General features: G+C 49.4%; 4 protein-coding genes across 9 annotated transcripts; 3 read left to right on the forward strand and 1 right to left on the reverse strand.

The window, feature by feature from the left end:
- The first annotated feature begins 11140 nt into the window (after window positions 1-11140).
- Window positions 11141-13108, forward strand: LOC127667572 (MIEF1 upstream open reading frame protein). Of its 4 annotated transcripts, none has more exons than XM_052160674.1 (3): window positions 11142-11314; window positions 11564-11756; window positions 12862-13108. In XM_052160674.1, the coding sequence occupies exon 3, from the start codon at window positions 12892-12894 to the stop codon at window positions 13102-13104; it is 213 nt and encodes a 70-aa protein (XP_052016634.1). In that variant the 5' UTR covers window positions 11142-11314; window positions 11564-11756; window positions 12862-12891; the 3' UTR covers window positions 13105-13108. The 4 variants fall into 4 exon arrangements, with proteins under 4 accessions (XP_052016637.1, XP_052016634.1, XP_052016635.1 ...); XM_052160675.1 differs by having other exon boundaries at window positions 11564-11694; XM_052160677.1 differs by lacking the exon at window positions 11564-11756 and having other exon boundaries at window positions 11141-11265.
- Window positions 13109-13113: 5 nt separating this feature from the next.
- On the forward strand, window positions 13114-27790 carry LOC127667571 (mitochondrial dynamics protein MID51). 3 transcript variants are annotated; one of them, XM_052160670.1, is made up of 5 exons: window positions 13114-13212; window positions 20596-20746; window positions 21949-22126; window positions 22317-22579; window positions 23725-27790. In XM_052160670.1, exons 2-5 carry the CDS (start codon window positions 20603-20605, stop codon window positions 24529-24531), a joined length of 1392 nt encoding a protein of 463 aa, XP_052016630.1. In that variant the 5' UTR covers window positions 13114-13212; window positions 20596-20602; the 3' UTR covers window positions 24532-27790. The 3 variants fall into 3 exon arrangements, with proteins under 3 accessions (XP_052016630.1, XP_052016631.1, XP_052016632.1); XM_052160671.1 differs by lacking the exon at window positions 21949-22126 and having other exon boundaries at window positions 22403-22579; XM_052160672.1 differs by lacking the exons at window positions 13114-13212; window positions 20596-20746 and having other exon boundaries at window positions 22029-22126; window positions 22403-22579.
- A 2219-nt stretch (window positions 27791-30009) lies between these two features.
- Window positions 30010-32353, forward strand: Atf4 (activating transcription factor 4). The gene is made up of 3 exons (XM_052161271.1): window positions 30010-30490; window positions 31015-31332; window positions 31446-32353. Exons 2-3 carry the CDS (start codon window positions 31107-31109, stop codon window positions 32270-32272), a joined length of 1053 nt encoding a protein of 350 aa, XP_052017231.1. The 5' UTR covers window positions 30010-30490; window positions 31015-31106; the 3' UTR covers window positions 32273-32353.
- Window positions 32354-35126: 2773 nt separating this feature from the next.
- Rps19bp1 (ribosomal protein S19 binding protein 1) lies at window positions 35127-38105 on the reverse strand. Its single transcript, XM_052161462.1, has 4 exons — window positions 37997-38105; window positions 37763-37897; window positions 35808-35905; window positions 35127-35640 (listed from the first exon to the last, which is right to left on the reverse strand). The coding sequence occupies exons 1-4, from the start codon at window positions 38046-38048 to the stop codon at window positions 35497-35499; spliced, it is 429 nt and encodes a 142-aa protein (XP_052017422.1). The 5' UTR covers window positions 38049-38105; the 3' UTR covers window positions 35127-35496.
- Window positions 38106-61035: the final 22930 nt, after the last annotated feature.

Here is a 61035-nt window from a genome sequence, read left to right on the forward strand (position 1 = left end):
GTTCAATTCCCAGCAACCACATTGTGGCTCACAACCATCTGCAATGGGATCTGATGCCCTTTTCTGGTGTGTCTGAGAAACAGCTATAGTGTATACTGACATACATAAAATAAATAAATACATCTTAAAAAAACAAACAAAACAAACAAAAAAAACCCCAAAAAACAAAAACAAAACTGGGCATGGTGGTACACACCTCAAATCCCAGCCCTCGTGGAGGCATAGGCAGGCGGATCTCTGAGTTCAAGGCCAGCCTGGTCTACAGAGTGATTTTCTGGACAACCAGGGACTACATGGAGAAACCCTGACTTTTTTTCTTCGATATATTCTTTATTTACATTTCAAATGATTTCCCCTTTTTTGGCTCCCCACTCCCTGAAAGTCCCATAAGATAAGCCCTCTTCCCTCCCCCTGTTCTCCCATCTACCCCTTCCCACTTCCCTGTTCTGGTATTGCCCTATACTGCTGCACTGAGTCTTTCCAGAACCAGGGGCCACTCGTCCGTTCTTCAAACCCTGTCTTGAAAATCAGAAAAGGGGGAGGGGGAAGGGAGAGGAGGAGAGGGAGAGAGAGGAAGGGAGAGGGGGAGAGGGAGAGGGAGGCAGGCAGACGGACTGAGCAATGTTCTCTCAGAGGACCTGAGTTTGGCTCTCAACTCCAAATCCTGGGGATCAGATGTGACCTCAAAGTCCCATTCACTCATGCTTACGCTGTCTCTCAATACACATAATTTTAAAATAATAAAAATAATCTATGTCCTTCCTCCACAAAAAAAATAAAAAAGGAAACATTTGAGTCACAGAACCCCATGAAGGTCAGATAAAAACAAGCTTAGGAAACAACGCAGAATGAAGAGAAAGAAAGGATTTGTCCTGCTCTCCTTTTCCATAGATAAGAAAGTTCCAGAACTTTCTAGGATGTGACCAACCTTTGAACATACTCAGCAATGGAAAGTGTCCCGCTGTGTTTGGGTGTGAGCTCTTCTTGGTGGGACTGAGCTCCAGTGTCAAGTACCCAGGGCTGTTCACTCTCCCTAGCATGTTAACACTCCTCTGGGCTTGTCTCTAAAGAGGCTCTAAGAGCCCTGGGTACTGGCAAGCCTAGGGCAGCCACTCTCCTGCTGAGGCAGGAGGATCCCTGAGAATGTGAGGCCAGCAGGGAAAGGGCAATCTGGGTTTCAATAGAAAGATCCTCATTCTGAGAAAGGCATTTGTGTGGACTCTGCATGCGTGCGTACGTGGGTGCCTTGAACGTGCATGTGTGCGTATGTGAGTGCCTTGAACGTGCATGCGTGCGTACGTGGGTTCCTTGAACGTGCATGCGTGAGTACGTGGGTGCCTTGTACGTGCATGCATGAGTACATGGGTGCCGTGTATGTGCATGCGTGCCTACGTGGGTGCCTTGTACATGCACGCGTGCGTACGTAGGTGCGTTGAACGTGCATGCGTGCCTACGTGGATGCCTTCCTTATACGTGCATGCGTGCGTATGTGGGTGCCTTGAACGTGCTTACGTGCCTACGTGGGTGCCTTGTATGTGCATGCGTGCGTGCGTGGGTGCCTTGTACGTGCATGCGTGCCTACGTGGGTGCCTAGAATGTGCATGCGTGTCTATATGGAAGCCTTGTACGTGGCATGCTGCGACTCCCCCTACTTGTTCATCACGCACAGTGGAGCAGTGGGGAGACAGAGGACAGGTATGCATGTGACCCTAGGGTCTAATGGGTTGCTTCCTGTTGACTACTCTGTGGCTATTTTCTGTTGTGCAAGCAGGCTGAAATAACTGCTGTCTCATGGCAGAGGGAGTGGTATTTGGAGAAAGTTCCTCCTGTTTTTCAGCCATCATTCAGTCTTCAGGACCCACCTCCTCGGCCCCAAGAAAGAAATTGTTTTGCCAGCCACGAGCTTGAGAGTGTCAGGGGATCAAAGGCGTGCACCACCTCCACCACCAGCACCTCCACCACCTTCACCACCAGCACCACCTTCACCTCCACCACCTCCACCACCTTCACCTCCACCACCAGCACCACCTTCACCTCCACCACCTCCACCACCTTCACCTCCACCACCAGCACCACCTTCACCTCCACCACCTCCACCACCTTCACCACCTCCACCAGCACCTCCACCACCTGGCTGATTAATTTATTTTAGATCCCATCTTTCTCTAAGTGAGTAGCTCAAAGTGGAGTAGAACTCAGCCTAGTCTTTTCTAACTTCACAGCAGTCCTCGTGCTCCTCCCTCTCATGTACTGGACTTGTAGGTGTGTACCACTGTGCCTAACCTTACACCCTCTAGTATTTACTGACACAGTCTCCATACAGGGCAGCCACCAGCTTACACGAGCTTTTATGTGAACTGGGAAAGGATCTCATAGTGCAGTCGTTATAACAGCAAACCCCCTTCTGCTGAACAAATACTTTAAGAAACACACAGGCCAGCATTGTTGAAGTTGAAAGGGGTCCCTTGGGTGTGAAGCCCTTGTGCACAGCACACCCAGTGACTCCACCTCACATTCACACATGTTCTCCCCTTTAATGTGTCCGATGGCTCTCCTTCACAGTACCAAGTCAAAGTCACAGGTACAACCTCAGGAGATCCCAACTACCCTATCATATTAGCCTCTTGGACAGAGATGGATTACTGACTTCAGACCAGGCTGATGGAGGGGAAATGGAGCTGTGGGGGGCGGGGTGAGGAACTGAGGCCATCAGAGGAGGATGGAAAGGTGGGAAGACACCAGGCTCCAGCACCTGGTTCTGGAGGGTCCCTGGGGCAAATCCAACCCAAGTCGTCTAAGAAGCTCTGATCAGGAACTCCGAGGAATCAGTGAAGTTGACTTTTGTCACCACATTCTCAAGAATAAGAGCAGGTGGGCATGGGAGAGTGCTCTGTAGCTATCTCACGGATACTTAGAAGTCTGTGAGAAGGAACAAAACTGAAGCCATTTTGAATAGGAGCCAAATAAAGTTTAAGTTCCCGAGACCTCCCTGGGTAACTGACATCCTAGTTGGCAAGTTGAGACATGAGCGCTGGGCAGGTCGACTGGCCCACCACAGTTGAATTACCCACTCAGTGGGAAAAAAGGTAAGTGTGACACAAACATGCTCCTGAGGAAGTGCCCTCTCCCTAAATCCTGACCGTTGGCCTAACTTGACAAACATCGGGTTTGCCAAAAGTATCAATTGATTTGACTTTAAAATATTTTGAAGTATCAGTGTTAGTGTTGCTGTATGAGATTACACCCAGGGCCTCACCTTGAACCTGCATCCCTAGCCTGACCCGCCCCTTGTTCGTTCTGTCTCTGTCTTTCCTTTCTTTCTTCTTTCCTTCTTCAGACAAGATCTATGCACTTTAGGTTGTCCTTGAACCTACCACCCTCCTGCCTTAGCTTTTTTTGTTTGTTTGTTTGTTTTGTTTTCTTGAGACAGGGTTTCTCTGTGTAGCCCTGGCTGTCCTGGAACTCACTCTGTAGACTAGGCTGGCCTCGAACTCAGAAATCTGCCTGCCTCTGCCTTCCAGGTGCTGGGATAAAGACCCCCATGGGGGAATGCCCGGCTGCCTCAGCTTCCTGAAGGGTAGGATTATATTCTCGGGCCTCTACACTTGGCGGCAATCCTGCCGGTCCTCTTTGTGAAGGCTCAGGGTTTTGTGACAGACATTCTGGATCCCTTCCTTGCCTTCCGCCTGGAAGAGAACTCGTGATTACAAGAGTCTCACAGGCTTTGTTAAAGAGTGAGCAGCAGTGGGATGGTGCTGGCACAAGCCTGGAATCCCAGCACTCTGGGATTACAGGGGATAGAGAAACCCTGTGTGATGGTTCCTCTATGAGTGGCCTAGGGAGTAACCCTATTAGGAGGTGTGGCCTTGTTGGAGTAGGTGTGTCATTGTGGCTGTGAGCTTAAAACCCTCATCATAGTTGCCTGGAAGTCAGTCTTCTACTAGCAGCCTTCAGATAAAGATGTAGAACTCTCAGCTCCTCCTGCACCATATCTGCCTGAATGCTGCCATGTTTCTGCCTTGATGACAATGGACTGAACTTCTGCGCCTGTAAGTCAACCCCGATTAAATGTTGTCTTTTAAAAAACTTGCATTGGTCATGGTGTCCACAGCAGTAAAACACTTAAGATACCCTGTCTCGGGAAAAACAAAAAACCCACAACAACAACAAAGATGCTTTTGTCAGAGGCCAGGGCTGCTAGACCCTCTAGTGACTTTATGAACTTTGAACACTGTTTCAGATTGTTCCTTTATTTTTTACCAATCTGTTTGTCTTATAAGTGGCAGTCTTGGGGCACCCTAGCATCTGGGTGTCCAGTTTGTCCTCTGAGGAGGCAGCATGGTACGACCTCATCTATTAAGTATGTGCACTGTGCGCAGATACCCAGTCCTCTCAGGAGGACAGAGGGGATGGGGAGGGGATAAGAAAACTATCTGTCGATGATAGTATAGCTTTAAGCCTAGCATTTGGGGGGCAGAGGCAGGTAGAGCTCCGTGAGTTCAAGGCCAGCCTGGTCTCCAAAGCAAGTTTTTAGAACAGCCAGAGCTCTTATGCAGAGAAACCCTGTCCAAATAAATAAATAAATAAATAAATGGAAGAAAAAGAAAAAAGGAAAAATAAATAAATAAATAAACAAATAAAGAATGGAAGAAAAAGGAAAGAAAGAAACCCATTTGTCACTTAGGTAGCAGCTAGTGTGGCCCTGTAGTAGTACAGCCTTTCGAGTCCATCATCAGTCCTGAATCTCACAGGAGTTGTACAGGTAGGGCCCGTGGATGGAGTCTGGGTTCAGACCTTGCACCTCTGCCCTCGACAGCCCCTTCATCCCCTCGATGAGCCCCTGCAAAGCGCAGGCTCATCTTCCATCTGCTTGACCCAGCGTAGCTGTGCACGGCGCGGCCCGCAGAGATTTATACATCTCCCTCCTGCCTGTGGATCCTGCATCTAGCAGATGGCTCTGTGACAGTGATATCTGAGTCCTAGGCTGGCTCCATTTCCAGAGCTTCACTGCTCTGGTAATAACCACTTCCTCCACCAGCCTGGGTTGTCCCCTAGGAGGAGTCGGGGGAGCAGGCCGGACTCGGTGCTCTCATCACTCAGAAATGACTTCCCAATTGCCCACCGTTTTAGGTCCACAGGCATTTGCCGAGGGGCTCGACTTCATAAGACAGCCTACTGGTTCCTCAGCAGAGGGATGGATACGAAAGTGTGGTACACTTACACATGGAGCACTACTCAGCTATTAAACCCAATGAATTCATGAAATTCTTAGGCAAATGGATGGAGCTAGAAAATATCATCCTGAGTGAGGTAACCCAATCACAAAAGAAGACACGCTGTATATGCTCGCTGAGAAGTGGATATTAGCCCAAAAGCTCAGAATACCCAAGATACAACTCACAGACCACAGGAAGCTCAAGAAGGAAGACCAAAGTGAGGATACTTTGATCCTTATTGGAAGGTGGATCAAAATACCCCTGGCTCACAGCCAAGCAATAGAATGAGAATAGGGTCCCCAGTGGAGAAGCTAGAGAAAGGACCCAAGGAGATGAGGAGGTTTGCAGTCCAGCAGGAGGAACAATAATATGTACCAATACCCCCAGAGCTCCCAGGGACTAAATCACCAACTAAAGGAGGGAGGGACCCATGGCTCCAGTTACATATGTAGCAGAAGTGACCATTTCAGATATCAATGAGAGGAGAGGCCATTGGTCCTGGGAAGACCCCAATGCCCCAGAGTAGGGGAATGCAAGTCAGGAAAGTGGGGGGATGGTTTGGTGAGCAGGGAAAGGGGGAGGGAATAGAGGGATTTCCGAGGGGTAATGAGGAAAGGGGATACCATTTGAAATGTAAATAAAGCAAATATCTAATAATAATAATAATAAAAAGACAACCTACTGGGTAAAGTAAAAGAACATGTCCTAGGGCCAGAGAGATGGCTCAGCGGTTAAGAGCATTGACTGCTCTTCCGGAGGTCCGGAGTTCAAATCCCAGCAACCACATGGTGGCTCACAACCATCCATAAAGAGATCTGATGCCCTCTTCTGGTGTGTCTGAAGACAGCTACGGTGTACTTACATATAATAATAAATAAATCTTTAGGCTGAAGTGAGCAGGGCCGACCAGAGAAAGCAGAGGTCCTGAGTTCAAATTCCCAGCAACCATGTGATGGCTCACAACCATCAGTACATCTACAGTGTACTCATATACATAAAATAAGTAAATAAACCTTTTAGAAAAATGCATCTTGCAAACCTCACACTTCTGTCACCCGCTGGACGGTGCACCTGACTGCTCTTTCACTCTTCCTGTTCCCTCTGTGCCACTGAAGGTCCCCTCGTTCTAGCTTCTTCAACTTCCCTTCAAAAATGGCTTCTTGTCATTCCCCACAGCGGGCTGAAACGAGTGACCCCATTCCCAAGCCACCAGGGCTGGCTTCTGTCCCTGCATCTTCTCCTTCATCCTCCCTCTCACTTCTCACATCCTCCCTCCCACGCCCCCAGGCTTCTGCCGCTGTCATCTAGCCACAGAGCGCCCCTAAGTGCTGAGGAGAGCATCCAGCCCTCAGGGCCACAGGCCTTTGTGACCACATTCTATTCTTCCTTGGAGACCACGCCTCCCTTTGTGACTACGCCCTGTCTATCCTCAGGCCTCTCAGAAGTCTAATCTTCTGACTGTCCCTTCCCAGTTCACTTGTGTCTTCAGTGTTAGATTTTAGTGTTCCCAGCAACACTGCCTTGCCCCCACCTCCTGTGGATAATTCGGACCTGAGTTCAGAATCTACTTCCACCATTCGGCTTAATGCCAGCACAGGCACCGTAGTTCCTGCACTGGGGTGGCTGAGGCCGGAAGAGCAGGAGTTTGAGGTTGGCCCTAGGGAGATGGTTCGGTTGGTAAGGTGTTTGACACATGGAGGACCTGAGTTTGGATTCTCAGTATCCATGTATGAGGTCAGCACAATAGGGCACACTTGTGATCCCAGTGCTGGGAGGCAGAGACAGAGGGATTCTGGGGGCTGGCTGGCCAGCTAATCAAACCGGAAAGCAAAGATTCAGGTTCAGTGAGGAGCCCCGTCTCAAATAGAGAACGTTTGAAGAAGACATCTGACGTTGACCTCTGACCTCTCCACACACAGGAACGCCTGTACATTTGTAACTGAACACAACCCCTCCCTACCCTCATATGTACCTCTCTACAGATGAGGCTGCACAGCGAGACAAACGTCCAATTTTCTGGATGTCATGAGGGCAATGCCAGTTCTTCTGCTTGCAGATCTGGGTGGAGGGCTAGAGTAACTGGTGCACGTGAGTGTCAGTCATAGGTAAAGTGTGACGTCACTCAAGTCCCAGGGACTGAGCTCCTTCAGGGCTCAGACCACCCATCTAGTCCTCGCTAAAAAGCCACGGTTGTTCCTTTCCAGACAAGTCTGATGCTGGCAGGGCGCTGCTTCTCACTTTTATTAGAATCAGGGCCAAGACCGGGGCTGTGGTCTGGACAGGCCGTGCAAGGTCCATGCTGGCGCCACGCCTTCTCCTGGCTCTGGAACCCTCAGCCACAGGAGCAATCTTCCTTGCCGACAACCTGACTCTCTTGCCTCGCCTTGATTTGATGTGAGTCAATTTCAAGTCCGGGGAGTTTTGCCATCGTCCACGGCAGGTTATTGTGCAGCTCGGGGTAGTCTTGGACTCAGTGTGTAGCCAAAGTTGACCTTGAATCCATGACCTCCACCCTCGTTTCCCAGGTGTTTGGATTACAGTTGTGTCCACCAACCTAGAGGAAACTAAGGTCCAGACGTCCCAAGGCCTCTGCAGATGCCGCCTGCCTGGCTGTCAGCTAGCAGGGTTCATCCCCAAGACAGCTCCAGAACAAGCCAAAGCATACCAAGTAGTTATGGATTCCTCCCCAAGCCGCCTCAGCCCATGTCTCCTCCCCCTTCCACCCCCCCACCCCTATCATCCACCCTGTGCGTACCACATTGCTCTGCTGGACTTCTGTGGGACCCGTGAAGGCATTTTTACAGCAGTGGTCTGTACACCTTATCTATCTCTGCCCTTTGACCTGACCTTCAGGAAGACAGAGACTGCATTTGAGTCCTGCATCTCCCTCCATCTGCTTCAGAAGCGGGACTGAATACATCAGAAGCAATGGTGTTGGCCCTCACAGGGTGGACGGTCAGGAAAGATAGGTTCACTTTAAAATATTTTTTTTGTTTGTGTGTGTGTGTGTGTTTTGATTTATTTATTTATTTTTGAGACAGGGTCTCACTGTGGAGCGCTGACTAGCCTGGGATTTGCTAGGTAGACTTGATAGCCTCAAACTCACACAGATGATCCGCCTGCCTCTGCCTCCTGAATGCTGGGATTAAAGAGTGCTCCACCATACCTGGGTCTTGTTCACGTTCAAAACCTTTGTGGTGCATGTGCGTGCGTGTGTGTGTGTGTGTGTGTGTGTGTGTGTGCACGTGTGAATGTGTTCGCATGTGCAGAAGCCACAGCACCTATGGAAGTCAAGGGACAACTTGGAATGACAGTCTTCACCTTCTACCTTGTTTGAAGGTGAACAAACACCTTTTATTTTCCCGTTTGTGCAGGCCAGGCTAACTGGCCTATGACCTTCCAGGTTTTTTCCTGTTCCCTGCTCTTGTGTCCCCACTGGAACACTGAATTAAACGCCCACGCTATCACATCCATCGGGCTTTACATGGGTTCTAGGAATTTAAGATCAGCTCCTCAGGACAGTGCTTTACCCACTGAACCCCACCCCACCCGCCAGCGTCCTGCCTCAGTCTTCTAGACCAGTGGTCACAGAGGCTGTCCAAGGGACCTCAGATTGAGACTTTCCCTGAGGGCCCACCCTGGAACTAGTACACACACACACATACACACACACACACACACATACACACATTATTTTACGTGCATTGGTGTTTTGCGTGCTTGTAGTCTGTGTGAAGGTGTCAGAAGCCCTGTAACTGGAGTTACAGACATTTGCAAGCTGCTATGTGGGTGCTGGGAATTGAACTTGGGTCCTCTGGAAGAGCAGTCTTTTTTTTTTTTTTTTTTTTTTTTTGGTTTTTTGAGACAGGATTTCTCTGTGTAGCCCTGGCTGTCCTGGAATTCACTCTGTAGACCAGGCTGGCCTCGAACTCAGAAATCCACCTGCCTCTGCCTCCCAAGTGCTGGGATTACAGGCGTGCGCCACACCCGGCTAGGAAGAGCAGTCTTAACTGTTGCGCCAGCTAGCTCTCCAGCCCCCTTTTCCAAAATCGTTTTCCTGGCTCCATATCTTCTTGTGCCCACCCATGCATGAGAGAGAATGATGTTTTATAATAATAAAAGCCACCGACCACAATGGCGACCTTTTCATGCTCTCTGACCTTTAATTTCAATCTTTGGTCCCACGAGGTCATCCTTTTTGTCCTCCTTCAGGACTGGACGGATCCCAGGGTGATGTGTGTGCTAGGCAAGTGCATTCACAGGCGGGCGAAGCAAGGCTCAGGAAACTGCATCCATTGCCCCAAGTGCACCGCCAGCACAAAGGCCCCTTCCTTTTTTTTTTTTTTTTGGTTTTTTGGATTTGTTTTTTTTCGAGACAGGGTTTCTCTGTGTAGCCCTGGCTGTCCTGGAACTCACTCTGTAGACCAGGCTGGCCTCGAACTCAGAAATCTGCCTGCCTCTGCCTCCCAGAGTGCTGGGATTACAGGCGTGTGCCACCACTGCCCGGCACAAAGGCCCCTTCCAATCCTGAGAGACTTGATCACCCTGACCTTTGACTTTCCGGTTCATCCAATCACCCGTGAAATTCCCAGTGTACCTGAATCCGTGCCCTGGGTAAATGAATGTTCCCCTTGAGCTGCAATTCCTGTAAGAACCTGTTACCGTATAATGTGGGTTGACGGTTATGTCAATCCTGTACTGAGTCTGGAGGATCCCAGAGTGCCCTGCTCAGTCAAACCCGGCAGAAGCCCAAGGTTTGCATTAGTGCCTCAGCTTGCAGGTCTCTGGCCTCCAAAACACCATAGATATATGTGGGTGCTAGAAGACACTTTAATGCCCATCCCCATTACACTGTGAGCACGGGGCAGGAGTTGGTAATCGCTGCCTGTAGGTGTGGGAAGGCTAGTGAGTCTGGAAAGGGCAACTCTGACATCCAAGATGATTCTGTGAGTGAGTGGGTAATCCTAAGGTCTCTCCCAAAGGGTCTGCTTGTCTTTTGCATGTAGAAAACTATTCTATGCCGGGAGGTGGTGGCGCACGTCTTTAATCCCAGCACTTGGGAGGCAGAGGCAGGCGGATTTCTGAGTTTGAGGCCAGCCTGGTCTACAGAGTGAGTTCCAGGACAGCCAGGGCTATACAGAGAAACTCTGTCTTGAAAAAACCAAAAACCAAAAATAATAAAAATAAAAAAATAGGAAAACCCCCCCAAAAAAAACAAATTATTCTACTTATGAGGCAGTCCCGAGGGATAGGTTACCTGGTCTTCTAGCTGGAAATGTCACAAACTAGATTTATTTTGGGTCACACAATTATTTCTTTAAAAAGCAAAGTAGGGCGGCCTAGAAGAATGGGAAGCCACACACTTTGGAGGAACACTGAGTGTGGGACCGACCCACTGGGAGCCTCTGCAGGGCTCAGCTCTCAGTGCAAACAACCCAGCCTCCGTAGGCTTCGATTTTCCCACGCGTCACACTGGGATAACGAAGTCTCCCAAACAGGGAGGCTGGATTGGACAAAATGCAGTGGGAAGTATCCATTTCAGTGTCTGGGACACCATAGGTGTTTCAAAAAGGCAACTCTGAGCATTGGTCCAGTTTGAGTGGTAATCGCTCGCTGCCTGTCATTTTACCAGTCAAACTGGGTCGGCGGTCCGATTCCTAAACTCCACTTCCACAAGTGGTCAGAATCCCTCGCAGGCTAGACGTTGGCAGCAGGTGGAGGGCGAGGACTCGCTGCTCCTCCCTTAGCCCACATCCACCCAGCACCGAGCCTACACAGAGACTGCACAGCAACGCTTTAGCAGGAGGGGCTGTGGCGGTTAGGTGACGTCACGCAGGAGGAGGGGCTGCGTCTGTGGGCGGAGCCCCACGATGGGCTGTGCCGGACTAAGTTCCCGGCTCGGCCTCCGGAGGGAAGCAGCGGAGGGGCCGACCGGAAGTGCTTCCGCCTCCGCCCGCCTCCGCGTTCCCTGTCGCGTCTCCGTCGGCCCTGTGAGCGAGGTCGTGCCCCGGAAGTAGAGGGGCCATGTTGATGGGTGACCCCGAGAGAGGTACGGGGCGAGTGGCGAGTCCTGAGGAAAGGTAGCGCGTGGCCCGCGGGTGAGTGAGGGAGCGAATGAGGGCGGCCGGGGATCGCCCGCTTGAGCTCGGGCCGGTCGGGGCTACCGGCTCCCACCGGGGCCTCCAAGCTTCGCCCTGCCCCGCCTCAAGACCCGGTTTCCTCACGCCTCGGAGCCAGCCTGGCCCCGGGGTCTGCGTCCCTTCCTCTGGGAGTTGTACCCGGATCGGAGCCCATAGTCGGTCACTCCGCGACCTTGTTCCAGCCCCTGCGTGACGCTCTCCTTCCAGCCCTCCGTTGTTTTTCTGCATCTTTTGCATCACGGAAGACCCTCAGGGCCAAAAGGGAGCTGCTCGGCCGTTGAGGAGAAAAAAAAAGGGACAACGGTGGTGTGCCCAGGTCCGCGCAGGAAGTTAGCGAGGTCAGAGGCTACTGCTTCTGTCTTGGAGCCCAAAGTCCAGATCATTTTTATTTTTCATCCAGGTACTCTCCTCACCCCTCGAACACATACAGGCTCATACGACATTTGCTTGTTCCACACAGGGCTATCGGGAGGATTCCTCCTTACAGCGTAGTTTTGAGCCTGGTGAGCACTGGGCCCGGTGCTGGCAAAGTTTCCTGAACGCCCCGAAGTGCACACCTGTAAGACCCTCCCCATTCCAGCGAGTCAGGGTCTGGATTGTTGTGGCTAGTGTGCAAATTACTTTCTTTTGGGAACGATGTCACATACTTGGTACACACCTTTAATCTCAGTTCTGAGGTGGCAGAGACCAACGGTTCTCAGAGTTTGAGGCCAGCCTGGTTTACAGAGTGAGTTCTAGGACAGCCAGAGCTCCGTAGAGAGGCCCTGACTCAGGAAACCAAACTAAATAAAAGCACAATAAAACAAAAAACAAAGAAAGGAGTAGAGGGATGTCTCTGTGGTTAAGAGCACTGGCTGCTCTTCCAGAGGACCCAGGTTTAATTTCCAGCACCTATGTGGTGGCTCACAACTGTATGTATAACTCCAGTCTTAGGATATGACACTGTTAGACTTAAGCATCCAGGCAAATACCCAAAAGTAATTAAAACAATAACGCCACTCGGGGTGATGCTACTTATATGGCAGTGCCAGCATACAGATATAAATCCCGGTCTTTAACCACTCTAGGCCATAGTGTCTGGTAGAGTTCCATTACAGGTGCTTTTTTAGGAACAGTTCTGAAAATAACCTTGTGTAGTAAGTATCTCATGACGTCGTTATCTCTGTTGTACGATGAGGAGGCTGATGCCCACTGTATTTTTACTGAGTATAAAGTAGGGTGGCACAGCCAGGACTCAGACTCTACTTCTTGAACCCTGGTGAGCCTTAAACTGAGCTTCCCCAGGAGGGGCTGTTTACAGGGAGGGGAGGGATCTGATCCCAGCTTTGCCATGAATCCTTGGAAGTCTCTGAGTCTGGCATTAAGAAACACACACACACACACTGAGTCTGGCATTAAGAAACACTCACACAAACACACACACACACACACACACACACCCTGTCTAACAGGCCCCACTGTGGTCAATTCTGACTCTAGACTTCTGTGTCTCCTCTTCTGTTTAGAGTGTGACGTTTGGTCCCTGTCAGTCCCCCATGGCCCCGTGGAGCCGAGAGGCAGTGCTGCGTCTGTACCGGGCTCTGCTGCGCCAAGGCCGAGAGCTTCGCTACACTGATCGAGACTTCTACTTTGCTTCCATCCGCCGAGAATTCAGGAAAAATCAGAAGCTTGAGGACCTGGAAGCTCGAGAGAAGCAGCTGGAGAAGGGCCTGGTCTTCCTCCGTAGCAAACTAGGAGGCCTCATTTAGGATTCTCACTTTCCCCTTCTACCCTAATTCCAAGAAGAGGACAACGGTGCCTTCAGTAGACACTCCTGGCTCCCCACCCCACCTCACAGATGCATTAGGAAGCCTCAGGTAGGTAGATCCTTGATCCTAGAGGTTTCTTCTTTCTGTGCAGAAGCTAGGAAAGGGAAGACTTATATTATCAGAGTATGTTCTTTGCTTCCTAAAACTCACTAGATAAAGTATAGGCTACACAGAGAAACCCTGTCTCAAAAAACCAACACACACACCAATATATGTGGGTCCTTTTCTGGATTACAAACTCCACCAAAACAGAATTGGCACCATTTTATTTCATAGATTACTTTATATATGAGAATATTAGAAACGAATGGCTAAAGTCATTAGAATTGGTTCCCAAGCCAGCTCGTCTGCTCAGTTACACTGCATCATACTATGTTGCTGAAACAGAAGCGTATCATTACTGCATAGTTGATACAGCAATCGTATTTAGTGCCTGCCTTCAAATCCTGCACTGTTAACCAGTAGCTGTGGGATACAGGCAAGTCTCTAAACCTTCCTAGGACTTCATCATCTGTGAAGTAGAAATAGTAGTTCTTAACCTCTGGGTTTGGTGAGAATTTACCCAGACAGTGTACAGACAGCCCTGAAAACGGTATGTGGCAGGTGGGACGTTGGTGAGCCCTACCAGAACAGAACTGGTGTTTTATTCCATAGCCTCTTATATATTTGAGAATATTAGAAACGAGTGGTTGTGTTCTTTGTGCCCTTTCATAGAGTTGCATTTTTTTTATTGGGGGTGTGGGTGTATATGCCTTAGAATGCATGGGGAGGTCAGAAGATATGTGGGTGCGTTGTCTGTCTGTCTATCTGCCTCTCTGTTGTGGGATTAAACTCTGATCTTCAGGCTTATCAGCAACTGTCTTTATCCACTCAACCATCTCGATGGCCCTAGTTCTGTTTACTCTTTTTTTTTTGGTTTTTTTTTTGGATTTGTTTTTTTCCGAGACAGGGTTTCTCTGTATAGCCCTGACTGTCCTGGAAATCACTCTGTAGACTTGGCTGGCCTCAAACTCAGAAATTTGCCTGCTTCTGTTTCCCAGAATGCTGGGATTATAGGCGTGCGCCACCACTGTCCGGCTGCTCTGTTTACTCTTGAAGACATCGCCATTAAGAAGCTCTACTGCAGTAGGATGGCCATGTTAAATTCAGGAGCCTTTCTGAGGTCCCTTTAGATGCCGAGGATAGAAAAGACAGAGTCCATTAAGAACTTTATACTAGGACTGGAGACACAATTCAGTGGTTATGAGTACTTGTTTTTGCAGACGATCCAAAATCAATTCCCAGCACTCATAAGATGGCTCATAACTGTCCATTACTCCAGCTTCAAGGGATCGGATGATTTCTTCTGACCTCCATAGGATCAGACACACACATGGAGCATTGACAATAAGATAAATATCTTAAGAACAAAAAACAACCTTAGACTAAGGAGGAATTTAGTGGGCAGTAATTCAGATATGAACAGGGCTACTCCAGGGCTCGGTATAAAAAGCTGTGGAGATAAGGAGGAAAGATGGCTCTCTCTCAGGTGACAGGAGAGACGTGTAGTTACAGAAAAGGCATTTGAGGTCTGCTTCAGATGAGAAGCAGAGCCGGGCAGTCTTCACAGCCTTCTAAGAAGGGAATGACAGTCACATTTCTGTCTTGGAGTGCCAGGGTAGTGTGGAGTGCCAAGGTAGTGTAGGACTTGGTGGGGTGGCTTGCTGGCTGAGAGGAGAGGAAAGAAGCTGAAGCAGAGCCACAGGAACCTTGGGCATAGCTGTACAGCGTGCAGTTATTCCGGTACTCGGAAACCTGAGGTGGGAGGGGCCTTGGTTTGAAGCTAGCCTGGGCAACATAGTTGATGTTTTAAAACAAGGAAAAGAAAGAAAGGCAAAGAGTATAGCTGTGGTATAAAGCTAGCCAGTTAGAGGGTAGAGGGTAATGCTTGCTGAGACAGAAAGCAGGAACCTATAGTGTCTTTCAGTTCTCAGGATGCCCATGTAAGTCCTCTGCTCAGGGAAAGGTGGTGGGTCTGAAGAAGTAGGGAGTTACTGAAGTACATTCTGATGTTTTGATTGTGAGTTGTGCTAAATCTTGCCATCAAGGGAAAAATGAGAAGCTAGGTATGGTGGTACTAACCTGTAATCCCAGTGCTCAGGAAGCTATGGCCAGAGGACCACAAGTTCAAAGTTAGCCTGGGACAGGTAGTAAATTTCAGGTCAGCTCTGGCTGTATAGCAGACTTTGTCTGGGAAAGCCTGAGACAGGTAGTAAATTTGTCCAGAAGAAACAAACAAAGCAAAACAAAACCTTCAAATGCCACAGGGTTAGTTCATTCATTACAGTAGAAAATGTGCCAGACATCACACTCATGGCAGGAGTGTGCCAGAATGCTTAGGTGAAGCTGTAGCCTAGTGGTTAGAGCAGCTGTGCTGTCGCAGATTGGATGGGAGTCCTGTAGATGAGTTCTCCCAGCAGTGTAAGCTCTGGATTTAAACCCTGGCTGCACACTTGTCTGACATGTAAGTTACTCTGGGCTAGTTATAACATGTACCTCAGTTTCTTCATCTTTAAAATGAAGATTACAACCAGGTATGGTAATACATACCTGTAATCATACCACTTGAGAGGAGGCAGGAGGATCAGGAGGTCAAAGCCAGTGCTGGCTACATAGGTAGTTTGAGGCCAGCTGGGGTGACATGGTTCTGGGGTGGGGGGACTCGTTGATAACCCCATGAAACACTGTATGAAGACCCAAACAGTCAGGATGAGTCACCTGGTGTCTGCTGAGGTTCAGTAATTGGACAGCTGTGCACCAGAGACCTGGCATAGTGCATAAGTAATGGTGGATGGAGATGGAGGCTTCAAGAGGCCTGCCTGTCTTCTCAGGTCTTTTTTGGCCCCTAAGTAGTGTCATATTTTTCTGTCACTTGGGAATAGAAGTCTTAAGAAAGACCTGTAGTCAGCCAGGGAGGTTACAGACTTACATAGAAAGGTAGTTTTCTTCTTTTTTTTGGGTGGTGATGCTGGAATGGAACCCGGAGCTTAGAGCATGAAACACAAATGCTCTACCATCGAACTATTCACAGCACCTAGTGTGATAGCTTTTGGTTGGCTTTGAGGGAAATGGCTTCTAAGTTCTAGTTAGTTAGTTAGTTCGTTAATTTTCGGATGGGTCTCACTATGTAGAACTGGCTGGCCTGGAACTCATTTTGTAGACCAGGCTGACTTCATAGAGATCCCTGGGATTAAAGGCTGTAAGCCCTTTTACTTTACATGTTTTGTCTCTGAGGAGAGTTGGGAGGAAGGCTGAAGGCGGGAGAAGGCCAGTGGCAAACTGCTTCTGAGGCCCTTTTGGGGTAGTGTTTGCTGAACCACTGCGTTCACTGGGTTAGTTACTGTCACATGCACCCATGCTGCACATGGTTATGGAAATGCCTGGATTTATTCAGTTACGTTCCACTTGTATTCTGTCTAGCTAGGGAACTACAAGGCTTTAATGTCCTCACTAAGCAGAAACATGGGTATTGTTGTATCATCTGTGTATCTACAGAAATAGTTCCCATAAAGCTTGCTTGAGTTGTTCACAGAGCACAGTTACCCCAGTGACCTCTCCTGGTCACTGTTTTGTTTTTTTTTTTAAAGCTATTTTAGGTAGTTAAAGTGCGTAGGTCAGTTGTATCATGCAACAGGTTTCCAGCACTTTTTGTTTTTCAACCTGGCTAATCTGAAACTGATTAAACACAGAGCTCCTCCTTGCTTGCCCTGAGGAGCCAAGCCTGACTCCCTGCCAGGGGAGGAGTCTTACATCTACTGGAGGTTGGAGGCAGTAGAATCAGGGTTGATGACAGTAACCTGAATGAGGGGGGTTTAAAGACTTTACCTCCCTGTGAGCTTGTGGGTGTTCTCTCCCAGGACACCAGGTCTGGGGTGCCACTTAGTCCTTGGTAGGGTGAGTATTGGATTAGATGACTGGGGAGGCCCTTGACAAGCCTGCCCTGCTTCCTAGCTTTGATATCAAGCCCAGCAGTTTCAGTGTTCTTGAGGCTGTTTGAACTTCGTCTTAAAAAACATGCAGTGTGGCTGGACAGCTGGTTGCAGCCCTTCTCTCTGGGGATGGCCGTCCCTCGGAGGCCAGGATTACAGTGGACGAGGTGCTTGCATAAGGTGCTCCAACCAGTGCTTTCCTCATTACAGCCTGTGATTTGGGCCATGAAGTAATCATAGCTGGGAGGTGAAGGGGCCCATTTGAGGTCACTCAACAAATTAACTCAGGCCCAAGGCAAGTATTCAGGTCTCAGGATTCCTGACTAAAACCCATGTTTTACTGTTACACTGAATCCGCTGTGATCTTCCGAGACATCCTCTGGGCTAAGGCCTGGCGGGCTCAGTGAGACCTCTGCTGTCTCTGGCTTGGAAGGAGGCAGAACCCTCCTTCCTGCTGCTTCTTTAAAGGGTGGTTTAGAGGGTTCTGCAGCTAGTGCTTCCCCTTGTTGTCAGTCTACCTGTAAAGGTTTTTCTTAAAATGGAGGTCATTTGTGGACTTGTGAGTGTTCTGTCTTTCCTGGTCAGAGTGCCCTGCCTCTGCTGGCTGTCATGTATCCCACCTCCATGGCTGGAAGGACGGTGACTATCTGCCTTACCTGACCCCATGTGTACATGCCGTGTTTAACTCTTCTTTGGCTTTTCTGAGCATTTGAGGTGGGAATATATTTTAATTGACCAAATAATCTCTCATTATATCCCTGAACCTAAAGCTTTAGTTGAAAATAAAAGATAGTGGAGAGGAAAGTGCTGTTCTATGAGCATAGTGAGGGAAAGAGTGTTTTTGGATTTGACAGTGAGTCCTTTTTGTTGTTTTAAATGTGGCTTCCGTTACAAGCGTCTGTCACCACGCCTGTCTACCTAACATTCCCAGAGCAGAGGCTAAAGGAGACCCTGCTTTCCTACCAGAGCCACATTGTAAACAGGAGGGACGTCTGTCCTGTATGGGGGGTATACCAGGGTTCTCTTCAGTCACAGGATTTATGGGTAGTCTCCCTATAGTCAGGGGATTTGTTGATGACTTATAGTCTGTAGTCCAACTTCTCAACAATGGTCAACAGCAGCCTTGGATTGAAGTCCAAGGATCTAGCAGTTGCTCATACCCACAGAGCAAGCAGGCTAAGGAGAGAGAATCTTCTTTCTTCCAATGTCCTTATGTAGGTCTCCAGCAGAAGGTGTGGCCTAGATTAAAGGTGTGTACCACCACACCTGGATCTGGGACTTGATTTGTCCCAGATGACCTTGAACTCAGATCCCCTTGCCTTAGTCTCCTGGATTCATAGCCCCTATGCCTCAAGATCTCCATGCCAAGATCCAGTCAGAAACTTGAATCTCCCAGCCTCAAGATCAGGATCACAGGTGTGCCTTCCAATTCTGGATTGTAGTTCATTACAGATAAGTTTAAATCCAGGCACAGTGGTGCATACTGTTAATCCCAGGAGACAGGCATGCAGATCTCTGAGCTCATAGTCAGTCCTCAGAGCAAGATCCAGGACAGACAAGCTTAGGTAGTAAAGGAGTTGGAAAATCATCGTCGTCGTGTCTCCCCCCTCCCCCCCCCCCCCCCCCGCCCCCCACAGGGTTTCTCTATATATAGCGCTGGCTGTCCTGGAACTCACTTTGTAGACCAGGCTGGCCTCGAACTCAGAAATCCGCCTGCCTCTGCCTCCCACAGTGCTGGGATTACAGGTGTGCGCCACCACTGCCCGGCTGAGTTGGAAAATCGAAAGCTAGTGACAGTGTAATAGAACAGGGAGGCCATGTTCCAGTTCATACAAACAGCAGAACTCAGCAGCTTTGGTCATTTGTCTCCGGCTTTATATTTAAAAGGAGAGGGAGACTACTGGGACAATTGATGCTGGTTAGCTGGAGCTAAGAAATTAGTGGTGATTAAGAAGAGACCAGCATCATTGAGGTGAAATCTTCTGGGAAGTGTTTTCTGAGAACACAAAGAAGCTGCAGTCCAGAGATAGGCAAGGTTGTATCTCGTGCTGCAGCTGGACTTGGTAATGTGTAAGAGTCACCCAGGTAGCACTGGTTTTGAAGACATGGGGTCATGAAGAGCAGCTGAGGCTCAGCACTGTGAGAGGCCATGGAAGGCCATTGGTGAAGATGCAACCTCAGTTGCAGTTGATGTCCCAGGACTGAAGGGGTCATGCAAAGAAGTTGAGGCTTAGCACCATGAAGAGAGTCTATGAGAGGCTATTGGTGAAGCCTAGCTGCAGTAGAAGACCCCAGTGTATTGGAGATGCCAGTACCATGAATGACCACCAAGAACAGCAGAGGCAGTGGAGTGGATCAACCAGAGCTTAGAGTGCTAGAGGGTAGAGCTGAAGAAGTGACTCCAGCCCTTAGGAGGAGCGCAGAAGATCATGTGTGGATCCCAGACATTGAAACAAGAAGTTGCAACACTGAAGTTACCTTGGGGACCCCAAGATTTTTGAAATGCCAGAGCCAAAGAATATCTGCTGAGGAATGCTGTTAATAGGGAATGGAACCAGCCTAGGAAAAGAAGTTTGTTGCAGTCAACAAAGATGAAAAAGGAGTTGGAGATCTGAAGACTGCTTTGACATCAACCTTGGATGTAGAGTTTTGAGTTTGCCTAGCTGGTTTCCTGTCTTGATTTGGGAATTACAGTTAAGTGATTGGATGAATCTCAGAAGAGGCTTTGAACTTTGGACTTTTTTTTTTTTTAATTTTAACTTTGGACTTTTAACATTGTTGAGATTGCTATAGACTATTTTGGAATTTGGACTAAATGCGTTTTGCATTATGTTTAGGTATGGCCCCCCATAGACTCATATGTTTGAACAGGCCTATGGGAGCCAGGGAGTGGAATGTGGTGGTTTGTATATGTTTGGCCCAGGGAGTAGAACTATTAGGTGTGGTCTTGTTGGAGTGGGTGTGGCACTGTGTGCATGGGCTGAAGACTAATCCTAGCTACCTGTAAGTCAGTCTTCCACTAGCAGCCTTCAGATGATATATAGAACTCTCAGCTGCCGCCACCATGCCTGCCTAGATGCTGCCATGCTCCAACCTTGATGATACTGGACTGAACCTCTGAATCTGTAAGCCAGCCCCAGATATATGTTGTCTTATAAGACTTGCCTTGGTCATGGCGTCTGTTCACAGCAATAAAACCCTAACTGAGATAGTGGGGTGCTTCACTGGAGTACAAGCTCAGACTGATTATGAACTTATGTTTGCTGGTCCCTGGTCTGTGGAAGGTTCTCTGCTGTATACACTGGTGTTTCTTTTCCTGTCATGGAACGTGGTACTTCCCTCTGGACCTTAGAGTATGCAGCTCTAGATTTCACATGCAGTAATCTTGGCTGTGTTGGGGAGGGACATAAAGAGGGGCTTCTGTGGTCCCAGGCAGTGATGGCTATGTTGTCTTCATCTCCAGGTGAGCAATGGCAGGCGCTGGTGAGCGCAAAGGCAAGAAGGATGACAATGGCATTGGCACGGCCATCGATTTTGTGCTCTCCAATGCCCGGCTGGTGCTGGGTGTGGGTGGAGCAGCCATGTTGGGCATCGCCACACTGGCAGTTAAGCGGGTAAGTGTGGGCAGCCTGGTCTCAGGATGGGAGGTGGTAAGTTACCTACAAAGAGGAGCTCTCCTGAGGTAGACTGACCACATAATTGGATCATAACTCACTCCTCTGGCAGCTTGCTTCTTGGCTTCTCCATAAACAGATTGCTGGAGATGTAAAGAAATGTATCCCAGCAAGTAAAACACAGCAACCAACCCAACTACCCTTTGATTTTTGTTGTTGTTGTTGTTTTGTTTTTTTGTTTTTCAAGACAGGGTTTCTGTGTGTAGTAGCCCTGGCTGTCCTGGAACTCATTCTGTAGACCAGGCTGGCCTCGAACTCAGAAATCCGCCTGCCTCTGCCTCCCAAGTGCTGGAATTAAAGGCATGTGCCACCACTGCCCTGCCTACCCTTCCTTCTTTGATGACATGATTTAGAATAGCAATCACACATATACTTCTGTTCCTGTCTCTTACTCTTATTTTTAAAGCATCTACCTCTAACTGCATTCTCTGACACACCTAGCTAGCACTTAGAACAGTGCTTAGCATGCAGTACCTCTGAAGTACAGAGAACCCTTTTAGTCCATGAGTTCCACATCATAGTTTCAGCTGACCAGACTCAAAATACTTTGTTAAAAATTGCATTTGTGGGCTGGAGGGATGGCTCAGGAGTTAAGAGTGCAGACTGCTCTTGCAGAGGTTCTGAGTTCGATTCCCAGCAGCCACCTGGTGGCTCCTAACCATCTGTAATGGGATCTGATGCCCTCTTCTGGTGTGTCTGAAGGCAGACAGTGTACTCACACATAAAATAAATCTTTTAAGAAAAAGGGAGAAAGGACAAACCTAATAGTTTGTCTTAAAAAGGTGACTTCTAGGTAATACCAGTGCTTTCTTTATTACAAAACAAATGCCTTTTTATGTGTACCGTAATTTAATTCGTACACTAGAATTCAGATCATGAATGGCTAATAGTGATTTTTTTTAGACAGGTCTGATTGACTTGTAAAGTGGAAAAAAGTTGTCTGGAGATGTGATTCAGTGGTGGTGTTTACCCAGCATGCACAAGGCCCTGGGTCCCATCCCCTGTACCACTACTATCAACAAAGACAACAAAAAAAATCTCTTGGACTTAATGGGGCAGAGAGTCCAGGGAAGGAGGGGTGTTGGGAATGAGGCAGGAGGAGGAGGGCTGGTATATGTCCCAGGTCCTCTCTGGTATTGTAGATGTACGACCGGGCAATCAGTGCCCCTACCAGCCCCACCCGCCTAAGCCATTCAGGGAAGAGGAGCTGGGAGGAACCAAACTGGATGGGCTCTCCCAGACTATTGAACAAGGACATGAAGACAGGCCTGAGCCGCTCCCTGCAGACCCTTCCCACAGACTCTTCTGCCTTTGACACAGGTGAGAAACTCCTTGAGCCCTCTGGGGCTGCTTCTGGACTTAGAGCTGCTGTGGTGTAGAGACACTTCTCAGCAGAGAATGTCAGACATTTGTCCTTTGTGCCAAGTCCTTTTCCTTCCTGGGACTGGGGCTTTCGTGGCCTAAGCAAGCTTGGGCAGAGCTCATGTGCCTCTCTCTCTTGCCTTGGCAGATACATTCTGCCCACCCCGGCCCAAACCATTGGCCAGGAGGGGCCAGGTAGACTTGAAGAAGTCACGACTCCGCATGTCCCTGCAGGAGAAACTTCTTTCTTACTACCGGAACCGGGCAGCCATCCCTGCTGGAGAGCAGGCTCGGGCCAAGCAAGCCGCGGTGGACATATGTGCTGAGCTCCGGAGCTTCCTGCGGGCCAAGCTGCCTGACATGCCGCTTCGGGACATGTACTTGAGTGGCAGCCTCTACGATGATCTGCAGGTAATGCAGATCTTATCACAGTTGGGCTGGGCGTGAACAGATGCTTCTCAGTACTGGGAATTTTCAAGAAAGTCGTTGTTTCTGGGCCTCAACCAGAAAGCTTTGCTTCGTGCTTACAAATCCTGCCCCACAGTAGTGTTTGTTTCTCTGCTTCATCTTTTCTCATTTTTACGTCATACTTATACTTTTTAAGTTGCCTTAGGGGGTAGAGGTGTAGCTCAGTTGGTGTAGCCTAGTTGTATTAGTCCCTGGGTTCAAGTCCAGGGACTTGTTTCATAAAATAGTCAACAGACCTATGACACCTATCATGTCAACACTCAGGAGATAAAGGGTCAAAAGATTGAGGTCAGCTATGTAGTTTGAGGCCAACCTCGATTATATGACATCCTATCTCAAAAAATAAAAAATCAAAACCTAGAACCAGGGCAGCTCTAAGAAACCTGCCCTCTGCTGTACTCTTGTCCTGCTTTCTGTATGTGCTAATTGAACCATTGGTTTCCATTGCTGTTGGCAAATACAGTATGGTTGGGACTTTTGCTGTAGGTAGCATATGTCTTAGGCATAGTAAAGCCCTTTAAAACTTTTAATTCTGGGGCCAGTGAGATGCCTTAGCAGGTAAAGGTGCTTGCCACCAAATCTGATGACCAAAGTTCAATTCCTGGGTCCCATGGTTGGAGAGAATTGACTCTTGCAAGTTACCACTGACCTCTGCATTATCAAAAGCGCGCACACACACACACACCACACATACACACACCACACACACACACACACACACACACCACACACACCACACACACCACACAGACACACACACACCACACACACACACACACACACACACACACCACACACACACACACACACACCACACACACACACACACACACACACACACCACACACACCACACACACACACACAGAATTAAAAACAAAACCAAGCCGGGTGGTGGTGACACACGCCTTTAATCCCAGCACTTGGGAGGCAGAAGCAGGCGGGTTTCTGAGTTTGAGGCCAGCCTGGTCTACAGAGTGAGTTCCAGGACAGCCAGGGCTATGCAGAGAAACCCTGTCTCGAAAAAAGAAAACAAAAAACAAAAAAAAAACAAACCCAAACCTAACTCTTTGTAATTGTGCTCTGCAGGTGGTGACAGCTGACCATATCCAACTCATCGTTCCCCTTGTACTGGAGCAGAACTTGTGGTCATGCATACCTGGGGAGGACACCATCATGAATGTCCCTGGTTTCTTCCTGGTTCGTCGTGAGAACCCAGAGTACTTTCCTCGTGGTAGCAGTTATTGGGACCGATGTGTTGTAGGTGGCTACCTCTCCCCAAAGACAGTGGCAGACACCTTTGAGAAGGTGGTGGCAGGCTCCATCAACTGGCCAGCCATAGGGTCCCTCTTAGACTATGTGATCCGACCAGCACCACCCCCAGAGGCCCTGACACTAGAAGTTCAGTATGAGAGGGACAAACATCTTGTCATTGACTTCTTGCCATCAGTGACCCTTGGTGACACTGTCTTGGTGGCCAGACCACACCGGTTAGCTCAGTATGACAACTTGTGGCGTCTGAGCCTTCGTCCTGCTGAGACAGCACGCTTGAGGGCTTTGGACCAGGCGGACTCCGGCTGCCGGTCTCTGTGCCTCAAGATCCTCAAGGCCATATGCAAGTCCACTCCAGCTCTGGGCCACCTCACTGCCAGCCAGCTAACCAATGTCATCCTCCACTTGGCCCAGGAGGAGGCTGACTGGTCTCCAGACATGTTGGCTGACCGCTTTCTACAGGCCCTGAGGGGACTCATCAGCTACTTGGAGGCTGGAGTCTTGCCTAGTGCCCTGAACCCCAAGGTGAACCTGTTTGCAGAGCTCACCCCTCAAGAAATAGACGAATTGGGATATACCCTCTACTGCTCGTTGTCTGAGCCGGAGGTGCTGCTGCAGACGTAGGGCAGGTACAGGCCCAGACTCTCCCTCCGTTAGAAACACTTGGCTTCATGCTTGGTGCCTCACAGGGTCCCTAGGTGCCTCCTCTTTTGCTGGTAATGGTCCTGGTCACTTCACGCTGATGAGAATGACATCCCTTCGGTTTTCCCACACATCCCTATTTTTTAACCAAACACTGTGCTCCCTACTTGCCGCCTTACTCTAGGCTGATTTTTTTTTCCCCTTTGGAACAAACAGAAGGTGTGGAGTGCTGGCCTCAGCCTTTGGGTGTTTTGTTTTTGGCCCAGATTTCTTGCTTTTCTGTCTGCTCTGTCCTATTCTGCCCCTTGGCCTCTCGTTCGCTGTCATGTCTTTCTCTTTCTTGGTCACACCTGTGGCTCTTGTCCCCAGAGCACATTTGCCTAATGAAGATGTTGCCAGTAGTTGATGTCACAGCAGAGTGCTTGCATGTTTGCAAGCTGAGCTCTGTAGAGTAATAAGACAGTATTTAGGTTTCTGGGGTGCGGCTGGCAAAGAAACCTCTGCCCTAGCAAATACGCCTTTGACCCCGGTTCCTGGAAAACAAGCTCATCTCCCCTCCCTTCCCTAAGCAGCTCCTGTTTATCTGAGAATTTTGAATGTGGGGATGGTACATTGACCCACACTGGAGGTGCAAGATGCAGCTATTTTATTGGAGGACTATTGAGGTACTTCTTTATGGCTATCAGTGAAAGCACAGGGCTGGGGTCTGAAGCTGATTTGGAGAGCCTTTGTGTTCCCACTGTTTGTTTCTATATGTCATCAAAGTCACACGACAGGGAAGGCTTGGGGATTTCACAGGCAGTACCTCTAAGATGCTGGTTTCCCCTTAATTGTGGTAGAAGATGGCCTTGCTTTAGCCACAGAGGCCATGGGAAGGCAAAGGAGGCAGAGTGTCAGCTGGAACCCAGTGACTGACAGACTGACAGACTTCCTTGACAGACTTTACCTTTCTTAGGTGTTGCCTTAGAGCAAGAACATATCCAGGGCCAGTACCTCCACCTGACCCTATCCTTAGGAAAGGAGAGTGTTTGCTGAGCACTGTAGGCTCCTCCACAGACCAGAGGGCACATGACCATGCCAGCTCCAATCCCTCACTTGACTCCTGGGGAGATTGGTGCTACCTAGGAAGAGAGTACATAGATAAGACCCACAGAACAGAGTTCGGGCTTCCCATGTTGCTGCTGAGATTGCTATTTATGGCCATATAATCATATCCTATGGGTGGGGGAAGGGACATTTAATATGTCATGTCAGTGTGTCCTTTTTCTTCCGTTCATGACAAGAGACTGACAGTAACTCTGGTTCTGACTTGCCCATCTAGTATTGTGTTCTCCCGTCAGGTCTTCTTCATCTATTCTTACTACCTCTCCATCAGTGTGATTCTGGTGACGCACTCTGTGACTGTGTTGGCCCTTCCTAATGAGGGTGACACAAATGACTATAAATAGCACTGACCCTGCAGCAAACTATTTGAAATTAGGGTAGAGACACACCCCCCTCTCCCCATAGGAGGTTGAGCCAGGCTATATATTTAGCCTTTCTTCCTTTTCTCCTATATATGTGTAAAGACTTCTTCAGGAGTTTCTTTTTGATTTGTGTAAGATAGTATGAGAAACTTGATAAAGCCAAGAACCTTAACTGAAACATGCCTCCCTGGTAGTTAATAAAAGTGAAATAGGAGCTGAAAACATCTATTACTAAGTTGGACTGAGTAGGCACAGAAGGGCTGGCATGGATGGTCCAAGGTTCTAGCTGCTGCCTGTTGGAGGGAGAGTTGATAGAGTGCTGCAAAACCAGACTTTAGATAGGAGCTAGATTTCCTGTCAGAAGTATTATAAGACTCCTAAGCTGTCATCTCTGAACTGATTCCATTTAGGATGCCAGGAAGAGTGTAAATGAACCCCAAAACTGAAGATGCTCAAGGCTCTAAAAGTCCTAAGTCAGCCATATGTTACTGAATTTAGGAAGAGCAATGAATTTATCGTTTGTCATTGTGAATTTAGGGAAATCAATGAATTTATTGCCTGTCTTTTTGAACAGCTTTGACTTTGGACTATGCTTTGCAAAACCAAAATTCTGACTTGGCCCTTTTATAAGCACGAATCTCTTAGAAGTCTTCAGAATAAGGACAGGTGGGGCCAGCTCTATCCTGGTGGGTTTGTGGATTAGCTGGGCACGCCTTCTTTGCTGTCATTCTTGGTTATAAAGTATGGGAGGCAGCCACATGTTCTGGGATGGTTGGATGGAAGAAAAGATATTCTGCCCTGCTTCCCTCTACTTTGTTGGAAGGCCCACTTGGCTGTGCCACTACTCTGCTTTTCTCTTCAGTTACCCCCATTTTTGCCTGGAGGAAATACCACTGTTCGGCCCCTACTTCTGCCTGGGAGGGATTTTGACATTGTCAAGATTAGCAGACTATGTACTTGACGCACGCCTGAAGCTGTACTTATTACCCTGGTAAACAAGTAAATCCAAGGGTTTTTGGTGGGTTCTTCTCTGTTGCCCTTTCCCAAAAATGGAATTCAGCAGTATTTTTCTTCATATTAATAGTTGAGACTTTAAAAAGAGAGAGAAAAACTCCTGGAGTGGCCCATCATCTGGAGTTGGCCCTGGCTGACTTTCTTCCACTGTAATCCACTGAAGGGCTCGGATGGTTAAGACGGGTTAGCTTTAGGCTGGGGTCCTGAGAGCAGGATGCACCTTGTGTTCAGAGCCTTCTGCCAAGGTACACTTCCTTGGGATTATGACTTGATAAGACCGAGAGCCTCTGCTGCAACTCCAGCTATTTTAGTGTGAAGCTCAAGGCCGAGGTAAAGGATGAGGCACTCAGGAACAGAGTTGACCCTTGTACCAGGCTAGGAGGTTATAAGCCTCTCAGACGGAGTGCCCAGAATACCAGCATGTAGGTTCTGGATTTAACTGCAGGTGGGGCGAGGTGGGTGTTAACTTGTATTTTGACCACCTTGTAGTCTTTAAACCCTTGGTCTCTGAGGCCAGGTCCACAACTTGCCTTCCAGTCACTTGCCTGCCCTTCTGTGGTGGTCATTGTGTTGAGCTGGTAGAATGGAATCAGTCACTAATTTTTGTGTCCTGTCTTGGCTGGGTCTATATAGGAGTGGCTTAGCTCTAAGACCCAGAGAACCTTTATTCCTCTTTCTCCTTGAAGGAGAGAAATTGAACTGGTGAAAACAGCGTCTTCTGCAGCATGGGAAGAAGAAAATAAAAATCTCCTTTCCAACAACTGATGTGTGTGTGTGTATGTGGTATCAGGTATTTTCTTACATGGGTGCTAGGAGTAGGATGCGGGAAAAGAAGCCACCAGACATTCTCCTGGAATCTCTGTAGTGTCAAACCAGGGTCAATGTTTTTAAACTTGTGTATGACCAACTTGTACGGTCAGGAGCCTTTGTTAGAGCTGGGAGAAAACATTTCCATGACTGGCTAAGCAAGCTTTATTTAGAAAGGCCAGCCAAGCAGCCCCTCACTGGCGTTGGAGGCCTCTTATGGGAAAGCATTAAGGTTGATAGAAAACAGCTGCTTAGATAATTGGTTGTTACACCAGAACAGAAGAGTGGGGGACTCAAGGCTGCCTGTGGGGTAGATATGTGTGATAGGAAACAGCTGCCAGGATAATTGGCTGTTAGGCCAGAAAAAGAAGTGCAAGCTTAGGTCATGTGGAAGGTTCCTGGGGAGGCGCAATTTTGAATAGCAAAAGGCAGTCATGCTCCTGTGGGCACCGCTCACAGATCCTGGTCAATTTCTGTAATGAGATTGGGGGAGGGCTCTGGTTTTAACACATGGGTGTGGGACTCCCATGTGTTAAAGTGGGAGTGTGCTGGTTGTGTGCAATGACACTAAAAGCTTGTGTGCTATAATTCTGGCTAAAATGGATTTGCCTTGAAATTATTGTAGACAATTCCTTGTTTTACTTCATGGATCCAGGTGAAGGAATCCGGGTGCAAAAGCACTGCCTCCATCTCATCTTCCCAGCCCACAAACTTAAATAAAATCTTATTTTCTTGAAAAAAAAAAAAAAAGGCAGTCATGTATCACAGGTTTAGGGGTTTAGCAAATCGAAGGGGTTACAAATTCAGCATAGGTTAAAACATGGCTTGCAGGATACATTATGCTTACAGGACAGGATCTTGTAAGGGATGTCCACTTAATGTAACAGTGTGGCGCCTGCTTTGATTTCCAGAGCAAAGAGAGGACGTAGCTATGCTTTTGTTGCCTTTGCATGGAAAAGTCTGTATGTGTGCACATGTACTCGTGACTTCGATAAAAACATCTCATTATGTAGGCCTTGTGCTTTATGGTTGTTTATAGTTGGTTTAGTTTCAGTAAATAAAAGGGTCCTCTGAGGAAGGAGGATGGATCATGGAGTTAGGGAGATAGGGACTCGGGAATTAGGTTTGAATTAATAGCAATCAATAGTCATGTAATCAAGGATGACCTTGAACTATGGTAGCCGAGTGCTAGGATTGTGTGTACTAGAGTACATGGCTTGCAAATAGTCACTGAGCAGTAAGGCAGGCACTGTGCCAGTTGAGTGGTATTTGTCTGAGTCACTTAAACAGAAGTGGGAACTCAAAAGATTTCCAGGCTGGAGTTGGAAAGAGCCTCTCAGCACTTCCCAAACAGCATCCTCCTCTATGCTGAGTGGGCCGTGACCAGTAAGTACTTGGGGCTCCCAGCTACCTAAGTGGCAGGCTCACTCACTCATCAGGATGACTTCTTGGGAAGGTTATACCTGGAAGTTAAGACTTGGAAGTTAGTCAGAGCTACCCTAGGGCTTGAGAGCCAACTGAATAAAACCTGATCTTAAGGGAACTGATCCTATAAAAACCAGCAGTGAGCACCTCTATGATGGGAGGATGAGCATGTTTTAGAGTAGGTTAGACCTGAGGTTCGGCATATTTTCCCAGTACAGGGTTCAGAGGAAAGACAGAGCTGGAGGACCAGGAACACCTCCCAATAAGGCCCCAACATGACCGCCCTGCCTCAAAGTGCGATCCCTGGATGGACAGGCAGCTAAAGGCTTGGACCGGGTAACTCAGGAAGGCCTCTCCACAAGCCTGAATCTGCTCATTTGGTTCTGAGAACAACAAATACTGGGAGAGAGGGCTTCCAGCCCAAAGCTCACGCCTGGAAAGCTGTTTGCTTCGTGCTGGACCGAAGCTACCCAGGAGCGACACCAGGGAGAGCGACTACATCAGGGTCACCTCTGACAGGAGGCCAGGAATTGGAGTCTGGCGCCCGCAACCTCCGGTGGCTCCGCCCTTCCCACGCAGACCTTCCTAGAGCGCCCAGGTTCAGAGCCAATAGAAACCCGAGGTTTAGATGACTCGCCACGCCTGGGCCAATCAGCTCGACGCGCGCTCCAACGGCGTCTCGCGTGACCACCAGGCAGCTTCGGCTTTGACCGTCAGAGCTTTGGCTAGGTGCCTCTCCCCGCCCCGTAAGACACCGGAAGTTCGGTAACGAGCGATCCCTCCGCACTCCGGGACGTGACTTCGGCTGGTCGTAAACCTATAAAGTAGTGCGCTTTTCTCCTTTCAAGGGGCCTTCAGGATAATCAGTAACGCCACCGTTGCTCCCTGAGCACGGTGGAGAAGGGTCGGGGCGGGCTAGGGCGTCAATGGGATGCGGTTAGGTGAAGCTGAGGCAGGGTCATGTGACCACAGTGGGAGGATACGTGGTGTGCTACGTCCCTCGCCGAGGCTATAAAAGGCGTGTTTAGGGCGTGCCGCCGCCATTTCTGCTTGTCCTCTGCTGGTTTAGGTTGTGGTAGCTGGGTGTTCCCTTCCTCTTCCCCTCCCGCAGGGCTTGCGGCCACCATGGCGTATTAGAGGCAGCAGTGCCTGCGGCAGCGTTGGCCTTTGCAGCGGCGGCAGCAGCACCAGGCTCTGCAGCGGCAACCCCCACCGGCTTAAGCCATGGCGTGAGTATGGGGCCGAGTGCGCAGGGCGTGGGCTTTGCCGTGGTTGGGTGCGGCCTGGGTGCGTTGGCCCGCGTACGCCGTTTTACAAGCGACCGGACGCGTCGGCCTTGTTTGCGTGGCCCTGAAGCCCCGGCGCTCACCCGCAGGCTCGGGCGGGCGGCTTTGGGAGAGTAGTGTCTAAAACCCTGCTGCTTCCCCTTCGTTGTTTCACTTCGAGCTCCCCGGGGTCTCGGTGTCATCCTGCGAACGTGGCGAGGCCAAGATGGCGGTGGGGCGGGGGTGTGAGTCACGGGGGCGGGGCGCCACGGCCTTGGCCGTATTAGGACGCGAGGACAAGCTGCTTCCTCTGGGTGGCCAGTGAAGCAAAGCTAAGCCTCCATCTTGTGCAACCCGAGCTGGCGGCCGGGGACGCTTCAGACAATGGCCTCGAGCCCACGTGCTCTCCATTTAGAAGCCTCTGGGCTTTGGCCTTCCAGCATCTTAGGCAGAAAGATGACTGGACTTGCTTTTGGATCCCTATTCAGGCCCTTCACGAAATCCAGCAGCAGCGTTGCTGTAACGGACAAAGATACCTTCGAGTTAAGCACATTCCTCGATTCCAGCAAAGCCCCACAACATGACCGAGATGAGCTTCCTGAACAGCGAAGTGTTGGCGGGGGACTTGATGTCCCCCTTCGACCAGTCGGGTTTGGGGGCTGAAGAAAGCCTAGGTCTCTTAGATGACTATCTGGAGGTGGCCAAGCACTTCAAACCTCATGGGTTCCCCAGCGACAAGGCTAAGGCGGGCTCCTCGGAATGGCTGGCTATGGATGGGTTGGTCTGTGCCTCAGACACCGGCAAGGGTGAGTAGGACAGCTGCTCCACTGTGCTCTTTTCGTGTGTGTTTGGTCTTCTGATGGCTTTCTGCCTCCAATATAAAACGCGAATGTTTCACATCTGAATTTTTTTTCCCCAGAGGATGCCTTTTCCGGGACAGATTGGATGTTGGAGAAAATGGATCTGAAAGAGTTTGACTTCGATGCTCTGTTTCGAATGGATGACCTGGAATCCATGCCAGATGAGCTTTTGGCCACGTTGGATGACACATGTGATCTTTTTGCCCCTCTAGTCCAAGAGACTGATAAGGAGCCCCCTCAGACAGTGAACCCAATTGGCCATCTCCCAGAAAGTGTAATAAAAGCCGACCAGGTTGCCCCCTTTACATTCTTGCAACCTTTTCCCTGTTCCCCAGGGGTTTTGTCTTCCACTCCAGATCATTCCTTTAGTTTAGAGCTAGGCAGTGAAGTTGATATCTCTGAAGGAGATAGGAGGCCTGACTCTGCTGCTTATATTACTCTAATCCCTCAGTGTGTAAAGGAGGAAGACACTCCCTCTGATAATGACAGTGGCATCTGTATGAGCCCTGAGTCCTACCTGGGCTCTCCCCAGCACAGCCCGTCCACCTCCAGGGCCCTGCCAGACAGTCTGCCTTCTCCAGATGTCCCCCGTGGGTCTCCTCGACCTAAGCCTTATGACCCGCCTGGAGTTAGTGTGACAGCTAAAGTGAAGACTGAAAAGTTGGATAAGAAGCTGAAAAAGATGGAGCAAAACAAGACAGCAGCCACCAGGTACCGCCAGAAGAAGCGGGCTGAGCAGGAAGCCCTCACTGGCGAGTGTAAAGAGCTAGAAAAAAAGAATGAGGCTCTGAAAGAGAAGGCAGATTCTCTGGCCAAGGAGATCCAGTATCTAAAAGATCTGATAGAAGAGGTCCGTAAGGCAAGGGGGAAGAAGAGAGTTCCTTAATAGGGTAGCCAGGTGCTTTGTGCGTGTACATAGTCTTGTGATGCTGTGTTTGCTGTAATAAATTATTTTGTAGTGAAAGTACTGTGGATTTTCTGTGTCACTCTTAGTATTTACTGTGTGGAAGGTCCTGGACTGGAAACAATAACTTCTGGGTACATTTCAGGTCTGAGCTGCTTGTGAGACAGGTAAAGATTAACTGGAAGGGGCTCTGGGTGAGTAAGGAACAGCCTGCATTCCACCTGTTCACACTGACTTAGTGCCAGGTAGCTGCCATGTGAGAACCTAGATAAGGTTCAGTCCTTGAGAGGATTAGGTTTCTCTAGGCTTAAGCGGCTATTCCCTTTGACACAGATGGCTGGGCTGTTAACACCTGGTGGAAGGAAGGGCTGGGGTGAGTGGTGTAATTAAGCAGAGGCAGGCACTGTCTACAGAGGTGACTCAGAAATGAGGAATAGAGGCAGAAAGCTGGGAAGGGAACATCGGACTTCCAACTCCAGGGTACTGAGCCACCTGGGTTTGACTCTTACACCTAGAAACTAGTGCGGTAAGGCCTGCAGGGTTAAGACCTTTGAGCCTCCCCAGGGCTAGCAGGCTCACCTGAGTTGAGTGTTAGCTGTTAGAATGAGTGTAGTCCATAGGGTTTGCTAATCTGGAATTCCTAAAACTATGGGATCCACTCATAGTCTGGCCAAGAGTAGAGGAAGTTGTAGAAACACCTCAACTTTTTTACTTTGGGCTGTACCTCTCAGAGGTAAACTGAAAAATGATACCCAGAAGCATTTCCTGGTCGCAGAGGCTGAAGCATAGAAATCCCCACTTCAATCCTTAAATTACTGCAGATCCTTCCCAAGATGAGATGAGCCGACCATCACCCTCAACATTGGTGCATTCGGCCAAGGGGCAGCTTAAGCCAGCCTAGGGACTGGGAGGAGGTGCCTGAGAGAAGAGGGGGTGGGACAGAAACAGGTGAAGGCCCTCGGAAACAATGCCCCTCTCTTGGCAGATGTACTTTGTGTTTGAGAACTATGGCCACTCCACTCCTATATAGAGTTAATGTCACTTCAGTCCTTCCAGATCACCCTGGCAATGCTCTCAACAGGCTTTCACATAACCCAGGTTGGTCTTGAACTTGATGACTTTGACCTTTTAAGTGCTGGGGCCAAGGATGACCTTGACCTTTTAAGTGCTGGCATTCTAGACATGACACCTGACCTAGGGACAGCCTGGGATGTGCGTTATACAAGAGAGCCAAAGAATGGGATCTAGCCTCCCTGACCGCGAGTACTTGCCAGATACCACAAAAGGCTGGAAGTACTGCTTGCTCTCGGTTAGCCAGCTCAGACTGGAGCTGTTCGTTCTGGGCGCTTATTAGCTGGCTGAGAGTGGCCTTTAGTCTTCCTACCACAAGTGATTGTTCACCAAGCTGAACACAAGATGAACAGCTCAGCTTTTGGGAAACCTTCTCAGGGAGACAGGCCCAACAAAGATGGGATGTAATTGGTTGGCAGGCTGGGTGGAGGACCTGCTCTAGGAGTATGCTGGGGCAGGGAACAAGGTGGGGCCTGGGTGTGGGTAGGATGATACAGCAGCAGCCCACTTATGCAGCAGGCCTTTGGCTCACTCCCCACTGTATATAACCATCAGTGTTCTTTTATCAGGCCACTGGTTGGCAAGGCTTGGGATAATGGTCAGCACTCCGTCCTTTCCTTCCCCACAGCCAGGAGGAGGCCTCATACCAGGAAAGGTACAGATCTCTGCTTGCATCCTCTAGGTGACCATGTGACCAAAGGTGTGCGCTCCCTACAAAGGAGCCCTAGAGAATAGGCATTGAGCTGTTTGCTAAGCATCTTGAGGAAATGAGGCCACCTGAATCTGCTCTTCTGAAGGTCAGCAAAACCCAGTATGCAGGCAGAAGGGATGGAGGACTTGTAGACCAGCACCCATGTCACAGAGGACAGCCCATGCCACGGAGGGCCAAGAGCTTCCATCACTAGCCTATATTAAAGCACACTCCCTCCCCTTCCTGCTTGTCATGACCTCCTGGGGATGGGAGGCTGTGCCTCCCAACAGGAGGCAGAGTCCATGCTAAGTCCGCTCTGCTGCAGGTAGTTCTGTTCCCAGCTGAGATCGATGCTGCTCAAAGGCGAAGAAGAGTTGCTTGGAGCAAGAACGGTGAACCCCGCTCTTACTGAGGACAAAGCCCTGTCTTGTCAGGCCCATTAGGGAACTGACCAAGCCTCACTGAGAGTCAGGAGTCCTAGTGAGCCTAGGACAGAGGAGGCAGGCTCCAGGGAGAAGATGGCCATGTGAAGTCCACCGGAGGGTCTCCCAGCCCCTGGGACAGGTCACCCCTTCCCCTGCCACTTGTGTTCTTCTCCCCCTGTGCACTCATTCCACATGATCTTTCCTTTGCCACCTGTGCCTGGCACTGCACTGCGGGAGTCCAGTTTGCCCTCTGAGGGGGCACAGCCATACCTTGAACTGCTGTCCTTGGTTGGGGTACAGACTTACTGTAAGTATGCTTGCTGAGGACTCCTGAAACCATGATCTATGCCCTGATATCAAATAACGTAAGACTTTTTGCTCTCTACTGGTGCCATAGCTGACTCCAACAGGGTGGAGGCCGCTCCGCTTCTCAACTCCCAGACCTCTCTATCCTCTTCCAGGGCAACTCTAGGAGCTGCAGTGACCGTGCTGAGAGGAGGCCCTCACTGGTAGAAGAAAGGCATTTATGCTAGGTTGAAGCTGGGGACTTTAACATGGAGAACCTACATCCACAGAGATGGGAGATACGTTGTAATACACACACAGACACACACAGACACACACACACTCTCTCAAACTTGAATCCACATTTGCCCAAATCCACATTTATTTGAACTTCCAGCTCCTTGAGGTGTGGTCTGAGCAGGCCCAGGACCTGCCCCTGTTTCACAACAAATAGCCCTGGGACCTGATTCTGGTCAGAGCTTACAGGTCAGAACTTTTTCTGGCAGGGTGCTGATGGCTCCACCAAACCAGAAGTCCACTTCAGTTTGAGGGAAAATTTGTTGCAGGGCTTGCAGCTCTGTTCCAGTGTCCCTGGGATAGCAGCATATGGCTTCCTGAGCTAGGCTAGGTTTGCACTACCACCTGCTGGTCACCTGTGGCACAGCACTGCAGGGACACAGGACAGCAGTCAAAGGGTGTTAGTGCCTTTTGTCCCCACCATTCTTCCAGGAATTCTAGCTGCCAAAATATTCCCTCTGGAACTTCTGGAAGTCTTCTTCAGTGAATACAGTGCCCTCTGCCTTCTTCTTCTTCTTCTTGTTCTTCGTCTTGGCCACCAGCCGATCACAGGCTTTTCGGCCTTGGTTCTGCTGCAGAATCTGAAAAGATTCAGGGTAACATCCATTTTTGGAAGCACAGAGGGAAAGATCATAGGGCAGGGCTGGACTGACTCCATGCACTATATTTAGGGCTTAGAATCTCATGGATTCTGAAGAACAGCCTTAGTTATCATCCCAGGTCCCTATAGCTTGCACCCTAGACAAACCTGTTGGGTCACAGACTCTGGCACGGTGCTTCTCATGCTGGTCATAAACTTCAGGTTTGCTTTGAGGTGGTCTCGACGCTGTCGTTTCTGGTACTCAGCTGTGGGTGGCAGGCAGGGCATGTCATTTCAGACTCATTGTACATTAGAAGTCTTCTGGGTCCTTTCCCTAGAAAGGACTATTTCGACAGCCTGGTTTCTCTTTAACCAAATCTACATTTCCCATAGTTCTACAAATCCCCCAGACCCTATTGGGTAGCTTTCAGTTAGTCACAAGACTGTGTCTTAAGCCAGGCATGCTGGTATGCACCTGTGATCCCAGTACTGGCGAGGCTGAGACAGGAGGACTACAGCTCCTAGCTACATAACCAGATCAGAAAGGGTTATGTTTAAAACAGTATAACAAAAATCCACCACCACTGTATAGTGAGGTCCAGGCCAGCCTGAGGCACTGGGTGAGATCTTGTCAAAGCAAACCAAGATAATACAACCACCCCACCTCACCCTACCCCAAAACTGGGAGAAACAATGAAACCCAAGTACTTCAACTCCCTTTATAGAGCCCATGGAGTCAAAGAAGAAAGCAGCCGACCATCCTGTGCCCCTTCTCCTCAAGTCTGGAGGACCTACTAACTGTGCCCCATCCCCTAAGATGTTCTACTGGGAACGAGGTTTCTGCTTTGCAGACAGTTCACCAGTAAAGCACATCCACTCACCTCTGCTGTCCCTACTCTGACGCAAGAAGGCACTGTCACTTGAGCAGAGCACATTAAGAGCAACAGCATGGGGACACTCTGCCTGGCTTGTACTTGCACCACCTGGGCAGGTGCCTGTTTCAGTAACTAAGGTAAGGTGGGGTGAGGGTGGGGTGGGGAGAACTGCCCATCTCACAGGGCTGCTGCTGTGACGGTCAAATGAGTTAGCGCTTTACAGGGTTCAGAAGGGTAAACTGTTGGTTGAGTGCTTTATTTCTTAAATGTGTGTGTGTGTACACCGCCTTAGTGTATGTATGTGCACCCCAAGGGAGCTTCTGTGGAGTCAGAAAAGGGTATCTAATCCCCAGACCTGGAGTTACGGGGAGTTGTGAGCAGCCATATGGGTTTCTGGGGGCTCCAGGTCCTCTGCAAGAGCAAGCAGCAAGTACTCTTAACTCCACCCTGACTCTTGCTTATAACATATTACCATTCATTCTTCCAACTTTTCAAGCCTTTCGGCTAAAGTGACACCCCCTCCTTTTCACCTGCAGCTCTTACACTTTCTCAGATGCTCAGCCTTAACGTTGCTTACAATTTGGCTTGTTAGTTTGATTCTCCCTCGGAGCACTGTAGAGCCTTGCAAGCCTCACACAGCAAAAACTTGCACGCTACTTTTGAGACTTTCTGATGCATCTCTATCTACTGGGGCTAGAGCCCACAAGCACCTAGATCTTGCGTTTCATTTGCCTTCACAATCAGGTCTTGCCTTGAACTTCTGATTCTCCTGCCTCCACATTCCAAGTGCAGGGATTACAGGTGTGTGTCACCACTCCCGGGTCTTCATCTTTTAAAAAAAATTTTTGTGTGTGTGTGTGTGTTTTGTTTTTGTTTTTCGAGACAGGATTTCTCTGTATAGCCCTGGCTGTCCTGGAACTCACTCTGTAGACCAGGCTGGCCTCGAACTCAGAAATCGGCCTGCCTTTGCCTCCCAAGTGCTGGGATTAAAGGCGTGAACCACCACCGCCCAGCTGGGTTTTACCTATTTCTCTTACCCTGTTAATAGCTACACAGCAGACAGCAGCAAACAGACACAGCCGAGAGCCCAGATTTGGGAATTATATTGCTTGGGTTTGAAACCTGTCCTCTACGATTTTAACATTCTTGCCTTTTCCTTGTTGAGTCTCGGGTAACGTTTGGAACCCCGACTCGAAGGCGCTGCCCCCCAATCCTGAGATGCACTCGCAGTCTTCTTTCCCAACTCACCTAGAGCGGACTTAGGTGCCTTTCCCTTCGCTGAGTTCCGTAGTTTCAGGGCCTGGGAGGCCTTGGCCCTCGCCCTCCGGGTCTGCTTCACCGGAGTCCCGCTAGCCTTGACCTGGCCGGGGTCCGCACGAGAAGCTATAGGGAAAGGCAGCGAAGGACCGAGTTGGAGGGTGCGCTTTCCCTTCCCACCCGCCCTCCTGCACCGCGCGATGTCGCAGGACCAGCCCCCCTCACCCTCGGACGCCGCCAGAAGCTCCAAACCCCGCCGTAACAGCGCCGCCGACATGCTTCCGAGCCCCGCCCACACGGTGAGAGTTACTTCCGCCCTGGCGGTGTTCGTCGCTCGGCGGAAACTGGAGCGGAACCCAGGGTTCCGCAGCGAGCGGAAGTGCCACCTTAGAACGCAGGCTCAATGGCTTTCCTCTAGCCCCAGAGGAGCCGGGAGCTGGGGGCGTGTCCAAGGCGCAAAAGCTACAGTTGTTCAGTTTCTAAGCAACAGGTCTCTTGTGATCCAGGCTGTGTGGGCAGACTGAACTTCTAGCCTTACTGGTCAATTCTGTCCGGGGGTCAAGTGTTGAATAGACTGAGTCTGCAAAAGAAGTGGTTCTTTAGACTTTCTTTTTAGATAAGGACACATATAGCCCAGGCTGTCCTGGCTAAGGATGACTTTGAGCTCCTGATCCTTCTCTCTCTGCTTCCCAAGGGCCAGAATTACAGACCTTAGCCACTTTGCCAGGCTCACACAGTTTTTCATGAACTTCAAAGCAATACACCGGTTCGGGGCACTGTGAGAATCTGTATGAGAGTCATTAAAAGACATTTGCCAAGGTTAGGTGTCACACTTTGTAGTTCTACTACTTGGGAGATTGAACAAAGAGTATTGCTGTGAGTTCCAGGCCAACTTGGGCTACATAGCAAGACCCTGTCTCAAAAACAAAACAAAACAAAACAAAACAAAACAAAACAAAAAAAACAAACCAAACCAAAAGAAAAACTCAAACAAACAAACAAAGAAAAACCCAAAAAACAAAAATTCCCCAAAACAAAACAAAGGAATAAAGACATTTGCAAACATGCAAAATAAAGTGTTTTGTTTTGAAAAATAGTTATTTGCTGCAAAATGCTGTTCATGTTGTCAAGCAATGAGTTGGTTAAGTGAATCAGTAAATACTGCTGGGCACAGTGATATGACACAATACAGCACTTGGGAAGATGAGGTAGGAGAATGGCAAGTTTCAGATTAGCTTGATCACATAGCTACATTCCAAATTGTAGACCAGTCTGAGTTACTTATAATAAGAAGAGCTGAAAATAAAATAAAATAAATAAATAAAAATTAAAAAAAAAGAAGAGCTAGGATATATTAATAGCTTTGTGGTAGGATACTTGGATTTAATCCCTAGCATTGAAAAAAAGTCAGTTTTTAGTCTGATAAGTCAATAAATATTACAATCAATATTACACAAGGATGTAAATATTCTATCGATAAATATTACACATAAATGTTCTTTGGTGCCGGGCGGTGGTGGCACACGCCTGTAATCCCAGCACTCTGGGAGGCAGAGGCAGGCAGATTTCTGAGTTCGAGGCCAGCCTGGTCTACAGAGTGAGTTCCAGGACAGCCAGAGCTATACAGAGAAACCCTAAAAAACCAAAAAAAAAAATGTTCTTTGGTTGCATGAGCTTTTGTTTTTGCTTTTAATTTAAAAAATATACAGATTTTTGCTGGCATGTATGTGTACCACAGGTATACCCAGTGCCTGTGAGGCCAGAAGTAAGCAGCAGATCTCCTGGAAAGGCATTACAGACTGGGGCCTGGAGAGATGGCTCAGTGGTTAAGAGCAATGGCTGCTTTCCAGAGGACCTGTCTTACTCAGGGTTTTACTGCTGTTCACATGGTGAACAGACGCTGTGACCAAGGCAAGTCTTATAAAGGACAGCATTTACTTGGGGCTGGCTTACAGGTTCAGAGGTTCAGCCCAGTATCCTCAAGGTGGGAACATGGCAGCATCCAGGCAGGCATGGTGCAGGAGGAGCTGAGAGTTCTACATCTTTATCTGAAGGCTACTAGTGGAAGATTGGCTTCCAAGTAGCTAAGGTGAGGGTTTTAAGCCCATGCCCACAGTGACACACCTACTCCAACAAGGCCACACCTTCTAATCCTGGCACTCCCTGGGTAGAGCATATACAAACCATCACAGGACCTGAGTTCAATTCCCAGCACCCACATGGTGGCTCACAACCATCTGTAATGGGATCCGATGTCCTCTTCTGGTGTGTCTGAAGACAGCCACAGTGTATTTAAATATATACAAATAAATAAATCTTTAAAAAAGAAAAGGAGTTACAGACTGATGCTATAGTGTAGGTGCTGGGACCAGAACCCAGGCCTGTTGGAAGAGCGTCTAGTACTCTTAATCCTTGAGCCTTCCCTTCAGCCCTGAATTTTTAAGAGTGAAAAGGGCTTATTAAACTGAAGAGGTTGAGAATCTCTAGTCTAGAACTGTCTCTTCTTCGTCACTTTGGTGTGTTTTTGCAGTGCTGGTGATCAAATGCAGAGACTCTTGAGTGCCAGACAAGCTTTCTAACCTCTAAAGCCAGAAGAAATTCTTTTTTTTTCCCCAGTGAGGAGAAACCCTGCCTGGTTTATTTCACTCGCGGAGGCTCCTAACCAGCACCTGGTATTTGGGAGCCACAAAGCACTAGCCTGTCTGCAAATGGGGAGTGAAAATGGACATCCGGATTCATTGGGCCAACAGGTTCTGAGGGGTTTGTTTCTGCATACCTGATACTGTAGAATGTGGACCCAGCAAACAGCTGACTCTCCCTGGACACCCCTCGTGTCAAAACTCTGCTATGTGGTGCAGAACGGAGACACAGGGAATAACCAGTCCTAACGAGGGTCAAGTTCCTGTTGTGTTTCACATATGTTAACCCATTCACTGAGGTAGGTATTGTCCATCCAATATTTCTTTCTTTCTTTTTAAAAAAAACATTTATTGTTATTTTATGTGCATTGGTGTTTTGCCTGTGTGTCTGTGTGTCAGGTCTCCTGGAGTTGGAATTACAGATGGTTGAACTGCCGTGTGTGTGCTGGGAATTGAACCCAGGTTCTCTAGAAGAGCAGCCTGTACTTTTAACTGCAGAGCCATCTCTCTGCCCCTGTCCAATATTTCTCAAAGGAAATCAATTCATTGTGCGAGGCTGTCCACATTGAAACCATGTGACCATGAGGTGGCGCTGCAGGACAGCTTTCTTTGGCCTCCTGGTCCACTGCTTAGTCTTAGAGCGGATGGATGGATGGATGGATGGATAGATGGATGAGATCCAGTGCTCCCGGATTGGCTCCCTCATAACAGCCTTCCCAGTGGCAACCAGGTGATCCTCTCTGATCTTGTCTGGATGGAAAAATCCAGGCAGAAAAGTGTGTCAGGCCAGGTGGATGCTGAGGGCTATGTGACCCTAGGCAAATCCATAGCAAAGAACAACTTGGTTTCCCCGTTTGTTAAATAGACCTTGGAAGCAGCTTCCTTACGGGGTAGTTACCTGGGTTCAGTGGAGTGGTACTCCGGAAGCCCCTTCAGGGAGAAGGGGTACTACCTGGAACTGGTTGGGGGGCAACATTGCAGACACAGCCCTCCTGGCATTCTGTATCCGTCTACTCTGGCATGGTGGGCAGGACAGCTGCAGTGGGTATGGCACCCACAGGTGCTTGCCCCCTGCCATGTTTGTACCCCAGCCCTTAAAGATTAGGCTCAGGGAATGCAGCTGCCTCCTGCTGGTCTCCATGAAAGCTGGTGGGTCCTGAGATCTCAGGATGGGTCCTTTCCTGGCTGTGTGGTCTTGCGAAGCCACTTTCATGCTCTAAGCCTTAGTCTCTGCACTGGTCCCTCCTTACAGGACTCTATCCCAGGGTTGCCCTGTGCCTAGCAGGGGGTGTGTCTGCATACAGAAAACTGGATAGTCCTCCTCCTCTAGTTCCTGCCCCTTAGAATCCCATCACTGACTCCTACTGATGGTCTAGAGGTTAGGGCTGCAAATGTGAACATGACTGAGTGTGAGCAGGTTGCATAGCAAGAACATGTCTGCCAGCACAAGCATGTGTGTGTTTGTGTGTGTGTGTAGATGTGTGTTTGTGTGTATGTGTGTGTAGATATGTGTTTGTGTGTGTGTAGATGTGTGTGTGTTTGTGTGTGTGTGTTTGTGTGTGTGTGTAGATGTGTGTGGGGATGTATGTGTGTAGATGTGTATGTGTAGATGTGTGTGTGTGGATGTATGTGTGTAGATGTGTATGTGTAGATGTGTGTGTGTTTGTGTATATGTGTGTGTATATGTGTTTGTGTGTATGTGTGTGTGTAGAAGTGTGTGTTTGTGTGTGTGTATGTAGATGTGTGTGTGTATGTAGATGTGTGTGTAGATGTGTGTGTGTTTGTGTGTGTGTGTGTAGATGTGTGTTTATGTGTGTATGCACATGTATATAGATGTATGTGTGTGCGTGTGCGTGTGCGTGTGCGTGTGTGTGTGTGTGTGTGTGTGTGTGTATAATCATAGTCTTCAACTATGAGTTAGGTTACTTGATTTTGTTTTGTTTTTTGAGAGAGAATCTCATGTAACCCAGGCTGGCCCACAGCTGGTGTATAGTAGTTGAGGATGACCCTGACTTCCAGATCCTCCTGTCTCTACCTCCTGAGTGCTGGGATTATAAGTATGACCCACTATGCCTGGTTTTCTAGCTTGTTTAAAATATTTTTTTTTCCAAGACAGGGTTTCTCTGTGTAGCCATGACTGTCCTGGAACTTGCTTTGTAGACCAGGTTGGCTTTGAACTCTGTCTGCCTTTGCCTTCCTAGTATTGGGATTAAAGGCATGTGCCACCACTGTCCAGCATAATTTGTTTAAATTTAAAAGATATATAAATTATATATAAAATACATATAAATTGGGGCTGGGGAGATAACTGTCAGTACAAGTGCTCACTGGACAGGAACGAGGCCCTGAGTTCGACTCCGCAGCGTCCTCCTAAAGAGTCAGGTGCCAGTGAGTGAGCACATCCACAACCCTGGTACTGTGCAGGGGAGACAGGAGGAGGATGACAGGGGCCTTTGGGGGCTCTCACTCGTTCTCACTCGTGAGAATAAGTTAGTGATCAATAGAGCAGGCCTTGGCCTCTGAATGATCACATGTACATGTATGTATAACATACACACACACACACACACACACACACACACACACACAGAGAGACAGAGAGAGATGTTGACACACACCTGCAGTTTCAGCATTTGGTGAACTGCTTGGCAGGAAGATTCTCTTCAGATTGAGAAGACGAGGCTGGCCTACAGAGACCTGCCCCACCCCATAAAGGAAATGATTTATCAAAGCATATTAATTGAACTGTGAATGAAGCTCATTGCACATTTACTCACAGACATCTCTCATGATTTTGGGGACCGGTGTGCGGCTGCTGTCCTCAGGCGTCTCCCCACCTCTGTCTCTGCGCCTGCTGACTGACGCTGTCTCTTCATGTCTGTGACTTTCCCCTGAGGCCGACCTTTGTGTGCCTCTACCCGTCAGGATCTCTGTAGTATCTGACTTCATGTCTGTTTCTCTGACTCTGTCCTTTGGCTCTCCCTCTCCCATCCCCCTCCTGCCTCTGAGTTCTCCTCTGCCAGGCCCTCAGCTCCCGGCCTCTCTCCATCTTCAAATTAAAAACCAAATGGATTTTCCAGCGGCCTTTTCCACTGGCTGCAAGTGTCCCAGCCTCCTCTTTCCTCATTGATTCCTCAATGCCCAGCCTTCTGTCATCTCTCAGATCCTCCCTGGCCTGTTAGTGCTACGGGGCCACTGACAAGATGGACAGCCAAGAATACAGATGTGGACTGCTGGGAGCTTGGCCCCTGTCTGCTTCTGAGACCCTTCACTCTCCATTTAAAATGTTCCCTTGGAAGATATTACACAGCCCATGCTGTCACAGAGATCTGAGAACCCTGTGGTAGGGCCTGAGGGATTACATGGGAGACTTTGGGTTCCCAGAGTGTGGAGACCACCATAGAGACTCAACCCACACACTGTGCTCACAAATAAAACACCTTCTCTCTCTGCCCTCCTCTGAGAACTGGCTTTTGACCAATGTCCTCTCTTCCTAGGGGCTCGGTTGCTGGGGTCCTCAAGTTCTGGCCTTCTCTCCTTTGTCATCTGGACCCAGGCTATGAGAATTCTTAAGCACTCTGCTGTGTGACCTAAGGATGTCCCAAACTGTGTGCCTCAGTTTTCCTTGTTTGTGAATTAAATATAATAGTTGTCACTATAGGGGGTACTATAAGGACTGTGCACACAGCACTGAAAATACCTTTGGGCACAGAGTAAGCACTACACATCTATCTGTAGGTGAACGGCTGCTATCTGGGTCAGAGGAGCATCTTGGGGGTCCCGGGTACGTGTCTATGGGTGGCTGCTGTATCTCCATGCTCCCTGATGGTGGACAGGGAGGTCTGAGGCCACAGTGCTGTGTATGAGCCCAGAGCTCACAGTGTGGTGTTCAGATAGCCCAGTTGTATTCCTGGAAGGTTCTACCATCGCTCTGAGATTCCCGGGCAGGGGTTGGTAGGGGGTCTAGGGCACCACCCTTACAGGTACAGTGTCAAGTTGCCTGACCATGCTCAAGGCTGGGCCTGGCGTTTAGTTGATTAAATAACAAACCTTAGCACTGGGGAGCTGCTTGAGGCAGGGAGAGCTGAGAGCTCAGGCAGGACAGAGGGTTAGGGAGAGGGAGAAGCATTGCAGGCAGAGAGCTCTCTTCAGCCATGACATAGTCGTTGAGGGGAGTTAGATGCACCTCTCAGGCTTTCGTGAGGCTGAGCCCACCCACCTCTCTCCAGTGTTGTTGAGTAGCAATCTCCTCAAACCCAGTCCATTAATGGAGCCTGACCTTTATTCCCATGGGGCGGCCATCTTCACACTGTTAGGATCACTGCAGCACTATCTGCTCTTCTGGGGGACCTGAGTTCAGTTCCCAGCATCCCTGTCAGGCAGCTCACAGCTGTCTGTTTTTTGTTTGTTTGTTTGTTTTTTTTGTTTTTGATTTGGATTTTGGCTTTTTCGAGACAGGGTTTCTCTGTGTAGCCCTGACTGTCCTGGAACTCACTCTGTAGACCAGGCTGGCCTCAAACTCAGAAATCTGCCTGCCTCTGCCTCCCGAGTGCTGGGATTACAGGCGTGCACCACCACCGCCCGGCTATCACAGCTGTCTGTAACTCCAGCTCTAGGGATCTGATCCACTTCTGATACTTTTTGACCTTTTCTGCCCTTTGGGAGCATTGCACTCACATGAATATACACTCAGATACAAATAAAATAAACTCTGTTACACGCTCAGCAAGGGCAGGGCTGTATGTGACACCAGGGTTTGAGGTGGTTCAGGTGGCATTCACCTGAAGGCAGAGAGGCAGAGGGATCTCTGTAGGTTTGCAGCATGTTGGTCTATATAGTGAGTTCCAGGCCAGCCAGAGCTACGTAGACCCTGTCTTGTTTGTTTGTTTGTTTGTTTTGTTTTTTGTTCTTTGGATTTGGTTTTTTCGAGACAGGGTTTCTCTGTGTAGCCCTGGTTGTCCTGGAACTCACTCTGTAGACCAGGCTGGCCTCGAATTCAGAAATCTGCCTGCCTCTACCTCCCAGAGTGCTGGGATTACAGGCGTGCGCCACCACTGCCTGGTGACCCTGAATTAAACAAACAAAAAATATTTTGAAATTATTAATATCCGGATCCAGAATTGCAACTTACAGTATCATGTGTTTGGGAATGAACAATAATTCTAGATTTTTATACAACCGTGAAAAAGATATGTTTCCTTGCCTTTTTTCAGAAGGTATTTGTCACAGTAGCTTCTCCTCTCTTCCAATGTCCTGGGATTAAAGGTATTCCATACCTGGAAAAACCAGGAGGAAGAAGAGGAGGAGGAGGAGGAGGAAGAGAAAAAGAAGAAGAAGAAGAAGAGAAGAAGAAGAAGAAGAAGAAGAAGAAGAAGAAGAAGAAGAAGAAGAAGAAGAAGAAGAAGAAGCAGCCACTACTATGGAGCTGGTTATGGTGATACATGTCTGTAATTCCAGAACTTAGAATCTGTAATTGCTCCTCCTCCTCCTCTTCTTCCTCTTCCTCATCCTTTTTCAGAACAGGGTTTCTCTTTGAAGCTCTGGTCATCCTAAAGTACATTATGTAGACCAGGCTGGACTGGAACTCACGGAAATCAATCTGCCTCTGCCTCCTGAGTGCTGGGAGTAAAGGCGTGCACCATCGTCGTCTGGCTCACCATGGCTTCTTTTTAACATCTTTGGATTTGGGGAGGCAGGAAGATGCTGCTGGAAATTTTCTTTGATGCTCTAGGGTTGGACAGCGACCCAGGTAGGGTCAAAGGTGGGCCTCCGATGGCCCAGCTCTGTCAACAAGTTTCTTTGTGACTTTAGTAGGTATTTTCTTTTCCTGGATCTTAGTGGCCTTGGGGAAATGTGGTCAGGTTCATACTCCTGCTAGACTCCCATGGTCCAGATGCTTTATGCAGAGTGAGTGGAGTTTGGACTCTGGGCATGTGATCGATCTCACTGTGGGGTCCTGGGTCAGTCTGTCTTCTCCTATGTGCCTCAGTGTTCCATCTGGGCAGTGGGGATGTCCTGAACCACCTTGCCCCAAGGTGAAGTACAGGATCTGTGGAGTATTACTAAAGGCTTGGAGAGGGCCATGGGCTGGTTGGGTTGGTTCTGGGCCTCAGTGACCTTTGGGTGGGGGATTCCGTATCCATAGGGTGAGTATGCAAGCAGTGCCCAGGCTCTTCCAGACTCAGCCTTTCCTACTAATTACGTCTCTATTAAAATGCAAATATCCTACAATGCCAGGAATGGAGGCCTTGTTGCCATGGCAACTAGGGGAGCAGAGACTGGTCTCCATCTTCCATCTTTGGATCCTTTTATACCAAACTGAGGCCTGCCTGGAAGTATCTTTGCTCCCTGATCATCACCCAAGTCTTAGGGTCTCCTACCCTGAGGTAAATATTCAGGGAGATGGAAATGGTCAACCCTGTACAAACCACCTTCCTTACTTTGCCTCAGTTTCCTCATTTGTGACTTATGGGTAACTTGACTGTCTTGCAGAGTTGTCTTGAACTCAATGACTCCATACTGAGCCATTGTGGGAATGGTCTACCTCAGATTCCCTTCCAGGAACCCAGGAAGCTGGCTGGGGTCTAGTCAGGAGCCCCAAAGATGATGTGGGAGTGACCATCAATGCCTTCTTCAGGTCCAAACTGGTTCATACTCATCCTGTAGCCATTTAACATGACATTGTTTTCCCCTTGCAAAGGGGACATAGAGATTGAAAAGGGCGGGGTCTTCCACTGTAGATTTAAAAACCGAGTAAGAGTAAAGAGCAGAAAGTTTAGGAAGGGAAGAGAGCTAGTAAAAGAAGCAGAAGCAGGTGAGCAGTGGCCCATGCCCTCTCCTCCCCACCCCACTATCAGGAAGCTTAAATGGGAAGTGTTATTCAACTGTCACGCTTGAAATTTATTACTTGATTGTGTAACACCACTCTATTATTCAGGCTGGAATATATCCCTTCAGCATCCTGGTGCTTCTCTCTCATTCTGGGTCCTTAAATGATTTCTGGCCTTTTATTTTAACTTTTAAAGAAATCCTCTTTAGAAATAGCTGAGCATATGAATTATAAACTAGCAATTATGTCAGAGAGAGAGAGAGAGAGAGAGAGAGAGAGAGAGAGAGAGCTGCTCTGTGCAGACCTTGTACATCAGCTCCACCCCCTTTTAACCTGTGTTATCTGCCCATGAGGAAGGCAGCCCCTCAGGGAGCTGACCTACTTCATTCTTCACCAAATAGTGCCTGGTCTATGTGTGGCCCCTACTGTGTGCCCAGCACTTGTTGTTGAATGAACTTAGCATATGAAAAATGTGTTGAATACCTATTATGTTCCAGAAACTGGAATTCTGGGAAGCTAGCATGAGGTGGGTTGAGGAGGCCAGATAACAGTGTGGGCAAAGATGGCAACTCTCAGGGAGGGACTGGGGTGTAGACCCAGGGGCAGATGAACAGGAGGAACAGGCTGGGAGCTGGAAGCATTCCTTAGCTGTGCAGCTGTGGTCTGTCATGGGAAATGGACTTAACACAGCTGCTCTCTGGCAGCTAGGGTGTTGTCAGTCCTTGGTGCTGTCTTTGAGAGAAGTCTGGTCTGAAGCTGGGCACCTTGGTGGCCTTAGTCCAGGAGGGAGTTTTGAGGTGGCCACTGTGCTTGGGCCTGAGACTGGATGTCAGCAGACATGTGCTGGCCAGAGGGCTCTGAGTGCCTCCATCTGACCCCTCTCTTGGGAAATGGACTCCAAGGGGGCCATGGAGGTCGTGAACCCTGGGGTGTCATGGTTTCCAAGTCAGTTCAGACCTCTTACTGACCCCCAACGGCCACATCCATACAGCCTACTGGACATGCCTTCCTGTACCCCTCCAAAGGAACTGGTTGTGTACTCCCCATGCCTGCCTCATCTCCTCCACCCTACCTAAGTCAGAAATGAGTCTGTTCCCCACATCCCCACCTCCCAGCTCTCAGCCTGTCTGTCAGACTCCTGGGTTATCTTCGACATCCTTCCCACCTTTCTTTTTTCAGGGTTTCTCTCTGTAGCCCTGGCTGTCTTGGAACTTGCTCTGTAGACCAGGCTGGCCTCAAAAAGCACAGAGATTATTCGCTTGCTTCTGCCTCTCAAGTGCTGGGATTAAAAGTATGAACCTCCATTGCCTGGCTCAATTCCCCGCTTTTACCATAGCCCAGAAGCCAGTTCCTCTCCTACATATCCCTTCCCTCTGACCCAGACTGACCCCTCAGAGGCTGCCTGGGATAAGGGTTGCTGCAAGACCCACCTGGGGAGTAGGACCCTGCAGGCAGCTTCTGCCTATCCAGTTGGTGGCCTACAGATTTCTTTAGGGCTCCTGCTATCTATTCTTCTGCCTTGGGACATCCCCATGAGCCTGAGGCTTCATAGCTTGGACATAGCCCAACAGCACTCACTGACGCATATAGAGTGTGACTCTGCTTTGGTTCTAAGAGTGTTCCCGGATCTATCTAACCTCTCCCTTGTTCTCTGATAAGTGGGTATCGTCTAGTGTCCTGGGTCTGGTTGCTCACTCCACTTATGTTCCCTAGATACCAGCCCTCGAGGTGGCTATAAGGACGAACTGAAGAGATTCTCATGCCTTCTGAAGGGGACTGTGTCCTGTCTTCTGTGCTGTGGCAGTCAGTTTTCTGTTACTATAACAAATACTCAAGACAATCAACTTAAAAAGAGGAAAGGATCATTTGGTCCATGGCTAGGGGCCCCGTGGTGACACTCAGGGTAGGAGTGTGGTGTGCTGGGAGCAAAACCATTTACCACATGTCTGGGTGAGAGAGAGAGAGACAGACAGGGGCATAGTGATCCAGCAAGAACCACATCCCCTTCAAACAGATGACTTCCAGGTGTTTCCCATGTCCTAAAGACCTGTCACCTCTCAAGAGTACTAGGCCAGGACCAAGTCTTTAGAGGGACACTCCCAGCCCAAACTCTGGGTGTGTCCGTGCATTCAGCGTCTTCCTCTGGTGTTCTCACCTGCATATGGATTCTGGGATACTGTGTCGGGCCATCTGCAGGTGTGGAGATGGTGCCCTGACCTATTCCATACAGGGGAGAGGCTAAGGCACAGTAGTCACACTGGGTGTGAGTTCAGGTTCACCACACCTGCGTCTCTGAGTGTGCCTTGCTTCCCGAGCCAGGCCCCCTGCTTTCTTCTTTTCTTCCCCTCCTCCTCCCCTCCCCCCTTCTTCATAGTTTTTCTTTGTCCTTTTTTTTTTAAAAAAAAAACATAATTTATTTCTTTTTATTTTATGTGACTTGGTGTTTTGTTTATGTGACTTTTTATGTGACTTTTTTATGTGACTCTTTATGTGACTATTTTATGTGACTTTGGTGTTGGATCCCCTGGAACTGGAATTGCAAGCAGTTGAGAGCTGCCATGTGGCCCTCTGGAAAAGCAGCCAGTGCTCTTAACCTATGAGCGGTCTCTCTCTACTCTAACTCCCTCCTTTTTTCTTTTTCTTTTCTTTTTTTTAAGAGACAGGGTTTCTCTGTGTAACCCCTTCTGTCCTGGAACCCACTCTGTAGACCTGGTTGGCTTTCAACTCAAAGGTCCACCTGCTTCTAGAAGTCCCCTTCTTTAGGATGGGGTTGTCAGTATCCCTTTGTGGGGTTCTAGGGACCTCCTGTTTGAAGGACCTTCAGATGGATTACTTGCTTCATTGGCTCCTCATCTGCAAGGTGGACAGGGAGAAGTAATACCCACCTCCTGAGGTGTGAGGGGACGGAATGAGCTCATCTGTGAAAGTGCTTGGAACAGGCTTTACTTAGTATTATCGTCACCGTCCGCGTCATCAGCACCTTTGCTATGTGAGAATTACAAATATTCAAACCCCTTTAGAAGGTGCATGGGCCTACTAGTGCTGGTCCTTACACCTGACGTGTCAGAGATGCAGTGGGTGTGAGAGGTCCTCACCGAAGTGGACCATGTATTCAGGGTCTTCTAGCCAGGAGTAGAACTTTAAAGACCTAAGTCTGCCTCTATCCTATCCTGTGACCTTGGACACACCCTCTCCTCTGAACCTCAGTTTCCTCATTTGTAAAGGCAGATGGTAAGGGAGAGGGCTACAGTTCAGCTGTAGAAAGCTTGCCCAGCATTCAGGAAGTTCAGGAGTCAGATCTCTGGGCCATGTAAACTGGGTGTGGTGAATAAACTCAGCCCTGGGGAGGTGGAGGCCTGAGGATTAAAATGCCTCGGTCAGTTTGGGCCAAATGAAGCCTTGTTTCAAAACAAAACAAAACAAAACAAAAAGAAATAAGTAAATAAGAAGTGGATGGTAAGTGGTGGTGGCACACACCTTTAATCCCAGCACTTGGGAGGCAGAGGCAGGCAGATTTCTGAGTTTGAGGCCAGCCTGGTTTACAGAGTGAGTTCCAGGACAACTGGGGCTATACAGAGAAACCCTGTCTTGGGGAAAAAAAAAGAAAAAGTGGGTGGTAGTAGGTTGAAAAGAATCCTCAAGAAATGACACTGTTGTTGGTGATGGCATCTGGCAAAACAGGTCCTAGTTAGCCCCAGATGTGTGTAGATGCTGTGTCTTCCACACTGGGTGGGGGACTTTCCTTGTTGCTCCCTCACCCTCTGTAAGCTGCATCCCTGGCTCTCCCCAGCTCCTATTCATCTCAGAGTGTGACAGAGGCTTCCTGGCAGGGCAGGCAGGGGACACACAAGTAGAAGAGACCAGTAGCCTCCCCTCCTTTCCCTCAAACAGAGGAAGATATCCTCCCTCCCTCTCGGGAACTATCGAGCGGCTCTGCAGACTTCAGCTTGCGGTTCCTTGGAGACCCAGATGAATTAAAGATGTAATTAAATTAGGAACCGTTCATTATTTGGAGGCTAGAATGCTCTGTCAGGTGGGATTGCGGAAGAAAAAAAGGTGGGGCCATCTTCCTGCTGGGTCCAAAGATTCTCTCCTGGGGGTGTGGATGGGTCAGACCTGGTCCAACAATCTGGGAGAAAATGCTGTACCCCCTTTCTTCTGCTTCCTCCTCTTCTTTCTCTTCCTCCTCTTTCTCATTCTCCAAAAAACCTCCATGTACTCTTGGGCAGTCTCAGGGCGCCTACTAGGTCTACTCTCACTACAGACAACCTTGTATAAGGCTCTCCCTTGAGAGAACTCTGTGTTCTCATCTGTAAAATGGGACAAAAAGGGGCTGGGAAAAGAGCCCACTGCATTTTTCTTGTGGCGGCTTAAAGCAGCATGTTTCTGGGCTATGGACATAGTACACGCAGTCAGTAGAGATCTTGCTTCGTATGCATGAAGCCCTGTATTGGATCACTACCACTGCAAAAGCCAGGCATTGTGGCACATATGTGTAATACAGAGGCAGGAAGATCAGAAATTTAACACATCTTTGGCTACACGGAGTTCCAGACTAGCTTAGGCTGCATGAGACACTGTCTCAAAAACAGACAGACAGACAGACAGACAAACATCCTAAGCTTCTAGTTAAAAACATGGAGTCCCCCAGGTCCACCTGCAATACCTTTTTAGTCCTGGACAGGAAAATAATGGAACAGGCCAGGTCATCTTTGTCCCAACTGAGGTGACTATGGTGTCCTCGCTTTCCAGCAGCTGGGCTTTGAAGAAGACAGGGATGTGGGAAGGCAGTTAGTTATGCTGGGGAGTAACCTGTGCCTGGTGGCAGACGTCAGCGTAGGGACTGGAAAGTAACTGAGCCACTGGGGGGCAGGTGTGGGTCAGGGAGCCAGGCCCAGAGCACAGCTTGTGATGGGGGAGGAGGGGCTAACACTTCTCTACTTCTCAGAGGAAAACAGAATTTTCGAACCTGTCAGCTCTGCGATGGAGCTGTCAAGAGTACACGAAACAGTGGCGCACCTGGGAAACGGAAGTCACGGTTCTGTTTGTTCTGTGACAGTGTGAAAACTCACAACCTTTTCATCAAGATGGGTAACAAGAATACAGGTACCAGAAGCGCTTCAGTTCAACTCTGCGGCTGAGGACATTGCTTGAAGCCTACCCAGTCCTGCCCTCCAGCCCCCCTCTGTTTGCGCATGTCAACAGCTTTGTTGAGCTAGGCACACCGACTCTCATCTGGTTCTGTCAGCTCTCTCCTTGAAGTCTACGGCTTCCTCACAATCCATGTCCTTTGTCTCTTCTTGTCCTTTCCTGTGGCCTCAGTCTCTTCCCTGAGTCTACTATACTGTCAAGATTGCAGAAAAGACAACCATGTCTGGGCTGGAAGAACAGCGCGGCTCAGCACCACGGACAGCGACAGTCACAGTTGGCCTTGCTTTTCAGAGGCACAGGGCCTGAAAACTGACTGGCCCAGGTCTAAGGATGCTGGGGCCTGGAAGGCTAAGTCGGAGAGGGCGGGCATTAGCGATGAAACTGTCTGTTTTCCAGACCCCTAACTCCCCATCCCCAACTCCAACTGATACTTTGTACCTGCTTTCACGGTCTCCACCTGCCTTCTTGGGGAATCAGTCTCCAGGCCCTTGCCCCTTCCCCTGCAGAGAGATTCTGGTCTGGCAGCCTTGAAGACTTTAGCCTGGCACATCTACTTCACGCTGAGTGACCTTGGGCAAGCTCTGAATCCTCACACCCAACCTTCTGGCTTTAGAAAGGGGCAGTTTGTACCATGTTTATTTCTGAGTCGGAAGCCAGAGTCCGTGGTCAGCTCCTGGCAGCTGATACCCTGGAGGGGAGAGCTGTGGGTGAGGGCTGATGTGGGAGAGGCCTCAGGAGGCGGTGTGTGTGTGTGTGTGTGTTGGAGGGAGGGGGTGAAGGCAGGGGGAGAACACAAGGAACTGCTGGACCAGAACAGAAGAACCCCTCAGCCTGTATATTTAGCTCTTGGAGGTATATAAACAGAAAACTGGAGCCGGCTCAGCGCTCCCCCCAGTGTGAGTCATCCTGCTCTGAGCTAAAGTTAGGCTCCAATCACAGCGGCCTCCAGCTCCTCCTCTTCTTCCTCCCAGCTGCCTCCCATCGCCTTTTCTCCCATCCTTCGACCAGAACGACCAGAACCCAGAACGTCTCCTCTCTGTTCTGCTGAACTTGCTTCTTCCCCCATCGAGCAAGCCCCCAGCCCTCCCCACCCCTTCCTCCATCTTCTCCATCACCCTCCTCTCTGTCTCCCCGTCCCCCACGTCACTCCCTTTGGGAGTGCAGTCAGGGAAGGGTACATTTGCGCTTGCATGCGTGCAAACATAATAACAACACGCCTGTGTCTGCGTGTACTTGAGAGAGGCGTGTGAATGTGTCTGCGTGAATTTGTGTCTCATCGAGAGTGCATTTGATAGGAACGTATCTGTTTGTGTGTATGTGTGAGGGTCTGTGTGAATTTGTGTGTGTGTATATATGTGTGTGTGCACAGACAGGAGTGTGAAGACTGTTGGCATCTGTATATCTTCTCCTTTGGGGAGGGTGGCTCTGTGTTCTAGAAGTGAGCGTTCTGGGTCAAGCATTGGACAAGCTCCCAGTTTTCTCTGGAGGGTCAAGGCAAAGGAGGACCTATGGGCTTTTATAACCAGGTTACTTGGGCCCAGGCAGGCTGGGGAGAGTAGCGTTCGTTCGCACAGGCTTGGCTTTGGGCATTGTTCTCAAACCTTGCACTCCCTGCTCGGTGATCTTGGTCCAGTTTTTGCACTTGTCAGGGCTATGTGTTTGTCCTTTTCACCTCCAAAGCCTATGTGTGTGTGTATAGCTGTGTGGGAGTGAAGACACAGCATCCACATGGAACATGTGAGGCCTCTAGTCTGGTATCAGCTTCAGCATGGGATGGTCCGTGTTGATTCCCCGCTGCCGACATAGAATTTACTTTCAGACAGAGTCAGTAGACGGGTTTCCTTCTCACAGGGCTCACCTTCCTCACTGAGGATGATGGTGGCCACTTGAGCTTGCAAAGCGCATCCTGCAAACGGCACTGCAGGAAGCTGCCCAGATCACCCCGAGGTGTGCATGGCCTCCTCCAGGCACTGCCTGTTTTTGTCAGCAGTCTCTGTGTGTCTCTGTGATTCCTGGAAAGGTCTCAGGGAAGGTGTGTGTGTGTGTGTGTGTGTGTGATAAAAGATGGATGAAAGGGATAAGGCAGATGTGTTGCTAGCTTGAGCCCCAGTCTCTACTTCTTCAGAACGGAGGATAGGGGCATTGGCTGGTTAGGGTTATCTGGGGTTGAGGTCCCTTGACAACAAGTACCTAAGAACAGGAATGTGTGTGTGTGTGTGTGTGTATGTGCATGTATGTTTGTATGTGTGTATGTGTATATGTATTTGTGTGTGTATATGAACATGTATGTGTGTGTATGTGCATGTGTGTATGTGTGCGTGTACGTATGTGTATGTGTATAGTTGACAGACATGCTCTCCCCACTCTCTTCATGGGAGTCAAAGCCTTTGTTAAAAGATCAGAGTTTCAAGCCAGGCGTGGTGGCGCACGCCTGGAATCCCAGCACTTGGAAGGCAGAGGCAGGTGGATTTCTGAGTTCGAGGCCAGCCTGGTCTACAGAGTGAGTTCCAGGACAGCCAGGGCGACACAGAGAAACCCTGTCTCAAAAAAAAAAAAAAAAAAAAACCAACCCAAACCAAAAAAGATCAGAGTTTCATTGGTGCCTCAACCACAGCACTTAAAATGACAACCCAGAGGCTGGGGGAGGCTTGGTGGTGGAGCGCATGCTTAGTTAGCATGTGTGAAGCCTTGAATGGAATGCTTAGTTATTGAAATATAAAAAGAAGACAGCCCTGTGTTCCTCCCCTGTCTGTTCCCCTTGCTTTACTTTCCTCTATGTGCTGGTCACCATCTGACTCACTAGATGTTATTGTCTATAGTTTCTGAGTCCTTTATTAAAGTAGGAGCTCCCCTGATAAAACTCTGTTTAGTTCCATACTGTGACCCATCACTCCCTCCTTGTGATCTTTGGTCATCCACCCATCCATCCATCCATCCACTCATTTGTGCATTCATTTATCCTGCAGACCTCCTAGCAACAGCTCTAGGCTGAGGTCTGAACAGACAGGCTCTCCTTGTAGGGTCTGAGCCTGGCAAGGTATAACAGAAGCAGGCCAGTAAGGCAGAGCCAGGAAGACTCTGGTGATTAGAACAGGACCTGAAGGAAGAAAGGTTCTTACTGGGCGAAAGCCTCAAGGGTGGCCTTTACTATCCACCAGGAGACCAGAGCTGAAGAGACGGCTCAGCGGTTAAGAGCACTGGCTGCTCTTTCAGAGGACCTGGGTTCAATTTCCTGCACCCACAAGGAAGCTCATAACTTTCTGTAACTCCAGTCCTGGGGGATGCAGCACCCTCTGCTGGCCTTGGTGGGCTCTGCATGTGCACGGAGCACAGACATACATTCACACACACACACACACTCATCCATATAAAATAGAAAAGATCAAAACCTTAAAACAAAGCATCCTTGATGAGAGACTTTCAGGAGCTGGGTGATGCCCACTCCATTTCTGAGCAAAGTCAGAATGTTCTCTACAGTGCCCAACAGAACTGTCAGGGGTGAGAGGCTGCAGGACTGGGGTCAGGGTTAATGTTCTGGTGATCATGACAATGGCCATCGCCCGGCCTGCTCCCACCTGCGCTCCATTGTCTCTCCTCAGTGGTAGCATGGGAGCCAGCTTCCTGCAGGTCTGATCGCTGGAGCCAGCCTTTGTCCATCCAGGATAAAAGGGAGTGTTGCCAGCTCTTTTATTCTTTCTTTAAGCAGCAGGAGCCGTGGAGAAAACACAGAGGAGCTGCCCGTCTGTGTGTGAGACTTACACACACAGTCCGGGGCAGGGAGAGCAAGACGGGCAGAGCCTGGGAGACAGACGCTGAGGTAGAGAGAAGGGAGGGCCACTCTGCACCCATCCTTCTGTGGGGATCCTACCATACCAAACCATGGCGGTCCTGCCGCTCCCCTCTCCTCTCCTGTGATGTCAAGCTGCTGGTGCCTTATTGCGGATGGCCTTTCTCTACTGAAACGACTCTGTCCAGGCCACCGAGCTGCCATTCTGCCTGCTGTGACCCCCTTACCGCCCACATCTAGGGCTCTGAGCTCTGCTACAGATGTATATTCGAGTTGTTTGGACATGGCTGTCTCTCTGCTGGGCTGTATCTTTGTGTACCCGGCACCTGCTATGTGGAAAAAATTCAAGAAACAGTACCGAGTGGCCAATTGGCTTGTCACATGATGCCTCTCTAGTTCATCTGCTTTTTATTTCTTAAGGTTTTTTTTTTTTGAATGGCATTTTGATTGTGCACAAGCACACACGTGCGCACACGTGTGTGTGTGTGTGTGTGTGTGTGTGTGTGTGTGTGTGTGTAACCAGTGGGAGTTGGTTCTCTTTCCATGATAATTAATTGAACTCAGGCATCTGCTGAGCCATCTTACCCACCTTCAATCTCCACTTTTTTTTTTTTTTGAGACAGGGTTTCTCTGTGTAGCCCTGGCTGTCTTGGAACTCACTCTGTAGACCAGGCTGGCCTTGAACGCAGAAATCCACCTGCCTCTGCCTCCCAAGTGCTGGGATTAAAGATGTGTGCCACCACTGCCTGGCCAATCTCCACATCTTTATCAGTAAAAACAAGCCTGAAAATTACTTCTATAGGGCTGTATTCAAGGAAGGCAAAAAGGAGGGCTGGGGAGTGTGGCTCAGCTCCTCGACTGCTTGGTTAGGTGCACAAAGCTCGGGGTTCATTCCCCCAGTACTGCCTAACTCCCCCCACCCCACCCCCACCACAGTAAGCATGCCTGTCTTCCCAGCTTTTTGCGGGCTGAGGTAGAAGGACCTTAAATTCAAGGTCTTCCTTAGTTACAAAGCAAGTTTGAGGCCAGCCTGAGCTACATGAGACTGTCTTGAAAAGAAAAAAGAGAGACACCCAGCAAATATTGAGTGCCTACTGTATGCTGGAGCCTAGGATACTGTGAGGCCAAAGGGAACGGTGCCAACTGTCAGGGACAGTTTTCGGGGGCTAGTTCTGGTGGCTTTGGGTGACAGTCAATCTGACAGTCCTTCCCTGGTCTGCCTGATCTCCTGGCAGGTGCTGGGTGCTAGGGAGCTCTTTTAGTTATGTCCTATGTCCAGACTGGACATTTTAGTTCCCATCCAGAGAGCGTCTAGGGCATCGACTGAATGTCAGGAGTTTCCCACCTGCCAGGACCAGAGGTCCCTTTCAGCTGTCCCCATCTGCCCTCTGCTCCTTCCATCTTGCATACAGAGGAGGTAGGAGGCGGATCTCTGCCCCCACACCTGCGCACACTCACCCTTGCTCAGTCTGGCAGAGAATCCAGTTTTTGCTGCTCATTAGTGATGTGACCCTGAGCAATTCACTTAATTTTGATGGGCTCTGGCTCTCTCGGTCTTATGTGGAGGTTCCCAGCCCCTTGACTTGGGCCGTGTGTGTGTGTGTGTGTGTTTACATGGACTAATGGAGCAGGTGGGCGCCTGCCAGAGGAGAAGGGGCATCCCTCATCCTTAGCTGGATGAGCCCGTTCACCTCAGCCTCTCTGGGCCTGGCCCTGGCTCTTTCCTTCAGCTGGCTGGTTCAGTTAGGGGTGGGATGCACTGGCTGGCTCACCCAGAGCTGTCCGTGGCCATACCAGCTTGGAGGGGACTCGGGGAAAGCCCTGGCTAAACAGACCCTTGCATATCTCTTTCATCTTTTTGAGACTTTGCGGGATGGGACGATACCGCAGCTACATAGATAGTTTCACGGCTCTCATCTGGAGCTAAGACGCCCTGGGCCCCTTTGGGGTTCTCTTTGGACATACCCCTCAATATGACACTGCCTCCTCCCTCTTACAGACTCTTCTCTGTTTTTGCTCCTGGACCCTAAGCAGTGGAGTTTTAGGCCCCAGGGCCTCTGTGATCTTCATGAGATGTCAGCTCAGGTTGCCTATCCCATATGGGAAGCCAGTGCCTCCCTCCTTCCCTCCCTTCCTCCCTCCCTCTCTCCCTCCCACAGCATCTTGCTCCAAATCTCCTTTTTGTTTCCTGTAGTCAGCAATTCCAGGCCTCTGAAGTGCCCTCCACCCTGGCTCAGGCCCAGAGCCCAGTAGGAGCTTTGGGAAGGCTGAAGTTTAGTTTCCAATGTGAATTTCTTCCTGTTCGTTCCTCCCGTGATGAGCAGCTCCCAAGGGCTTGCTAGTGGGCCCCAGAGCTCCTGTGTGGGGAGGACATCTGGGAGGATGGGGACTGAGCAGAGTTGTCGAGGCTAGCCCGTCTTCATATCCGTGTCCCTCGGGCCAGCTGACCCCCTCCTTTAGCTGTCAAAGTCACTCTTGGTTGGGAGACTTCGAAACCTTGATTATGGGAGTTTTTGAGTTTTAAAAAGTGCTGTTCTATTTTTAGTGTGTGTGTGTGTGTGTGTGTGTGTGTGTGTGTGGACAGTATGTGTGTGGAGGTCAGAGGACAACTTGCGAGAGTTGGTTCTCCCTTCTGCCCTATGGGGGTCTGGGCATCGAATTCAGGTTGTCAGAATTGGTGGCATCAAGTGACTTCACCTGCTGGGACATCTTGCTGCTTTTGAGGACTTTAAATTCAGAATTTTAGTTAAGAACACAGGTGCTCCAAATTTGAGTCCCAAATGTGACCTCAAGCAAGACCTCTCTGTGCCAACTGACCCTGACCTGTAACATAGAAGCAAGGGTTCTATAAGACTTCAGCAAGGCTTAAAAGTGTGAGTTCTAGCCAGGGGCTCCCATCAGAGCTAGGCACAGAGAGATTAAATGGTCTGTGAGTATCTGAGACACAAGTCAGTGTGATAGTGAGGCTATGCCCTTATAATCTTTAAGTTCAGAAAGATGCTAATTTTAGATTCTAAGGTCAGAATTCTGCCCTAGCTTCTTCCAGCCCCAGCTGTAGATGGCTCCACCTCTCTGGTTACTACAATCGTGAGAAAGTTCTCTAACAGGGTGACGTGTGTGTGTGTGTGTGTGTGCCTGCATGTGTGTATACACACACATGCATGTGCTCTGTCCAGGGACACTAGAGTGCTGAGAAAGCTGGGCTTTGTCCCTGGGAACCAGCTTGCACAGAAGCCATGAGAGCCTGCAGGCTGTCAGGTGGGTATGTTGGGGACTCCGTGTGTCCATCTACCTCACCCACCTCCTGGCAGGACTTGGCAGGCTCAGTTCCCAGGGCATGGCGGGGCCTAATGACTGTGCGAGGCTGATGCAGCCTTCTGCAAATACCAGGCACAATATAAATAGCAATAATGAATAAATGAAGCTCCCGCCCGCCGGCTCGCTCGCAGCCAGCGAGGCCTCTGAGAGGGACCGCCCCAGCCTTGCTTCAGGAGTTGCACACCCAGCCTGCAGTAGTTGACGGTTCCTCTCACTCCTCCTTCCTTCCGCAGCCTTAATTTGAACACTCCATGACTCTTTGGCTCACTCACTGTCCTGGTGGGGTGGGGGTGGGGTGGGGGTGGGCTGGGTGGATTGAAGATCAAAGATGCCCAGGGAAACAAAGGAGTTGCCTGGAAGGAAGAGAGGGGTCACCCTAAGAGATGCATTCTAGGGCTGGGTATCCAGCCCTGCCAGGGACTGTGCTGAGGGCCTAGACCTTCAAGCTTACCACCTGGTAGGTTCTCGAAGTCCTGCAGAGCCCTGGGAAATAAATGGCCAGTGTGGTGAGGAGAGAATGGGCGGGATGTTCTTCCCACCCCGAATGCACCCCTCTGGCCTCTCCACCTACGCCTGCTTCTGTGTCTGCCCTTTTCTTTGCCCCACCCATCTCTGACTCAGTCCTCTGTAGCTTCTGTGTTCCAGTTCACGTGTCTCACCTCTGCCGAGCCATCCTTGGAATCCACTGTGATCTGAAGCCCTCCGGTCCAGCCTGGGGCCTCTGGCTGACTGGTTCAATTCACACTACTAGAGGCCTCTTAGCTATGCGCACACTTACCAGACATTCCCTGGGGGTCACCTCCACAGTTCGCCCCTCTGCCAGAACAACCGGTCCCTGGGGCACTCGCTGTAGTTTTTCCTGGAGCCCCAGCCTCATGAAGAGACCCTGCCAGACACTCTCAGTGGAAGCTGGAAGGGCTGGGCAGGGGCCCATCTTGCAAGGGGTGATGATGGTGGGCAGCCAGTTAGCTTTTGTCAACTATTTTTTTTAAAGATTTATTATTTATTTCATGTACGTGAGTTCACTGTTACTCTCTTCAGACACACCAGAAGAGGGCATCAGACCCCATTCCAGATGGTTGTGAGCCACCATGTGGTTGCTGGGAATTGAACTCAGACCCCTGGAAGAGCAGTCAGTGCTCTTAACCACTGAGGCGTCTCTCCAGCCCAGTTTTTGTCAACTTGACACAAACTAGAGCCACCTAGAAGGAGGGGAGCTCAGTTTAGGAGCTGCTTCCTTAGATTGGCCTGTGGACACAGCGGTGGGGTGTTTTCTTGATTAACGATAACCCACTGTGGTACCACCCCTGGATAGGTGGCCCCTGGGTTGTACAAGAAAGCAAGCTAAGTAAGTCACCAGGAACAAGTCAGGAAGCAGCAGTCCTCTGGTGGCCTCTGCTGCAGTCCCTGCCTCCGGGCTCCTGCATTCCCTCCATGATGGATGTTTAAAGCTGGATAAACCTTTTCCTCCCAGAGTTGCTTTTGGTCAGTGCTGCATCCCAGCAGCATCCCAGCAGCATCCCAGCATCCCAGCATCCCA

Source organism: Apodemus sylvaticus, chromosome 17, assembly GCF_947179515.1.
Source record: "Apodemus sylvaticus chromosome 17, mApoSyl1.1, whole genome shotgun sequence".
Classification (NCBI taxonomy): Eukaryota; Metazoa; Chordata; class Mammalia; order Rodentia; family Muridae; genus Apodemus; species Apodemus sylvaticus.

Excerpts from the sequence above, each read along its gene's own strand:
- LOC127667571 (XM_052160670.1), top strand. The coding sequence starts at position 20,603 with ATGGCAGGCGCTGGTGAGCGCAAAGGCAAGAAGGATGACAATGGCATT. Across the intron at positions 20,747-21,948 it reads CCACACTGGCAGTTAAGCGG|ATGTACGACCGGGCAATCAG; the intron begins GTAAGTGTGGGC and ends CTGGTATTGTAG. Across the intron at positions 22,580-23,724 it reads GCCTCTACGATGATCTGCAG|GTGGTGACAGCTGACCATAT; the intron begins GTAATGCAGATC and ends TGTGCTCTGCAG.
- LOC127667572 (XM_052160677.1), top strand. The coding sequence starts at position 12,892 with ATGGCCCCGTGGAGCCGAGAGGCAGTGCTGCGTCTGTACCGGGCTCTG.
- Rps19bp1 (XM_052161462.1), bottom strand. The coding sequence starts at position 38,048 with ATGTCGGCGGCGCTGTTACGGCGGGGTTTGGAGCTTCTGGCGGCGTCC. Across the intron at positions 35,906-37,762 it reads GGCACCTAAGTCCGCTCTAG|CTGAGTACCAGAAACGACAG; the intron begins GTGAGTTGGGAA and ends TGCCACCCACAG. Across the intron at positions 35,641-35,807 it reads CAGAGTCTGTGACCCAACAG|ATTCTGCAGCAGAACCAAGG; the intron begins GTTTGTCTAGGG and ends GAATCTTTTCAG.
- Atf4 (XM_052161271.1), top strand. The coding sequence starts at position 31,107 with ATGACCGAGATGAGCTTCCTGAACAGCGAAGTGTTGGCGGGGGACTTG. Across the intron at positions 31,333-31,445 it reads TGCCTCAGACACCGGCAAGG|AGGATGCCTTTTCCGGGACA; the intron begins GTGAGTAGGACA and ends TTTTTTCCCCAG.